Below are 72,089 nucleotides of genomic sequence, written 5' to 3' on the forward strand. Positions count from 1 at the left end.
CCCTCAACGTCAGCAAGATGAAGGAATTGGTTGTTGACTTCAGAAGGAGTAGCGCACCGCACGACCTAATTTACATTGTTGGTGCGCAAGTGTAACAGGTCAAAAGATTTAAGTTCCTTGGGGTCAATATCACAAATGACCTGACTTGGTCCAACCAAGCAGAGTCCTCTGCCAATTAGGCCCAACAGCGCCTTTACTTTCTGAGAAAACCAAAGAAATTTTACCTGTCCGCTAAAACCCTCACTAATTTTTATAGGTGCAGTTTAGAAAGCATTCTTCTGGGGTGCATCACAACCTGGTATGGAAGTTGTCCTGTCCAAGACTAGAAGAAGCTGCAGAAGATCGTGAACACATCGCACGAACCAATCTCCCGTCCTTGCACTCACTGTACACCGCACGCTGCCAGAGCAGTGCTGCCAGGATAATCAAGGACACGACCAACCCAGCCAACGCACTTTTCGTCCCTCTTCCCTCCGGGAGAAGGCTCAGGAGCTTGAAGACTCGTACGGCCAGATTTGGGAACAGCATCTTTCCAACTGTGATAAGACTGCTGAACGGATCCTAGACCGGATCCGGGTCGTACCCTCCAAATATCCGGACCTGCCTCTCGGTTTTGTTGCACTACCTTACTTTCCATTTTTCTATTTTCTAGTCATGATTTATAATTTAAATTTTTAATATTTGCTATCGATTTGTAATCCAGAGAGAAGGAAGCGCAGAATGAAATATCGCTGTGATGATTGTACGTTCTAGTATCAATTGTTTGGCCACAATAAAGTATCAATAAGAAAGATAACAGTACAAGATATTTTTACTTGAAAGTAATTATCAAAACAATATTTAAAAGTGGAGAAATCGACGAGATTTTTAGATGTGAAGTGACCGAGGAGAAGGAAATGAATGGATGATTCTCAAAGCTACCTCTGTCCCAGCCAATATATCCGGCAGAACAGGTCTGAGCGGGCCACTCTTGTTTCAAAGCGTGTACGTTTCTATTATTTTGCGTATTGCTCTGGATTGACGAAACTCTTTCAGGAATAGATTGTCGTTTGATTTATCAGACAGAGGATTTATTTCACTGCCGATGTTTTCGGTACCTATTCCCTACCTTCTTTAGTCCCGCACCTTATCCACCAACTACACTGACCTGATGAACAACGATAATATATTATTATAGCAGGATGATCATCCTGTTGTGTCACACATACATCTACCTGAACCGGAATTAATGTGTCCATTGAAGGACTACGGGCCAAATAAATGCTGGGCATATTTCAGATTTATTTTGCTATATTGGGATATTGGGCAGTTATTAATCGCTGAGGAATCTGTCCGAAGCACCATATTCTTCGAGAGTACACTTCTAGACGTGATTCCTATATAAATCTACTTATCACCGTCTACGTTTTTAGCCAAATGTTATGATTAGGCTAAACCTGATTTCCTTTAATGTGACCATGTGCGTATGTCCACTGTTTCAATGTGGGCTGGGACAGGCACACAGGTTGCTATGTTATTTGTCTTGCCTTTTTGTTGCCCTGGCTGTTGCGATAGTGCAGTTGTCTTTAACCATATAACATATAACCATATAACAATTACAGCACGGAAACAGGCCATCTCGGCCCTTCTAGTCCGTGCTCGACGCTTACTCTCACCAAGTCCCATCTACCTGCACTCAGCCCATAACCTTCCATTCCCGTCCATATACCTATCCATTTTTCTTTTAATTGATGAAATCGTACCTGCCTCTGCCACTTCTGCTGGAAGCTGCTTCCACACAGCTACCACTCTCTGAGTAAAGAAATCCCCCCTCGTGTTACCCCTAAACTTTTGCCCCATAACTCTCATCTCATGTCCTCTTGTTTGAATCTCCCCTGCTCTCAATGGAAAGAGCCTAACCACGTCAACTCTATCTATCCCCCTCATAATTTTAAATACCTCTATCAAGTCCCGCTTCAATCTTCTACGGTCCAAAGAATAAATACCTAACTTGTTCAACCTTTCTCTCTAACTTAGGTGCTGAAACCCAGGGAACAATCTAGTAAATCGCCTTTGTACTCTCTCTATGTTGTTGACATCTTTCCTATAATTCGGTGACCAGAACTGCACACAATACTCCAAATTTGTCCTCAGCAATGCCTTGTACGATTTCAACATTACATCCCAACTTCTATACTCAATGCACTGATTTATAAAGGCCAGCATACCAAAAGCTTTCTTCATCACCCTATCCACATGAGATTGCACCTTCAGGGAACTATGCACCATTATTCCTAGATCACTCTGATCCACTGCATTCCGCACCTCAGACTTATGAGCATTAATTCTGATTTGAAGGAGAATGGACATGAAAGCATAGAGGAACATCTGGAGAAATTTCTGAAACGGTCGTCCACTGCTGCCGTTACTGTGTGGTCGGGAATCTTTCGGAGGGTTGGCTTCAAAATCCCAGGCCTTGCCTGCTTTTGGCGACCGAGAAGGAGGACGAATCGTTCCGCAGAGATGCCGCTCAGTACTCGGTGTTCGGAGAGTTGATCAGAGCTTGAAGTTTTCGGATGATCAGAGTTCGATTGTGGTCAGCATGGCAGGGAGAGTTTTTCTTCCTTCCTTCTCCCGCCAGCGCGAGATGTGGGACATTTGAGAAACTTTGAACTTTACTGTGCACGTGGACTTTCTTCATCAAGTTATAGTATTGTTACACTGTTTGTCACTATATGTATAATTATGTAGTTTTGTTTGTTTTTTCATTCATGCTTTGTCCTGTGTTTTGTGATAACCCACCGGAGAAAATAATGTAATATTTCTTAATGCATGCATTGCTAAATGACAATAAAAAGGGGACTACGTGTCTTCATAATCTAAACTCCATATGCCATCTTTCAGCCCACTATTCTAACTGGCCTAAATCACTCTGCAAGCTTTGAAAACCGACTTCATATCCACAACACCACCTATATTAGTACCATCCGCATACGTACTAATGCAAATTACCACCCCGTCATCCAGATTATTAATGTATATAACAAACAACATTGGGCCCAGTACAGCTCCCTGAGGCACACCACTAGTCACCGGCCTCCAAACTGACAAGCAGTTATCCACCACCACTCTCTGGCATCTCCCATCCAGCCACTGTTGAATCCATTTTACTACTTCAATATTAATACCTAACGATTGAACCTTCCTAACTACCTTCCATGTGGGACCTTGTCAAAGGCCTTACTGAAGTCCATATAGACAAATTCCCCCGATTAACCCTCGTCAGTTTTCCAAGCCACCTCTTCAAAATTTCAATAATGTTTGTCAACATGACCGTCCACGCATAAATCCATGTTGACTGTTTCTATTCAGACCCAGTCTGTCCAGATAATTATATATACCATCTATAAGAATACTTTCCATTAATTTACCCACCACTGACGTCAGACCTACAGGCAGATAATTGCTAGGTTTACTCTTAGAACCCCTTTTAAACGATGGAAACACATGAGCATTATACCAATCGTTCGGCACCATCCCTGTTTGTAATGTCATTTGAAATACATCTGTCAGAGCCCCTGATATTTCTACACTAACTTTCCTCAAGGTCCTGAGTAATATCCTGTCAGGACCCAGAGACTTATCCACTTTTATATTCCTTAAAATCGCCAGTACTTCCTCTTCTTTAATCATCATAGTTTCCATAACTACCCTACTTGTTTCCCTTACGTTACACAAGTCAATGACCTTCTCCTTAATGAATACCGAAGAAAAGAAATTGTCCAAGATCTCCCACAACTCTTTTGGCTCTGTACATAGCTGTCCACTCTGATCCTCTAAGAGACGAATTTTATCCCTCACTATCCTTTTCCTATTAATATAACTGTAGAAACTCTTTGGATTTTTTTTCATCTTACATGCCAAAGCAACCTTATACTTTCTTTCTTCTTTTCTAATTTCTTTCTTAAGATTCTTTTTACATTCTTTATATTCCTCGAGCACCTCCCTTAGTCCAAACTGACTATATTTATTGTACATCTCTCTCTCTTTTCGAACCAAGTTTCTAATAGCCCTTGAAAACCATAGCTCGCTCAAACTTTTACTCTTTCCTTTCAACCTAACAGGAACATAAAAACTCTGTACCCTCAAAATTTCACCTTTAAATGATCACTATTTCTCAATTGCATCCTTCCATTAAAACAAATTGTCCCATCCACTCCTTCTGAGTCCTTTCACATCTACTCAAAGTTAGCCTTTCTCTAATCAAAAATCTCAACCCTGGGTCCAGTCCTATCCTTCTCCATAATTATATTGAAACTAATGAAATTGTGATCACTGGACCCAAAGTGCTCCTCAACACATACCTCCGTCACCTGTCGTATCTCATTCCCTAACAGGAGATTCAACACTGCCCCTTCTCTAGTTGGTACCTCTGTGTATTGCTGCAAAAAACTGTCTAGCACACATTTTCCAAACTCCAAACCATCCAGCCCTTTTTCAGCAACACACATCAAAGTTGCTGGTGAACGCAGCAGGCCAGGCAGCATCTCTAGGAAGAGGTGCAGTCGACGTTTCAGGCCGAGACCCTTCGTCCTGGCCTGCTGCGTTCACCAGCAACTTTGATGTCTGTTGCTTGAATTTCCAGCATCTGCAGAATTCCTGTTGTCAGCCCTTTTACAGAATGGGTTTCCCAGTCTAGGTGGGGAAAATTAAAATCTTCCACAATCACAACCTTGTGCATACTACAAATATCTGCCACCTCCTTAACAATTTGCTCCTCCAATTCTCACTCCCCATTATCTGGTCTATCATGCACCCTGTAAGCTTTACTGTACCTTTCCCATTCCTCAATTCCATCCAAATAACCTCCCTAGACGAGCCCTCTAATCTATCCTGCCAAAGCACCGCTGTAATATTTTCTCTGACAAGCAATGCAACACCACCCCGTCTTACTCCTCCGATGCTATCACACCTGAAGCAACGAATTCCAGGAATATTTAGTTGCCAATCACACCCCTCCTGCTACCATGTTTCACTAATAGCTACAACATCATATTTCCAGGTATCTATCCATGCTCTAAGCTCATCCACCTTTCTTACAATGCTCCTAACATTAAAATAGATGCATAAAAGAAACTCTCCACATCTTACTTTCTGTTTATCCCTCATGGTGCAAACAACTTTATTTTCTTTTTCTTCCTTCTCCCCTATATCTTCGGTCAGAGTGCTCTCTTTCTCTGTCTCCTGCCTACCCCCCCCCCCCCCACACACACACACACAATGTCTACTAGCTTTCTCTATTTGTGAATTAACCTTCTCTCTCCTAGTCGCTTCAATTTGACTTCCACCACCAAACATTCTCGTTTAAATTCTCCCCAGTAGATTTCGCAAATCTCCCCGCCAGGATATTGGTCCCCCTCGGATTCAAGTGCAACCTGTCCTTTTTATACAGGTCACACCTGTCCCAAAAGCTAATTTTACAGCTAATTTTCAGCAGGAAGCCGTGAATGTATATGAAAGAGAAGCGCACTGATTTTTTTATCATCAGACATTTACTGATCAATATTCAAACACAGCGGTGTTATCGCGAGAACATGTTGCGATTTTTTTTTCACATCTTCAAATCTATATTTCACTCGGTGGAACGTTGACATAAGTGAGCAAGAGTAACTGCTCTGCTGGCGTTTTTTACCCTGCAAATGAAGTTTCTCTCGCTGGTGGATGACGAATTTCTGATTTTTTTTTCATACTCTGAGGACTGTGGATGGAATATCTTGTTGGTGGGGTGATACTTTAGGCAATATAGGTTTGTATCATAGAATGATCTTGGACTGTTCAATGGTGATTCTCACGGGGTAGAAAACATAGAGGCTTATTCCCCATCTCATTCTCTAGTTTCAGACTTTTTTTTTCCTGTGATAATCGCTTCCAACAAATCAAAGACGAAATTGATCTCTAATCTTCCTAATTTATACATGTGATATCGATTAACAATCTTTGTCTGGATGCAAGAAATGAAAATAAGCAATTCCTGGGGACTGCACTGATTGATAGTCTATAGCTCTGCACTGCAGTTAGATTCTCAGCTTCACAGTTTCTTTGACGTATTCACATCAGCGTACAATGTATGTTGGTTTTGATGTGTGAATCCTGAGGTGTTCTTGGAATCGGGAAGCTGCAGAGCAGCGTAGGTCAATTTGTCAGCTCCATTTCTTTTAGTCTGTGAAAATATTTCAAAATCAGTGGTTAATCGAGAATCCCTTGAGTTGAACAAACTGAATCAAAAATTGTAGGGTAAATTAGTGAGCACTCATAATTTATCAATTTTAGATTTATGCCGTTTTGCACAGAGTTTATGACAACATTGTTTCAAACTTTGCCTTTTTTATTCATACGGTATTTCAACTCCAAGAACCTGTGTTATCTCACTGAACAACCAGCTCTCTTTCCTTTCTTAATATGAACTTCAACAAAATCTAGATGGGAGAGTAGGTAACTCCTTGAAGCAGGAGGTATGGTACAAAATATTTCGCTAAGTCAAAATACAAGCACATCATTGTGTTATATGTATCTGATTGCTGCAAACTGTTTAGTCTATACACCTCACGGTGTTTCCTCAGTCACACCTGCCAACAAAACTCGAAATACACACAGACACTGTCATCAGTGGATACCCAACGTTGGATACCCAACGATAGAATGAACGTTGGCACTTTGTTCATTCATGCCCTATGGTTACTGCTTTGTCACAGTTCGGTATTTCCAAGAAAAACACCAATGTTCGGTTGGATCAGTGTTCCTCTGTTATTATCAGTTATTTGTGTTCATTATGGAGCTGATAATGGGCGTTGGAAAGGATGTCTGTTCCCAGATTCATGCCTTTTAGTCTTTCCTCGTTTGCAAATTACATATGAAATTAAATTCATGAAAGCAAGGGAAGAAAGATAATCTCGAGGGATTCTGCAGGAATGCAAAGAAAGATACTGATGTAATTCATTAGGTAAGGCAGCATGTACGAAGGTAAATAACCAGTCAATGTTTCTGGCCGAAACTCTTTATCAGGACGGCAAAAGAAGGAGTCAAAAGCTAGAATAAGAAGCTGGAGAAGGAATATAAGATAACAGGTAATAGGAGAAACCATGTGAGTAAAAAGGTGTGGGGATGATGTGGGGTGGACTGACGTAAAGCTGGGAGGTGATGAGTGGAAAAACAAAAGGGTGCAAGAAGAAATCTGATAGGAGGAGACCGTGGACCCTGGAAGAAATGGAAGACGGAGGGCGACCAGTGGAGGTGATGGGGAGCCACAAATCGGAATAGAGAACAAAGAGTAGGGGAATGATGAAATAAGTATCAAAAGTTAGAGAGATCAATGTTCATGACTTCTGGTGGGAGTTCACAAGGGTGGAGAAAAAATGTGATGATATTTCGAGGGTGTTCATTCTTAAATGGTACAGTGACAAAGGTCTGCTCAGGTCTGTAAATTTAACCTCCTTTTGGATAATGTATATATATATATATACTGGAATCGGTTGTTAGGAATGAGATTAGGGAGTACCTGGAGGCATATCACAAGCTAGGCCAAAGCCAGCATGGTTTCCCGAAAGGAAAATCCTGCCTGTTTGACCTACTGAAAATTGTTGAGGAAATTACAAGCAGGAAAGACAAAGGAGATGCGGTAGATATGGTGTACCTGGATTTTCAGAAGGGCTTTGGCAAGATGCCCCGCATGAAGCTGCTTAGTATGATAAGAGCCCATTAAATTACAGCGAAGTTACAGGCATCGGTGAGGCACTGGCTGATCGGCAGAAGACAGAGAGTGGAACAAAGTGCTCCTATTCTGGCTGGCTGCCGGTTACCAGCGGAGTTCCATAGGGGCTGGTGTTGCGACCGCAGATTTTATTATGTATTTTTATGAGTTGGACTACGGTATTAATAGATTTGTGGCTAAATTTGTTGATAATACAAACATAGGTGGAGGAGCGGGAAGTGTTGAGGAAACAGAGAGCCTGCAGACAGACTCAGGCAGTTTGGGGGAATGGACAAAGAAGTAGCAAACATAATACAATGTTAGAATGTGTATGGTGATGCACTTTGGTGAAGAAATAAACGTGTAGCCTATTATTTAGATGGGGAGAGAATGCGAAATGCAGAAATCGAAAGGGACCTGGGCGTCCCTGTACAGGATACCCGAGAGGTTACCCTCCAGGTTGAGTCGGTGGTGAGGAACGCGAACGGAATGTCAGCATTCATTTCGAGAAATATAGAATATAAGAGCAAGGATGTGATGTTCCTACTCTATAAGGCACTCGTGAGACCGGACTTATAGTATTGTTTGCAATTTTAGGCTCCTTATTTTGGAAACGATATACTGACATTGAAGAGAGTTCAGAGAAGATTCAGGAGAATGATTCCAGGAATAAAAGGGTTGGCGTAACACCATTACGCAATTACGCAGCAGTAATCCAGGTTAAATTACCGTACCCGACTAAATGGTGTGTTTCTACGTTTTCCCATGACCGTATGATTTTCTTTGGGAGCTCGGGTTTTCTCCCACATTGCAAAGTCGTACGGATATGTTGGCTAATTGGTCAATGCGTATAATTGGGCGGCACCAACCAGTTGGGTTGGACGGCTCTGTTACAGTATAACAATTAGAGCACGGAAACAGGCCATCTCGGCCCTTCTAGTCCTTGCCGAACTCTTACTTTCACCTAGTCCCACCGACCTGCACTCAGCCCATAACCCTCCATTCCTTTCCTGTCCCTAATATAACCATATAACCATAGATAAGCGTTATATCTCTGAGGCAATTGATTGCAATCTCTCTGCTCTACCTGAGAATAGATAATGCGCTCTTCTTTTTGAAGACCTTTGCGAAATACTTTGCTCTGCCTCATATTTAGTGGAGCATATTCAGTCGTGTGCTCAACCGCAGCTTGTTCAGCCTGTGAGGAAAAAAACATATTTAATGCTGATAACTGATACAAAGGTCAGTGATCATGAACTAAGTTTGATTCGGAATACCTAATAATAGAAAAGGATTAAAAAATGGTTGGAATAACATTTTGTCCACGTATAGTGATATTTTCCGTATGTTATAGCGGAAGTGGGATACCAAAACCATAACATGAGGAATTCTGCAGATGCTTGGAAATTCAAGTCCTGACGAAGGGTCTTGGCCCGAAACGTTGACTGTACCTCTTCCTAGAGATGCTGCCTGGCCTGTTGCGTTCACCAGCAACTTTGTTGCGTGTTACCAAAACCATTTCACGCTGGAAGTCGCTACGTATACTTTAGATTTCCAAACAACCACTTATAACCATCCTATCAATCGGATGGGTTTCTCAGGCCCGGCCATTTTTTTTTACATCTCTTCTGTCATATCCCTTACGCCCCTCTAAGTTTTGTACATGGGCTTTATCTAATGTGTTTCACTTACGCGCCCCGCCAAACTATTATAATTATTGACATAACCAGATTTGGTACCCAAGGTGCAATTAGGATCTGTGACCCTTCAAACTTGCATTATCTCGGTTGACAACATTGGAACAAATGGCAAGACCTGATGTGCTGTTCCTGCCTGGCTTAACCGAGGTAGCAAATACGGGAGGGGCATCTTGCCAACTGTTGAGCTTATTAGTTTTGCTGGTGAATCAATAAAATTCGAATTGAAATAAGTAGAACAGTTGGACGTGCCAGTTACAGTAAATCGCTATAACAGCATTTGTTTTAGCTGAAATAATGGCATAGCATTCTTGAGCAATAAAGCATCAGTAAAAAAAAACTTGAACGTTTCAGCTTCAACTTAGATATTACTCTCAGAAGCGCTTCTTAATTCAGGAAGTGCTACGAACGCTGATAGATATATGACAATCTTTTTTTGCTGATAAGAAAGCCTGCTGCACCTGTTATCGTTAGGTAAAGTAAAAACATGCGCTAAAATTGGAAAGGTGATTAATGGAACACAAAAAGACGTTTCCAGTTCTAGTTAAATGGGTATACAACCGATAAAGATTTAATATATGCTAACGGAAGAATCCAGCTGGGACAAATTTAATAACATTGAATTGCTGGATCTGAAGTAAAACAAACAAATAAAACACACAGTAGATCAGGAAACATGGGAGCAAAGAGAAAAAAATAACGTTTATGTTGTTTTCTGGGGAGGGGTGTTCAATCTGAAAGGACAGCGTTTTCTCTTTCCCAGGTTGTCCTTAGAGTTTTTAATTTTCGATTAAACCCAAAATGAGAGATGACAATACATTTATAGGTTTCAGGCATTGTTTTCAAAATTGAGGAAGATAATTATTCAGCATAGCCTCGTGGAGTCGGAGGTACCTTGTGGAGTTTCGTTAACCTGTGGGTATCACTGCACGGTTAATTGGAAGCATATTCGATTCCATTGCAGGTTAATCAGTGCTGTGTAGATCTTTGTTGAGAATCGGGGTTAAAAAGTTCATATGATTTTCCAAAACAACATTTCGTTGCGCTTCGTTGCATTTTTAATTTTGCCTACTGTGCGTTCAAATCAAATGTAACACATATTGCGAAATGATTCATGCCTGTACTGTATTTCCCCATTGATTACTACACCGCGATTCTCGTAAACCGACATTTGATATATACAATATCTCAGTCTTAGATTTGTATTTAATTATACGTCAGACGACGCATGATTAACAGCCTACATTAGTATATACTACCGTTCATCTTAGTGCAACCGGTGGTGAACTGGTGTGGAATCCTGAAAGACGAAAGGAAGCAGATGCAACAGGAAAATTCAAATACGGCTTGGATATATACTTCAGAGTAAAAAGTTCTCAGAGAGATTCATTCTTTCTTCCCACGTTTCAAATGTTAGAACAAAATAAATTTGTAATATCTCTGCTATACGTATACGTCACTCTGAAAGTAGACGAGCCACTTCACCTACCGGCTCTTCATTCTGACACCTGTCCAAAGAACTTGTGCTAATCCCTTAGGAAAAATAAAAGAAATTATTTGCATTGTAAAAATTGGACATTATTCGTTTGCTACCAATCGGATTCATCGCATAAGAGGAACTGCTAAAAGTACGGATTTTTCAGAAAGCATGTTGTGGTATTGTTGTCTTAATACTGTGCATCAACATTATGGCACTATGTTCAAGAGTCTACGATATTTAACGAAGCTGAAAAGTGATAGTAGCATATGAGTGGCTATATTACATTTAAATACTGCCGCTAAAGTGGAAATTAAAATAAATGAGACATTGATGAGTTCGTTAGTTTTCTTCCCACAGTCACAGTAAGCAATAGACCTACGCCAAGTTGCTTACGCTTCAAAATATAGATTTGCCATTGCATTGAAAACTACATTTGCAGTATTCCAAAGGGATATAACGGCATTTATGAGCAAGGTACAGCATGTAAATACATAGAAACATAGAAACATAGAAAATAGGTGCAGGAGTAGGCCATTCGGCCCTTCGAGCCTGCACCGCTATTTATTATGATCATGGCTGATCATCCAACTCAGAACCCCGCCCCAGCCTTCCCTACATACTCCCTGATCCCCGTAGCCACAAGGGCCATATCTAACTCCCTCTTAAATATAGCCAATGAACTGGCCTCAACTGTTTCCTGTGGCAGAGAATTCCACAGATTCACCACTCTCTGTGTGAAGTTTTTCCTAATCTCAGTCCTAAAAGGTTTCCCCTTTATCCTCAAACTGTGACCCCTTGTTCTGGACTTCCCCAACATCGGAAACAATCTTCCTGCATCTAGCCTGTCCAATCCCTTTAGGATTGTATACGTTTCAGTCAGATCCCCCCTCAATCTTCTAAATTCCAACGAGTACAAGCCCAGTTCATACAGTCTTTCTTCATATGAAAGTCCTGCCATCCCAGGAATTAATCTGGTGAACCTTCTTTGTACTCCCTCTATGGCAAGGATGTCTTTCCTCAGATTAGGGGACCAAAACTGCACACAATACTCCAGGTGTGGTCTCACCAAGGCCTTGTACAACTGCAGTAGTACCTCCCTGCTCCTGTACTCGAATCCTCCCGGTATAAATGCCAGCATACCATTCGCCTTTTTCACCGCCTGTTGTACTTGCATGCCCACTTTCAATGACTGGTGTATAATGACACCCAGGTCTCGTTGCACCTCCCCTTTTCCTAATCGGCCACCATTCAGATAATAATCTGTTTTCCTATTTTTGCCACCAAAGTGGATAACTTCACATTTATCCACATTAAATTGCATCTGCCATGAATTTGCCCACTCACCCAACCTATCCAAGTCACTCCGCACCCTCTTAGCATCCCCCTCACAGCTAACACTGCCACCCAGCTTCGTGTCATCTGCAAACTTGGAGATGCTGCATTTAATTCCCTCATCCAAGTCATTAATATATATTGTAAACAACTGGGGTCCCAGCACTGAGCCTTGCGGTACCCCACTAGTCACCGCCTGCCATTCGGAAATGGTCCCGTTTATTCCCACTCTTTGCTTCCTGTCTACTAACCAATTCTCCATCCACATCAATACCTTACCCCCAATGCCGTGTGCTTTAAGTTTGCACACTAATCTCCTGTGTGGGACCTTGTCAAAAGCCTTTTGAAAATCCAAATATACCAAATACAGCGCGTGGACTGGTAAAATTATTGGATTTTAAGGTCCAGCTTGTGCTGTGCCTGTTGATCATCAATGTAATCAGGTTTTAACATTACAATCTATGACTAATCATGCTTTGATGACATCTATTCTTTTTGAAGTTCAATTTATTTAGCACATCTATTATGCACGAATCGAGGTGATATTTCTCAGCGATGAGGGCTCTTACCGTGCGATCTCTTTAACTTGATTTTCACCAAAAGTATTATCAGAGCTAAAATTGCCGATCCGCCCACTGCACATGCCAGAATAAATTTAGTATCAACGCCTTGTGGATCAACGGGGGAAAAGAAGAAACAGTGAAGTATTTATACATCTAAAAAAAATGCACACATGAGAATCAACAATGCAAAATATTTTATAGGCTCCTTTCAAATTTCATTGCACAATATCGGAAAATATACCATAATACAGGAAATGTAAATTCCCACAGTTGTTATATCACGATGAGATATAAAGTTTAAGTTTTGCTTTGTCATATTTTGGGCAAATGTTCAGAAGTGTGCAACCTTACAAATACTGCACGAATTCAATTTCTTAATTCGTCCTACACAATTTAAACTAACGGAATAACACATTAGTGTTTGAACAGGTTTCACGTTGAATATTCTCTATCAATTACGAAGCTTCATAATTAGTCATTCTTTCGTGTTTGTGTTGCTGTTCAGCTACTGCACTTACAAGGTCACATTGACCCCAGCACTATGAATTGTAAGCGCTTCCATCTTACATTGAGCGCAAAAGATTCTGAACATGCTGAAATCCAGAGAAACACTAAAAATCCTGGAAGAGCACAGCCGATAAGGCAGATCTAAAGTTTCAACGTTTAAGGCCGAGGTCAAAATTCATAACTTCATCAAGACACCATCTTACCTTGCTCTTGGATGTAGCTGAAACTGGCAGGCACCGTGAGGGAGACATGCGACACCAGACAGGTGTAAATATCTTTTCCCCAAGGAGACTGCGTGATTTCCAATAAACTAAATACTTCGTACAAGCCGTCCACGCTCCGGTTTGTCACATTTTCTATTCCAGTGCGAATTTGCTTGTTATTTCTTTGCCAAACGAGTTCTAATTTCTCCGGGTAGAAGGCAGCCGTTTTACAAAGGAGCTTTCGAGGAGACGAAAACCCTCCAACAGGAACAATTTCCAATGGAGTAGGAGGAACTTGAGTAAAAACAAACTTATTTTGAGTATTTTCGATCCATTTCAGTGCAGGTAGATTGCTTTATCTCCCAGACAACTGGCATGACACTCAACTATAAAATTAGTTACCCGCCACTATTAACCAGTATTTAATAATTTTTTTTCAATTTCACGTTCTGTTTATTGTTGCTCAACCGTACACACACATCACTAAGCGAAACATTGTTTTTTCTGGGGCCAAGTTGCGAAAGACAGTACAGTACAGTGGCATGCAAAAGATTGGGCACCCCTGGTCAAAAATTCTGCCAAGCGAAAAAAAAAGATGTCCTTTTTTATCTCCAGCTAAGAGTCCTTCAATTCTTGTTTGGGGGATTTTCGCCCATTCTTCCTTGCAGAAGGCTTCTAGTTCTGTGAGATTCTTGGACCTCTCGCATGCACTGCTCTTTTGAGGTCGATCCACAGATTTTCGATGCTGTTTAGGTCGGGCGACTGTGAGCGCCATGGCAAAACAGTCAGCTTGCACCTCTCGAGGTAGTCCATTGTGAACGTTGAGGTGTGTTTAGGATTATTGTCCTGCTGTAGAAGCCATCCTCTTTTCATCTTTATCTTTTTTTTTACAGACGGTATGATGTTTGCTTCGACAGTTTGCTAGTATTTAATTGAATTCATTCTTCCCTCTACTAGTGCCATGAGCTGCAGCACAAGCCCAAAGCGCACGATCGATCCATCCCCGTGCTTCACAGTTGGAGAGGTGTTCTTTTCATGAAATTCTGCACCTTTTTTTCTCCAAACATACCTTTACTCATTGCGGCCAAAAAGTTATATTTTAACTTCATCAGTCCACAGGACTTGTTTCAAAAGTGCATCAGGCTTGTTTAGATGTTCCTTTGCAAACCTCTGACAGAAGTTTGTGGTGGGGACGCAGGATAGGTTTCCTTCTGATGTCTCCTCAATGAAGGTCATATTTGTGCGGGTGTCGCTGCACGGTAGAACAGTGCACCACCGCTCCAGAGTCTGCTAAATCTTCCTGAAGGTCTTTTGCAGTTAAACGGGGATTTTGATTTGCTTTTCTAGCAATCCTACAAGCTGTTCTCTCGGAAAGCTTTCTTGGTCTTCTAGACCTCAACTTGACCACCACCGTTCCTGTTAACTGCCATTTCTTAATTACATTGCCAACTGTGGAAACAGCTACCTGAAAACGCTTTGCTATCTTCTTATAGCCCTCTGTTGCTTTGTGGGCATCAGGCAGCTGCTTCGAGGAGCCCATGGCTACTGATTATTGGGACAAGGTTTGAGGAGTCAGAGTATTTATAAAGCTTTGAAATTTGCATAACTTGGCCTTTCCTAACGATGATTGAGAACAAGCCATCGCCCTAAAAAGCTAATTAAGGTCTGAGAACTTGGTAAAGTCAACTGAGAGCTTAAATTTCTTGTGGTGCCCAAACCTTTGTATGGTCCTCCTTTCCTTTATTTTAACTCTAAAATTGTACAAATTAAAAATAACACACCAATCTTGCCTAAAATGTTGAAAAGAATGTTTCTTCTTTAACTTTATGACTTTTGGAGATCAGTTCATCTTCTGCGCACTTAACTATTCACAGTAACAGAAATTTTGACCGGGGTGCCCCAATATTTGCATGCCACTGTATATATAGTCACACAGAACACATGGAGTTACCATCCAGCAGAGACAGTCACAAAATAAGCAAAGTGAAATACAGTCAGTTTGGGAGACGGATGAAAGTAAGAGTTCAGAGAATACACCTCGACGGCGAAGCTTAGATGTCCGAAGTCAGGAGGACGTTCTCTGTTGAATGGTATTTGAGCTTTAATGCACAGTTGGGTTTGCGCCGGGCGTTAGCTTTGAAAACCTAGATACGTATGGATTTTTTTTTTTTCATTTCGTATCAAGACTGAGCTACAAAACCCAAAATATCACATATTTCTATAGTACGAATACACATGGAGATAAATATTCTGGCAGCTCAACTGCTCAGGGAGTGTTGCAGATCTTGCAGTTGAGCTCCATAGTCATAAACATCCAGTAATAGAGCTTTCCTCAGAATGTGAACCATTCCTGCAACAGTTCCCCGTGTTGAACGTGGCAAATCATTGCCTCGTGAAACAACCAGGAAGGCAAATGCAAATTGATATTAAGCGCATTGATTCTATAGATTTATTCTTTCTAAAGCGTGAAGACCTGCAGAAAAATGGTTGACAGTGAATTGGCACTGTTACAGGATTACTTGTGGAAATATTACCTTGCATAGGGTCAAAAAGGAACTGAATAACTTCAATTTAACCATACTCAGAGTTTACTAAAACTTGAGCCCAATTTTAAGGTTCTGTAAAACATGGACTTCTTCCGCTACAGCTTTAGTCGGTGTCTAACAGGGGAGATTTAGTAGTTCCTCCTATACTTCTTCCTATAGATGCTGCCTGGCCTCTTGTGTTCCACCGGGATTTTGTTTGTTCTGCTTGAATTTCCAGCATCTGCAGATTTTCTCGTGCTTGACATTTTACTAGTTCGATTCCTTTCCCTGTTTATCACAGCAGTTAGGATTTCGCTCTGCCTGCAGTAGCCATCCGGAGCTCACCGTTGCTCGACTCCCCGTAGCTCTTCATGCCCTAACCAATCAAGAACCTATCAACTTCTGCTTTAAATATCCATAAAGACTTCGTTTCCATAGCTGCCTGCGGCAAAAAATTCCACAGGTTTACCACTCTCTTTTTAAGGCCTTCCTCCTCATCTCCTCTATTCTGAAGCTGCAACCTCTGGTCTTAGACTTTCCTACCATAGGAACATCCTCTCCACATTCACATTATCAAGTACTTTCACCTTTAAATAGGGTTCAATACAGTCGGCCCTTATTTTCTGAATTCCAGTGAAAACAGGCCAGAGCCATAAAAGACTCTTCATTGGATTAGCTAATGAATTCTGGAATCATTGTGAAGAACCTCCTTTGAGCCCTCTCCAGTTTCGGCACATGCTTTCCAAGATAAGGGGCTTAAAACTGCTCACAATACGCCGTGACGCCTCACCAGTGCTTTATAAAGTCTTGATATTACATCATTGCTCTTATATTCCAGTCCTCTTGAAATTAATGCTATCATTGCATTTGCCTTCCTGCCCACAGACTCAATCTGCAAATTAACCTGTATGGAATACTGCACACGGACTCCCAAGTCCCTTTGCACCTCAATGTTTTAGATTTTCGTTCCAGTTAGAAAATAGTCAAACCTTTCATACCGTCCACCAAAGTTCATGACCACATACTTCTCGACACTGTATTCCATCCGCCATTTCATTGCCTATTCTCCTAGTCTGCTTAAGTCCTTCTGTTGCCTCTCTATTTCCTAAAACCCACCTGCCTGTCCACCTATCTTCATATTGACTGCAGACTTTGCAACAAAGCCATCAATTCCATCATCCATATCATTGACACACAACCTTAAATGAATCAGTCACAACACAGACCCCTGTGGAACACCGTTCGTCACGGGCAGCCAACCAGAAAATGCTTCCCTTATTCCCATTCTTTGTCCCTTACCAACCAGCCACTACTTTCTCCACCCTTGAATCTTTCCTGTGATACTTTGACCTTGTAGCTTGTTAAACAGCCTTTTGTGTGGTACGTTGTGAGAGGTCTTCTGAAAATCCAAGTAAGCAACAATCGATTCTCCCTACCTTATCTAACCTGCTTTTCATTCCTTCAAATAATTCAATCAGATTTTTCTGGCGAGAGTTTCCCTTGAGGAAATCATGCTGATATGGCGTGCTGTATTATACGTCTCAAAGTAACCTAAGACCTTATCCTTAATAATGTACTCCAACATCTTGTCAACTGTACTCCAACATTTTGTCGCCTCAAGTCTCCTACCTCCAGCCTCACCTCGCCTCAACTCTCCTGCCTCCAGCCTCCATCCTCCAGCATCGCCTCGCCTCAAGTCTCAAGTCTCCAGCCTCCTGCCAAGCCTCGCCACAAGTCTCCTGCCTCCAGCCCCCAGCCTCGCCCTGCCTCAAGTCTCCTGTCTCCAGCCTCCTGCCAAGTCTCGCCTCAAGTCTCCAGCCTCCTGCCTCCTGCCAAGCCTCGCCTCAAGTCTCTTGCCTCCAGCCTCCAGCCTCGCCCTGCCTCGTTTCCTGCCTCAAGCCTCCTGCCAAGCCTCGCCTCAAGTCTCTTGCCTCCAGCCTCCAGCCTTGCCTCGCCTCAAGTCTCAAGTCTCCAGCCTCCTGCCAAGCCTCGCCTCGTCTCTTGCCTAGCATCGAGCCTGAAGACTCCGATCTCTAGCCTCTAGCTTCTTTCCAAGCCGAGACAAATCTCTAGCCTCTAGCTTCAAGCCTGAAGACTCCAGCCTCCTGCCTCCTGCCAAGCCTTGTCTCTAATCTCTAGCCTCAAGTCTGCAGTCTCCAGCTTAATCCTGCCTGCCTGCCAAGCCTCGTCCTTGCCTAGTTCTCGGGTCCGAGCCAGTCTCAAGACCCAGGTACTGGGTCCTTGTCCAGTTCCTGCCTTGGAGTCCAATTCGGGCTCCTAGTTCTCTTATTCAGTCCTGTTCCAGGTTCCTGGTTTTCCTGTCTATATTCTTGCCATCGCCCTGTATCCTAGTCCTGTTCCTGGTACTTCAGTGTCTGTGTCTTCAACTTGGGTCCATTCCCAGCCACCACCTTATGGCAGAACGATCCAGCCAATCATGGACCCAGCGACACAGACACTGTCGTTTTACTCTGGGCTCCCGGGGTTCCTTTCTGTTAATTACCCTCCCACCTGCCCGGGTCGTCCATAGTCTGGATACTCTGTTTGGTCACCAGGATACTCCCGTAGAGAGGGGAGTACTGTCATGGTCTGGTCCGTGAAGTCCGTATTCCGGTTCACGGTCCAGTCCATCGACCCTTGCTCCAGGTTTTCCTGTTTACACTGTGCCTGTTCTGGTTGAGCTCTAATTGAGGCAGCTGATTCTGGTTGGGGCTGGCTGCATGAAAACCTCCAGAGACCAGGGTGTGGCTGCTGGATTGCTGTTGTCCTTACTCATTGTATCCCTTGCTCTGCCTTCTGTTTCCTCGCCTGAAACCCTGCCTTGTCTTGCCGGTAACTCTCGCCTCGTCTCGCCGGCAGTCTTGTCCTGGAGCCACCCTGTACCTAACTCCCTTCCTGTCCCTTCCCTCTGCCCAGGTAAGCCAGGCCGCCTTGCCGTTACCTGGGGTTACTTCTGTCCCTTCATGTCCCTTGCGTCCGCCCAGGTAAGCGAGGCCGTCCTGCCGTTACCTGGGGTTGGTTCTGTCCCTTCCTGTCCCTTGCCTCTGTCGGGTGGTGATCCGCGCCCTGCCCAGGAGGAGCCAAGCCTCGCCTCAAGTCTCCAGCCTCCTACCTCCTGCCAAGCCTCGCCTCAAGTCTCCAGCCTCCTGCCTCCAGCCTCGCCTCGCCTCAAGTCTCCTGCCTCCAGCCTCCAGCCTCGACTCGCATCAAGTCTCCTGCCTCCAGCCTCGTCTCGCCTCAAGTCTCAAGTCTCCAGCCTCCTGCCATGCCTCGCCTCGTCACTTGCCTAGCCTCGAGCCTGAAGACTCCAGCCTCTAGCCTCTAGCCTCTTGCCAAGCCAAGCCAAGTCTCTAACCTCTAGCTTCAAGCCTGAAGACTCCAGCCTCGAGTCTCTAGCCTCTTGCCAAACCAAGCCAAGTCTCTAGCCTACGGTCTCCTGCCAAGCCAAACCAAGTCTGTAGTCTCTAGCCTACGGTCTCCTGCCAAACCAAACCAAGTCTGTAGCCTCTAGCCTCTTGCCAAGCCAAGCCAAGTCTCTAGCCTACAGTCTCCTGCCAAGCCAAGCCAAGTCTGTAGCCGCTAGATTCAAGACTGAAGACTCCAGCCTCGTCCTGCCTGCCTGCCAAGCCTCGTCCTTGCCTAGTTCTAGGGTCAGAGCCAGAGGCAAGGCCCAGGTACTGGGTCCTTGTCCAGTCTCTGGCTAGGAGTCCAAGCCAAGGCTCCTAACTCTCTTCTTCAGTTCTGTTCCAGGTTTCTGGTTTTCCTGTCCATGTCCTTGCCAACGCCCTGTATCCTCGTCCTGTCCCTAGTACTTCAATGTCTGTGTTTTGCACTGGGGTCCATTCCCAGCCACCACCATATGGCACATACATGGTAAATGATAGGGCATTGAAGAATGCTGTAGAACAGAGTGATCTAGGAATAATATGCTAGTTCACTAAATGTGGAATCTCATGGGGAATCTCGAGAAAAGGATTGGTCAAGACAAATGTAGGTCCCCTACAGACAGAAATATGTGAATTTATTATGGGGAGCAAGGACATGGCAGACCAATGGAACAACTACTTTGGCTCTGTCTTCACTAAGGAGGACATAAATAATGTTCCAGAAATCGGAGGGGACAGAGGATCCAGTGAGATGGAGGAACTGAGAGAAATACACGTTAGTCGGGAAGTGGTGTTAGGTAAATTGAAGGGATTAAAGGCAGTTAAATCCCCAGGGCCAGATAGTCTGCATCCCAGAGTGCTTAAGGAAGTAGCCCAAAAAATTGTGGATGCATTAGTGATAATTTTTCAAAACTCTTTAGATTCTGGACTAGTTCCTGAGGATTGGAGGGTAGCTAATGTAAACCCCGTTTGAAAAAAGGAGGGAGAGAGAAACCGGGGAAATATAGACCGGTTAGCCTCACTTCGATCGTGGGGAAAATGCTAGAGTCAGTTATCAAAAGATGTGATAACAACATATTTGGAAAGCGGTGAAATCATTGGACAAAGTCCGTATGGATTTGTGAAAGGAAAATCATGTCTGCCGAATTTCATAGAAGGTTTTGAGGATGTAACTAGTGAGTGGATAGGAGAGAACCAATGGATGTGGTATATTTGGATTTTCAAAAGGCTTTTTACAAGGTCCCACACAGGAGATTAATGTGCAAACTTTAAGCTCACGGTATTGGGGGTAAGGTATTGATGTGGATAGAGAATTGGTTGGCAGACAGGAAGCAAAGAGTGGGATGAAAAGGGACCGTTTCAGAATGGCAAGCAGTGACTAGTGGGGTACCGCAAGGCACAGTGCTGGGATCCCAGCTGTTTACAATATATATTAATGACTTAGATGAGGGAATTAAATGCAGCATCTCCACGTTTGCGTATGACAAGCTGAGCGGCAGTGTTAGCTGTGAGGAGGATGCTAACAGGATGCAGGGTGACTTGGATAGGTTAGGTGAGTGGGCAAATTCATGGCAGATGCAATTTAATGCGGATAAATGTGAGGGTATCCACTTCGGTGGCAAAAATAGGAAAACAGATTATTATCTGAATGGTGGCCGATTAGGTAAAGGCGAGTTGCAACGAGACCTGGGTGTCATTACACAACAGTCGTTGAAAGTGGGCATGCAGGTACAGCAGGCGGTGAAAAAGGCAAATGGTATGCTGGCATTCATAGCAAGAGGATTCGAGAACAGCAGCAGGGAGGTACTACTGCAGTTGTACAAGGCCTTGGTGAGACCACACCTGCAGTATTGTATGCAGTTTTGGTCCCCTAATCTGAGGAAAGATATCCTGGCTATAGAGGGAGTACAAAGATGGTTCACCAGATTGATTCCTGGGATGGCAGGACTTTCATATGATGCAAGACTGGATCGACTAGGCTTATACTCGTTGGAATTTAGAAGATTGAGGGGGGATCTTATTGAAACGTATAAAATCCTAAAGGGATTGGACAGGCCAGATGCAGGAAGATTGTTCCCGATGTTGGGGAAGTCCAGAACGAGGGGTCACATTTTGAGGATAAAGGGGAAGCCTTTTAGGACGGAGATTAGGGAAAACTTCTTCACACAGAGAGTGGTGAATCTGTGGAATTCTCTGCCACAGGAAACAGTTGAGGCCAGTTCATTGGCTATATTTAAGAGGGAGTTAGATATGGCCCTTGTGGCTAAAGGGATCGGGGGTATGGAGGGAAGGCTGGTACAGGGTTCTGAGTTGGATGATCAGCCATGATCATACTGAATGGCGGTGCAGTCTCGAAAGGCCGAATGGCCTACTCCTGCACCTATTTTCTATGTTTCTATGATATAGCGGTAAAGAAAGCTTTTGGCATGCTGGCCTGTATTAATCGGAGCATTGAGGATGGGAGTTGGGATGTAATGTTGAAATTGTATAAGGCATTGGTAAGGCCAAATTTGGAGTATTGTGTACAGTTCTGTTCACCGAATTATAGGAAAGATGTCAATAAAATTGGGACAGGACAGAGGAGGTTTACTAAAACGTTGCTTGCGTTTCATCTCATAAGTTACAGAGAAAGGTTGAACAAGTTAGGTCTTTATTCTTTGGAGCGTAGACGGTTAAGGGGGAACTTGATAGAGGTGTTTAAAATTATGAGGGGGATTGATAGAATTGACGTGGATAGGCTTTTTCCATTGAGAATGGGGCAGATTCAAACAAGAGGACATGAGTTGAGAGTTAAAGGGCAAAAGTTTAGGGGTAACATGAGTGGGAACTTCTTTATTCAGAGAGTGTTAGCTGTGCGGAACGAGGTTCCAGTAGAAGTGGTTGAGGCAGGTTTCATTGTTGTCGCTTAAAGTTTAATTGGATAGATAAATGGACAGGACAGGAATGAAGGATTACGGGCTGAGTGAAGGTCGGTGGGACTAGATGAGAGTAGGAGTTCGGCACGGACTAGAAGGGCCAAGATGGCCTGTTTCTGTGCTGTAATTGTTATATGGTTATAAGATACGAGGCTGTTTTGGAAAGTAAGGTGAAAATAAATCCAAAGGGTTTCTACAGTTATATTAATAGCAAAAGGATAGTGAGGGATAACATTGGTCCCTTAGGGAATCGGAGTGGACAGCTATGTGCAGAACAAAAAGAGATGGGGGAGATTTTGAACAAATTCTTTTCTTCGGTATTCACTCAGGAGAAGTATATCGAATTGTGTAAGGTAAGGGAAACAGGTAGGGAAGTTATGGAAACTATTTTGATTAAAGAACAGTAAGTGTTGGAGCGTTGAATGAATATAAATGTGGACAATTCTCCGAATCCTGACAGGATAATCCCTAGGACCTTGAGGGAAGTTAGTGCAGAAATAACAGGGGCACTGACGGAAATATTTCAACTGTCATTAGTCACGGGGTTAACGCCGTAGGGATGGCGTAGTGCTCATGTTGTTCCATTGTTTGGAGAGGGTTCTCAGAGTAATCACCAGCCTGTAAGTGTGACGTCAATGGTGGGCAAATTGATGGAAAGTATTCTTAGAGATGATATATACAATTATCTGGATAGACAGGGTCTGATTCGGAATAGTCTACATAGATTTGTGTGGAAGGTCCTGTTTGAATAATCAGATTGAATTTTTTGAAGACGTTACTAGGAAAGTTTACGAGGGCAAAGCAGTGGATGTTGTCTATATCGACTTCAGTAAGGCCTTAGACAAGGTTCCACACGGATGGTTAGTTAGGAAGGTTCAATCGTTAGATATTAATATTGAAGTAGTAAAATGGATCCCAACAGTGGCTGGATGGGAGACGCCAGAGAATAGTGGTGGATAATTGTTTGTCATGTTGGAGTCCGGTGACTAATGGTGTGCCTCAGGGATCTGTACTTGTTCCAATGTTGTTTGCCATATACATTAATGATCTGGATGATGGGGTGGTAAATTGGATTAGTAAGTATGCAGATGATACTAAGATAGGTGGCCTTGTGGATAATGAAGTAGTCTTTCAAAGCTTGCAGAGAGATTTAGGCCAGTTAGAAGAGCGGGCTGAAAGATGTCAAATGCAGATTAATGCTGGTAAGTGTGAGGTGCTACAGTTTTGTAGGACTAATCAAAATATGACATACATGGTAAATGGTAGGGCATTGAAGAAAGCAGTAGAACAGAGGGATCGAGGAATAATGGTGCATAGTTCCCTGAAGGTAGAATCTCATGTGGCTAGGTTGGTGAAGAGAGCTTTTGGTATGCTGGCCTTTATAAATCAGAGCATTGAGTGAAGAAGTTGGGATGTAATGTTAATATTGTACAAGGAATTGGTAAGGCCAAATTTGGAGTATTGTGTACAGTTCTGGTCATCGAATTATAGGAAAGATGTCAGCCAAATGGAGAGGCTACCAGAGAAGATTTACTAGAATGTTACCTGGGTTTCAGCACCTAAGTTACAGAGAAAGGCTGAACACGTTGGGTCGTTATTCTCTGGAGCATACACGGTTGAGGAGGGACTTGATAGAGATATTTAAAATTATGAGGGGGATAGATAGAGTTGAAGTGGATAGGCTTTTTCCATTGAGAGTAGGGGAGAGTCAAACAAGAAGACATTAGTTGAGAATTGGGCGCAAAAGTTTAGGGCTAGCACGATGGGGAACCTCTTTACTCTGAGAGTAGTAGCTGTGTGGAACGAGCTTCCAGCAGAAGTAGTAGAGGCAGGCTCGATATTGTCATTTGAAGTAAAATAGACAGCTATATGAACAGGAAAGGAATGGAGGGTTATGGGCCGCGTGCAGGTCGGTCGGACTAGGTGAGAGTAAGCATTCAGCACGGACTAGAAGGGCCGAATTGGCCTCCTTCCGTGCTGTAACTGTTATATGGTAATATGCTTATATAGATTAGATTATTTTTCCCATGATTCGTAAGAGAATGAGTGAACATTTGACAGAGGTATACAAAATTATGAAGGTGGCAAATATGCTGCATTAAAGCCTGCTTCATCCACTGAGGTTTGGTGAGAATGCAATTGGAAATCAGAGCTTAAGTGTGACTGAGAAGCATTAAAGACAAACCTGAGCAGAAATGTCTGTATTCAGGCTGTAATGCTACTGTGGAATTAGCTGCCAGCGGAGGTGTTGAGAGTGGGTTTGCGCCCGTCTGTCTACCCTTTACTATCTAACTCCATCAAAATTCACCTTGATCTCGAGAGATGTATATTTCTCCCCATTTTGTATGGTGAAAGAAATGTGGATTTTGCTAATCCTGCATGAAAAAAGTTGGAATGACAATTTTCAGTGCCTGCGACAATTTGTTGCTTGATGTTGGAATGAAGTCTTTTGGAGCTGGGTATTATTCCTGTCTACTGGTTGATACGGAAATGGAGCATTGTGCTGCATACAGACTCTTTGATAGAGATTATATGTTTTCATATTTCTGGCGTCTGTGATGACGAATCGAGTCATCCAACTCCAGCCATTCACATTATTATCAGTATTATTTCAACTTCTTGCATGCAAAACAATCCTAACATTACTTGACAAGTAATTCGTTGTATTCAAAGTACCTTCGCGATAATAAGGGTAAAGTCCAAAGGTATCATAAACCTTGGACATTAGGTTTAACTGGGAGATAGCTCATGAACAGGGTTGGACAAACAGCAGCGGGAAAGAGTCGGGGGAAGTGCGATACGATAAACAGAAGTAACTCTATTGTGCACCTAATAGATGCTACATGAAAAGTAATTAATTATTCTGTTCATTAAAATTCTGAATTTAGAATATCAGGACTGGGGTGTATTTAAACACGGAAAACAAATGTATTGTCGCCTTTTGCTTTATCAAGTAGAAACATTTCGTTAGATCCTCATCACTAAGTTTGATGTAAAATGCACAGGGCTGAAAATCTCATAACAGTCACACTCACCGAACACAGTGAGCTTGGTGCCACTTCCATTCCCGAAAGAGTGCCCCTGATAGTTTGCTTCACAGTAATACAGTCCGGAGTCGGCCACTTTGGCATTCCACAGTGCAAGTTCTTCCCTTCCCCTTCCTTGCATAAAATGTCTTCTGCTGTCGCTTTTTAAAAATACCTTCTCGCCTTCCCTCCACCAACGAACGTCAACAGTATCTTGAGATAGTGGAAATTTGCATAACATAGTAACATTCGTACCACCCGGGACGTTCAGATCCCTAGGTAATTGAGATACTTCGCTCGCAGTTACTTTGACGGCTGCCGGAAAATAAGCAAGAGTATTAATAACAATCAGATACAGTGAATTTAAAATAAAACGTAAGACGTAAGTCACTGGACATCTAAGAGCCAAAGGCGACCGAATAGCTGGAACACTGCAACCAAATATGTTGCTGGCACCCAGTGTTTAATGTTCTAAAATACAACGTTCAGTTCGGAAACGGCATATATAAATTAGCATACTCAGCCAAGTAGTAGCTAGAAGTGCCATATACGAAACGGTAAATTTCCCCGACATCCTACAAAAACCGAATCAACCAATTCCTGCAATGCCAGTGGTAATTTAAAGAGTTTTCTGGAGGAAAAGGTCTTCGTGAGGAAATTGTTTGATCATGTTAACATGACGTAGGATGACGCCTCCGCAAGTCAGAATAATGTGGTTTAGGTTTAAACTCTGCCTGGGTTGGGAGGAAAGTAAGAACTCTTGCAATTCTATGTCTTTTTATATGGCCTACCCAGTGCTTTCCTGATTATGCTGGAAATTTTGCCCTCTTGCTGAATTCAGGAATTATCCAAATCTTTATTGAGATATATATTCAAATCTGTACTCTGCGCATTTTGATGGTAAGGATGGAAAATCCGCTTAGGAGTTGGAAAAATGTCCAATAACATATACGGACAAAAAAAAAATAACAACGTTTATTCATTCCAATTTATATTTACAGCTTTGCTCCATTTCAATCATATACCTTTGGTCAAATAGTACCCTGCTCGTTTCTCTACAAAAGCAATTGCGCCATACGTCCAAAAGGCTTTAAGCCGCGACGCGTAGGGACGGTGTTACATAAATGAAAATTTGTTTCTCTTGATAATTTATTTTAGGGTTTGGTTATAACGGTTCGACTAATGAACTACTGCTTAACGTTTGAATTGCAAAACAAAAAGGAAATTATGAACGAAACTGGTTAGAACAACAAGTATGTTCCCTCGGACGTCGTCACGGATCCGGCACAATGTATGATGTTGGATTCTGAGTATTGATGCCTATTACTTCAGCAATTTTCATGTAATTTTAATGCTTAAGTTTCATGAAACAAAAACATATAATGTGAAAACTTCACAAATTTATTTCAGTGACAGATTTCAGGCTGTGTTTTTTTTTCAAAGTATGCCCCAGGTTCCTCACTCGCTGCTGTAACCACAGCGAAAAGCAGCAGCAAATACTGTCTGCGATAGGAATAGAGTTAGGGTATTAGATGTTGATCACATAACGAGAGAGCTTAGAGTTCAAACAGCAAGTTATTCAGTTTAATAATTACAGAGATTCAAGAGGGACTGCGCTAAAATCTACAAAGGGCGCATCGAGGAAGCCTCAGATGATCGATTGCAGTTCCGAGGCTCCATTTTAAATCCAATAAGCACGAGCAGTTGCGTTGCGGGAAATGCTGCTATTTTAAATATCTCCTACATTTCCACAAAGTAAAGGGGAGGCAATAGGATAGTTCATCGAGCAAAAAAAAAAATAACACGTTAGCAAAAAAGGGGTTAGCACGCACCCATGTGTCTAACCTGATAGGGTATGAATTGTTATTCATTTATAAAATGACAGCATTGAATATTTCAAAAGCAGCTTGGTTGGCGATGAAACTATACTGAGCTCCCATGGGCTTGCTACGAACGGAGTGAAGATTCTGATTACCATGTCAAACGCCTCGACATTTTGAGCAGTTATATTTCCGAATTGCCACGAAGCAATGGGGATATTATGCTGTTTTCACAGAAGCTTGACACCATTATTAAATTTTATCTCCTGTCCTCTCAGATCTGAAATTATGTAGCTGTTTGGGACGTAAAGGTGTTCACTGGTAAAACATATTTTGTTTGTTGGATCCCACGGGATGTAATTGATGTCTGTTTGTTGAGGAGTTAGAGGAAATGGACATTGTGAACCTTATCCTGCTGTGCATCTGGATGAATTTTAAGTAACTAGTCTAATAAGAGATAACTTAGTTTTAAGTTACACGTAATGTGTAATGCCGGATACAACAAAAAAGTGTCTGCGGCAGAAAACACGATTTCTTGGAGGTAAGTTTTCCGTCGAGATTTCTGCCTTGATCTTCAGATACTCCTTTTTCTAGAGGGATAAATCCTAATGATGAATGTACTGTAATTACTTCCCCATGAACCATTCTCTATTTTCTATTGGTCGATTCTTCATGGTGTGTGAGAATGGAGCAGTCACTTGGACCGATTACTGAGCACTTAAAAACAAGTTGGCTGATAAAAATTGCCCTTGTTTGGGTACGGTTGGGATTGTCGTGGTAGCTCTTAGGTAACAATTGAATAAGACTGCCGATGCATTTTTAATCTCAAATGCTTCAGAGATAAGCCCTACATCTCTATGCTGTATTTTGACCAGCATAAATTTGTTAACTGGGCCGAAAAAGCACAGGAAAGTATAAGACACTTTAGAAACAAAGAAAACCGGGAGCCCATTCCACACACTCACCACTCTCTGTGTAAAAAATGTACCTCTGACCGACTTCGAAGTAGTTTAAAAATGTGCCTTCTCCTGCTTGGCATTTCCGCCTTGGCATAAAGCCTTTTGTTCTTATTTTTTTTAGCATTTAATATTTTTTTATTTCAAATGCTTGAATACATGACAATCTCAGAAAAATCAAGATGTTTTTAAATGTTAAGCACAGCTCTGGTTAGGCCAAAGCATTGACTGCAAATCTAGCTTTCTAATTTGTGGAAAATGTTATGCCCCGGACGAGATAATCATTTATAATATCGCACCTTTAAATGCCTCTGCTTTCATTGCAAACTTGTTCCGAAACGTTTTCAACAAAGTTCTTTTTGGATAAATATTTCAATTGCATGTTCATTATTCTTTAATGGCTAATAGGGAGCTCAATTGTAGTTAGTTGAACGCAAAATTAAAGCTACTGTTTGCTACAACTGACAGACCAAGGAAACACTCAGCAAGCCACGCAGCGTCTGCCGAGAGAAATAGTGTGAACAATTCAAGTTGGTAATTTTTTACTAGTTCATGAAGAGAAATGATTTGTATTTCCCCCTTTCTAAGAAGGTTCTCGATGTCTTCTGCTTACTTTTGGATTGCAAACATCTTTAATGCTGTTTTCCATTAATTACTCTGCGTTACAATTAACGATCTAACGATATGAACCAAATACAAAGCGAGATGACTTTCATTGAGATGACTTCTCCTTTCATTCGAGTCTTTAAAAGTATCGTTGAAAGCTTTAGAAAAGGCAGCTCTCGAAATTGGAACTTCATGTAATGTTGTCTACCTGATCCTGTTCATTTGACGCTGTTTTTAATATAACAATGGACGAGTACAGCACAGGAACGTGACCTTCGGCGAAGCTGTCTGTCGCAAACACGATGTGAAATTAAACTGAATCTCTACTAGCTGCGGTCCCTCATTTAATTAATTAGACAGGAGAAAGCTTTTCCCCTAAGATCGGTTTACAATATCATTTAATCTGCAAGTAATTGGTTCTCCATTCAGTGCTCTTAGAGAATGACTCACACATAAATATCAGCTATTTTACTGTTTGTAACAAATGTTTCGTATAGTTATTTCCAGTATGAACATAGCACAGAAACAGGAAGTATAGACGTTGCAGCATATTTTCGAAACATCTCGCTGACAGAAGCGAGATATCAAATAAGTTGCTTAAATTAAACTTATGGACCTACGCTTAAAAGTCAAGTGTGATAGCACGAGCTCTCTGGTACATGCAGGTTTTACAGAGAAGAAATCTTTGACCACAGATTTTCCATGATCTCACCAGCACGAGTGAAATTCTACTCTCAGGTAGCGTATTAGTTCCCGTAAACACAAGGTACAAATGCTCTCTTGGTAAACTGACAGATGATTTAAAATTCTATTCGGAACATATTTTTATAGAGAACTTGCAGAAGCTCGCATGCAAATATTCGCATTGGTGAATTATAAACAGGAAGTGAAAATATATCTGTCTTGAGAGGATATCAAACTTCGTCGGACTTGAAAAGGGAGCTGGCCTTTCAAGTGGACAGATAAAATAGGAAAGGAAAGCACAAGAATGTGCTCATTTCTTTCGATGTTAATTTAATTGCCTGGATTTATAATTCATGAATGTGGGTTTAGAAGTCCAGCTCCACAGTTCTGAGAAAAGAAGGGAAATTGAAGTGTTAATTCTGTTGATCTGCCTGTAAATGCTAACCTGATTTGCTGGATATTCCGTGCATTCCACATTCAATAGTCCAGCAAGTTGGACCATTCGTCTTTTTTTGTTATCTATTCTATTAGGCCACTTAATATTCCTTGAATATGTAATTTTATTCCGGTTCTTGTTCTATCATAATCCGTAAGGGTCCTGATCCTCCAAAGGTGTTAATTATCCGCAATATGCCTCTGCCATTTGGAACAACTTTCAACTGCTGAGTCAGCTGACGCGAAAGGAGGGGTGGGGAGGTCAGGCTAGGTACAAATTCTAGAGGGTGATAAGCAGGAAGACATAGCCTACCAGTTCTGGAATCTAAAAAATAAAGGAGAGAGATAATTAGGACCATTAGAGCAGAGCTGAAAGGCAGCTGGACCCAGGGGCCAGGGAAGACTTTGTCCAACATATGTGTGTCGTGGATGGATGGAACCACTGGATAGCAAAGTTTTTCGGAAGTGTTGCCTTTTCAGATGTGGATGAGATAGACTGCTTGAAGTTGAATACAAGAATAGTAATGTATTACCTGTATCAGGAAGAAAATAGGAGGAAAAAGGCATAAACTTCTATTGAACATAATGCGTTTAGTTGTATATTGGTAATGACGCCTGGCAATAACTCAATTAAGCTAAAGTATTTTGTGAAGATTTTCAAATGTATTCAATGCCTGAGGCTTCTTGAATAATTGCCCAACCATAATCCGGCAGTATTGATGGATTCCAGCTGCCTTGATACCATTTATTCTTGACGGCAAGTTCCTTTTCAATCCGTTCACCATGCTCGTTATGAACAGCACCAAGATCTGCATAGAAGAAGTCTAAATTGGAATGCGGAAATTCTTACTGATATGCTACACTTCATGGTTTTGTATGTTTGAAGTATATTGTCAAGAAGCTGCGCGTAGTTTGATGCTCCGTAGTTGCTAATAAATTTTTCAACGACATCCTTGAATGACTTCAATGGCATTTTCTCCGGTCCGACTAGACATTCTTCGAATGGACAGCCATTGATGACCTGTTTGATATGTGGACCAACAGAAAATGCCTTCCTTAATTTTGGAATCAGTTATTCTGGGAAAGATCTCTCTCAAATATCGAAAACAGTAACGGAAATTATTGTGCCTGGAGACAGCAGATGTCATCAGTCTAGTCTTGGATCCAGTAATTCTGCTTTTGCCTTTGAGTTAGAGTTGGAGATTAATGGGTGGATCCAGGTAAGGAAGGGATTAGCATCACTCTGCGAAATCACTATGATGTTCCCTCTGCATACTCACAAATAACCTCGATGTTTAATCAGACTAAACTCTTCGCTCACGATCACGGCTGATCCAATCAGAATCTCAGATTCTGCTTTCCTTTTCGTCTGCAACTCATATCGGTATCAATCAGCTTTACTTTGTCCCTATTCGGTTGCTTTCTAAAATTCTCCAGAAAACTACTGATATGATTTAGGCCATATAATATAAAAGGCTGGAAAAAATGAAGACAATCTTATTTGAAATCTCGTTCTGACAGAGCGTGAATTAGGATTCAGCTCATGATCTAACGAATCGTAGGAATAATGGTGTCCACGGCTGAGGTACAGCGCTGTCGAACACTGGAATAGATCCAGCAAATCATAGCTGCCATCCATGATTTAATATGAGAGAGCTTTATTCTCTCTAATCTCGTTTAGCCTAACTGAGGAATTCATGAAGACTTCATGACACAAAGGTTGGGGGTGTTGTGGATAGTGTAGAGGGCTGTCAGAGGTTACAGCGGAACATCGATAGGATGCAAAACTCGGCTTAGAAGTGGCAGATGGAGTTCAGCCTAGATAAGTGTGAGGTGGTTCATTTTGCTAGGTCATACATATAGTATTAACGGTAGGACTCCTAGCAGTGTGGATTCTCAACGCAATCAAGGGGTCCGTGTCCATAGAATACTCAAAGCTGCTTCGCAGATTGATTCTGCGGTTAAGAACGTATACGGTGCATTGGTTTTTATCAACCGTGTCATTGAGTTTAAGAGCCGAGAGGTAATGTTACAAATTTATAGTACCCTTGTCAGACCTCAGTTGGAGTATTGTGCTCAGCTCTAGTCGCCTCACTACAGGAAGGATATGGGAACTATCGAAACGGTAGGGGAAATTTACAAGAAAGTTGCCAGGATTGGGAACATGCCTTACAAGAACAGGTTGAGTGGATTTGGCCTTTTTTCCTTGGAGCGACGGAGGCTGAGAGGTCACCTGATAGAGGTGAATAAGATGATGAGATGCATTGATCGTGTAGATAATCAAAGGTTTTTTTTTCTCTCCCAGGGCTGAAATGGCTAGCACAAGAGAACACAATTTTAAGATGCTTGGAAGTAGTTACAGACGAGATGTCAGGTGTATGTTTTTAACGCAGAGAGTGGTGAGTGCATGGAATGGGCAGTGTTGGAGGGGCATACAATAGGACGCTCCTGGATAGATACATGGAGCTTAGAAGATTAGAGGGCTATAGGTAATCCACATAAGTACATGTTCGGCACAGCATTGTTTCTGTGTTTCTATGTTTTAGCTTCAATGCCCCCGTGAGCAATAGATTCAGCGATTTCCTCACTTGTAGACCGCTGTGATTACAGACTGTCAACAACATCTCCTCTACAAGCACCATCAGCGGAAGTGCACCACAAAGCTGTCTAATCACTATCCTGCTCTGATCGATTTACACCTATAACTGTGTGGCTAAGCACAGATCCAAAGCATATTTAAGTTTTCTGAGGGCACCACTGTCGTGGGCCGAACTAGAGCTGGAGACCAATTAGTAAATAATATGTGGATTGAAAATCTGACTGCGTGGTGCCACAGTTATTCAATGACAGCAAGAGGAAGGAGTAGAATATTCACTTCAGGAGGAAGAAATCGGATTTCCTTGAGCCAGTGCTCGTCGGGGGATCAGAGCTAGAGAGAGTTAGCTAATTCTAGTCACTCAATGTTATCATTTCGGAGGACCTGTCCTGACTACGATGAGATCATGAAAGAGCATCTACTTCTACATGAATGTGTGAAGAAATAGTATGACATCTATTACTTTAACTAACTGTTGTAGATGTGCAGTGCAGCTTAGCTTGAAACGCCTGAGACCTAGAATGGAATACCTTTAAAGTGTAGTGGATATGGTCCAGCCCAACACAGATAAAGTCCTCCTCAGCAGTGAGACCATCTACATGCAGAGATATCGCTAACAGCAGCATCCATCATCAAGGACCCCCACCGGCCGGGTCATGCTTTCTTCTCGATACTACCCTCAGAAAAAAAAAAGTACAGGAGACTCTGGACTCATACCCGCAGGTTCAGGAAAAGTTAACACCCCTCAGCAATCAAGCTTCTGAACCAGAGAGATAAACTGCGCCGAATTTTACATGTTCCATAACTAAGCTGTTCCCATAACCTATGTAATCATGGCAAGGAGATTTTCTCCCTTCTACCGTCGGCGTGAGATGTTGGGGCTATCGGGACTTTGAGACTTTTTTTTACTGTGCCCATGGTCTGCTCTTATCATATTACGGTATTGTTTTGTACTGTTGTAACAATATGTTATAATTATGTGTTTTTTGTCACTTTTAGTCTTGGTCTGTACTGTATTTCTGTGATATCAAACTGAAGGAACATTGTATCATTTTTAATGCATGCATTTCTAAATGACAATGAACGAGGACTGAGTGTCCTCATAATCTAATCTAAATGTTCCTGTATAATTCTATTTTTGATGATACTGTATAATGACCATGGGATGATACCAGTTGTAGATATTGCTATTCAGACAGTATATCAGGTTTATATTCCATAGTCTTTCAACTTCCTTTTTTAATGTAACATATTTCTGGTCTTTTTCACTTATTGGCTTCTGTATGTTGTGCATGCTTGGAATGGCTATATCTATTGAGGAAGTTGTCCTTGCTTACACATCCTGTAATCTATCCGCACAGTTATTACAGATTGTCCTATCTCTAATGCTTTTGTCTCTGCAACTCTACAAATTTTTCTATGATATTACACAGTGTGAAGATCGAGTCAACAGAGCCTCTGTTTCTTCTGAAGTCTCCTTGCTCTTTCCTCAAGCACACATCTCCAACATCTGAATCTCAATTTACACAACAGTCAGATAAATCTTCGAAGGATATATTATCTGTAATAACGGATCAGTCATAATATCATTCGTGTGATTCTGACTCTAAAACTGGACCAAGCTTGTACTTACAGTGAGATATGATTTATTTCATCATGTTGTATTTTAAAGGAAGATTTTATGAATAGTGTTTGCTATTTTATTGTGCATGTGCAAGTAATCAGATTGAGTTAAACTGCTTCAAGATCCTGTAATTTGTTCGATTATTTCTGTTTCTTTTTCTCGTGAAATGTTCGATAATTATCATCTTGAATTTGTTGGTTTTTAATATATTTTTGCTAATTGCTGCTGTGCTAACCACCACGTCGTGCATGTTATATGAATATGAATACTGAAGATTCCAGGGCCATGACACGTGTATATCCGGATGCTTGATTCGCAGAAGGCTACTACGAACCTGTGTCAATAAAGTTACTAAAGGTCCAGATGCGATATCTGGAAAGCAGACTGTAAACAAACTGTGCAAATGCAGATCTAAATAAGTAGCAATAAGTAACGAATATGAAATAACAATCTAGCAGAGCCCTTAAATACGTGTAGATATCCCCTTTGTTGAAGAACCTGATGGTTGAGGGATACTAACTGTTCTTGAACCTGGTTGTATGAGTCCTGAGACACCTGTACTTTCATCATGATGGCAGCAGTGAGCAGACAGCATGGCCAGGGTGGTGAGGATCTTTGATGATGGATGCTGCTTTTCTGTGGCAAAGTTTCATGTAGATGTACTCAATGGTCAGGATTGTTTTACTTTGATATACCGGACCCAATCCACTACTTTTGCAGTATTTTCTGCTGAAATCCGCTGCAGGCTTTTCCTTACCAGGCTGGAATACAGCCAGTCAGCAGACATTCCACCAAACAGCTACAGATGTTTGCCAAGGTTTTCGATGACATACCGAACCTCTTTAGGAAGTAGAGTCGCTGGCGTGCTTTCTTCACTATAATATTTATGTAATGAGTCCAGGGCAGATCCTTTGAGATAGTGAAACCGAGGACCTTAAAGTAACTGACCCTATCCAGCTTTGATCCTCCATTGATTACTGTCTCTGGACCTCCAGTTTCCCTTTCCTGAAGTTTAAAATCAATTTCTTGGTCGTATTGACATTGAGTGAGAGACTGTTGTTATTACATCACTCAGCCAAGTTTTCAATATCCCTCCTGTATGCTGATTCATCATCACTTTTGATAAAGCCTCCAACAGTGGTGTCGTCAGCAAACCTGTATATGGTGTTGGGGCGTACTTAGCTACACATATATAGGCGTAAAGCGAGTGGGAGCAGAGGGCTGTTTCGCATCTCTGCGGTGCTGCAGTGCTGATGGACACTGTAGAGGAGATGTTTTTGTCATCCGAACTAACCCTAATGCTAGCATTTACAAGTGAGGAAATCCAAGATGCAATTGCACAAAGACGTCTTATGGGCCAGTTTTTGCAGTTTACTGTTTGGTTTTGCGGGATGATGGTGCTAAATGCCGAGCTGTAATATAAATCTCTGGAAAATAAATATAAAGGAGGGAGGTAAGACTGTAGGTGAATAGACCCGGGGTTTTAACTCTGGTGGACCGAGCACAGTGTTTCTGTCGTAGTTCACAGTATTGCTCTCTTATCAGGAAGGAAATACAGTAGCCTTAGGTCCCAGACCACAAGGTTTAGGAACAATGATTATCTTCGACCATCAGGCTGCTCAAACAACGTGGATAATTTCACTCTTCTCAACTTAACTGATTCAACAAACGGTGGACTTGCTTTCAATTACCTTCCAACTCATGTTCTTAGAATATTTCCTTAGCTAATTATTTATGATTGTTACAATATTTTGTATTTGCATAAGTTGTCTTCTTTTGCACATTGGTTGTTCGTCAGTCTTTTTATGCAATTTTTCATTGATTTGATTGTATTTCTTTGTTGTGTCGTGAATGCCCGCAAGAAAATGAGTCTCGGCGTAATAAATGGTGACAGAAACGTACTTTGATATTAACTTTACTTTGTCTGCTGAACTTTATTTTGAGGAATGGTTCAAATACATTGGAATCTGTTCTGCGTGATGGTATATAAGAATGATCTGTAGATGGGCGAGTAGTCAGTTAAGGCATGTTGGCCCAGCTGAAGTTTAGAAAAGGCATAGTGAGAACGGTTGATATCGATTTGATCTTGAGGGCTCTACAGTGTGTAGCTATAAAAGGCTTATATGCCCATGTGAGGAAAAATAAATTACTCTCAGTGTTTCGAGTCTTAGGATCCATCATCCTGAAACAAAACATTCAAAGCCATATTTTTGTGGTATTTTAAGGTAGGCAATAAAATCTGCTCAAGAAGCAAGAGTCGAAAGTTACGGTGAGTGGGCGGGTTGGAGATTTGATGTTACCGTCAGATCAATCACAGTTTTATTGAATGGCAAAATATGTCCGATTTGCCAAGTGCCCTACTTTTGCTCCAGCTGGAATGTACGTATGTTGTTTTCCTGGTAACCTGTACAGTTAAAGTTCCAGATATGTTCCTCCAAATCTTCATCTTCGTGGAAGGTAAAATCCCTTCACTTCTGAGCCACCTCCAACATCTCACTGCAGCAGTCATATTGAGCAGCCCCTAATTTTGCCTCAAAGCCAAAACTGCATGTTATTCTGTTGCCGGCACTGTTCGAATGATTAGACATTTACTGATTGGCTATTTTATAAGGTTAATGCAAATATCTAGTCAGGCATATATGTAGCAGCAAAGCAATGCATAAAAACATACAGGCATGGCCAAAAAAGTACAGTTGTTGTTCTGACCAAACATTAGAATGGGAAAAGAAATACGATCTTAGTCATTTTGACTTGGAATTATTGTGGTGCCAGAGGTGGTTAATTGATATCTCAGAAATTGTTGATAGGCTGGAAACAGTCTCTAAAGATTAAAAAAAAAATGGTGCCAAAAATAAACCCGAGAAAACATCAAGTGAGTGACAGTCCGTAGGCGAAAACTTATTGATAATGAGAGAGATCAGAGGAGAGTGGCTCGACTGGTTCAAGATGACAGGAGGGAGACAGTAAACACATGTTAGAACAATGGTGTGCAAAAGAGTATCTCTGAACCAGCACGAACATACAACAATACACTCAGTGGCTACTTTATTATATAATTCATGTGGTTAATAAATTTAATGCGACTATTGTGTCTGTGGATATGAATTTATTTTCTGTACTGATGGCAGTTAATCACAATGTTAGGCAGACTTCACCGGGGAACGCATTTCCAACCGTGCTATTGACTTACTATTGGTCAGCAGGTAAATAAAGGCTATTTATCTTTAACATGATGGTTATGAACAACTTACCTTCGCTTTCCATTCCTAGATTGGGAATCGTGGTCCTTGATTTTATTTTAAGAACAGGTGGGCAATTTATTTGTAATAATGGAACCAGGGATGCCACTTGAATTTTCCCGCTCCATTACAGCATGTGCCGATCAGTGCATGTTTCTCACATTTTGCTTGTCTCGATTTTGTTCTTCCGTTTGTGCTACCGTAGAGCAGTTAGTAGCAAAACTGCACTAACGGCGACTGCTTTGCCTGAATCTTCGGAAAGAGCGCTACTTCTATCCTTTTTTTCCTTCTTTTCAGGGGACCCTGAACTGGAGTTACACGTGGACTTCGGTTCTCTGCGGAAATGGAACTTTGTCTCAGGGCCTAAGGAGCGTCCGCTTTTAGATATTGCAAGGACGCGGCATGGAAAAGGGTTAATTTGGAGACGAGTTAATTCGAGGCTGGTGCCGCCGCCTGATGGGAGTACACGGAAGATGGAAAGCAGCGAGTTGACTGCTGACTGTGTGCCCAGAGACCCGGGTTCTTTGGGCACAGAGCTCGGAAAAAAGTGAAGTAACGGAATTTTGACACAATGAATCAGCGAGTTGTTTTGTTATGTCTCCCCTCTCACTGTGAAACGGAGACATCACTTTTTTCCCTTATTAGGGGGAGAGAAAGAGCTGTGGCTGTGGAAAACCGGGTGAATGAGTACTTTTTGCGAGTCGAGTCTGCCTTTCTTGATGCTTTGCTGCAAGCTTGAGTGCTCGGTTGTGGATGCAGCTGCTTTTTGCTGGTGTGTGGGGGTGGTCTTTGCGTGGGAGGAATGAGCTGGGGGGGGCTTTGGGTTTATAACATTTAACTGTCAGTCATTCTTCGGGGCATTCCTCTATTTTCGTGAATGTTTGTGAAGAAATAGAATTTCAGGATGTATATTGTATACATTTCTCTGACATTAAATGTACCATATAAAACCTATTGAAATAAAATGGTTCAGATATATTTGAAAAGTATAGCTCCTTAATTAACTGCAAAGAAATTACTTCAAAATCTGAATTAATTGCTGACATGACAACAAATAATGTTGTCATCATTACGAGATAAGTTAAGTGAAGAGAACGTCGCGTAATTTAGACACCACGACAACGGCGATAACGTTCACATTTGTAACAATGTAAATGGGCGAAACAAAGTGTTGCTGTTCTCTCTGAGTAGGCTGGCATTTTTGTTCGCATTTTCAACACTAAAAACAGTCAATTATTCTTTGGTTGGAGGCACTTCCGCCTAACGGTCGGCTCAAGGAAGGTGTAAAGGACACTTCAAAGTTCACCATTGTCTCTCCTAAACCCAACTACGTTTAAATCAAACTAAAAATATATTGGACCTATATTTAGTCATAGCTTTCGTTGCGGAAGTTTGCTTCGACTGTCAGCTTCTCGTCTTCTTTAAAGTATGTACATCTGCGTACGTTGCACATTCCTGTTTCTGAATGAATGCAGATGTATCTTTGATACTGAGAAGGTGCAGAGTTGCCGTGGCCAGCTTGTTAATCTTATAACTTGTGATCTGTGAAAGTAAATCATATTGACCATTAGTTCATCATCCTGCGGCTGCAGAGGCGCTTGAGTCTGTAAGAAAGTGGTCACGTGTATCTGTATCTCATTGATTGCCAGCGGCAGGCTGTAACCGCAATGTTTGTCGTTTAAAATAAGCTTTCTTTTTCTGATTTTCCATTCGGGCTGAAATCACGTGCTACGGTTCATCTGTCGTGTACAGAACAATGGTCGTGCTCATTTTAACATTCAGCCTATCATGTGAACGTTAATGCAATCTGTTTGAGGGTGCAGTTGAATGATAAGATCAAAGCTGCCGACGCTTTGAGATACTAATGTTGCAAATGATAATTTTATGGATCGCCTACGGTCAAATTGACCTGCTGTTTATGTGCGTTGTAGATTCAGCCTGGGTGATTAATTGTAAAAAAAAACAGTGGGAAATAAAGTTCGATCAAAAAGCTGGCACGCCATACCTAGAAGGTTGAAAGGTGGACCTTTTTAGTTGAGTCTCACTGTCTTCCTGCTCTGCACTAATTTCGGTCATTATGTGAATAACCTGAAGGCGAGGTACTCTTGCAACGTTCGAGAAAATATCTGGCTATATTTTTTGTGACGCTTGAGCAGGTTTAGATTTTCCCATTTTCTTTAATTTTAAGTTTAAAGCTGAGTTGCAGTGAAATCATCAACCATCGTCAAACACAGACCCTGAAAGTAAAGCAAAGATAATTTTGAGTGTGGCAGAAGGGTAAAATGGGTGAACGGCTGAAACCTGTTTTTTTTAAACATGCAGATTCGCAAGTTTTGTAATTAGTGAAATTTCGTAAAATATCATAGGATTCACATTTAAAATGTTTGTTTTCACAATGTGAAGTATTTTTAAAATCAAATATGCCTAGAAATATACGAATATCTGCAAAAATTCCCACATTAATATGCACGCTCCACATTTTTGCACAGTCACTTCAAACTGAGGAGCCATTTGTATTTCCGCCAAATGTTGAAGGCAGATTCCAGAGGAAATTCAAAATGTTTATTGCAAATATTTTGCAAATAAATATTTAATGCAGCCAGAATGGCTTCCTTCTGTTCAGCAAAGTTCTAAGATTCTACAGAATTAACATATTATTTGCTTAGCTTACTGCAGTACTTCTGCTCCTAATTCATCAATTAAAAAAAAACAAAGAAACGGTTTAATCTCAAGAAATTGTCTGATTCTCACCTCCTATCAAAGAATTATGCTTATAGTTGAAGGAAGGCCGGGGGATGGGAGGTGGAATCAATGAGCCTACCGATGAACATTGTATCATGATACAAATCGATTTTCTTGCCCAAAGTAAGATCGCCTGAAGATATTTTCTGAACTAGTGTAGCAGTACATGTTATTCTAATATTGTGTTTTGTGTATTACGTTCACCTTCATCTTTTGTAAATTATATCCCCTCTCATCTAAAGTGCGTTTTTTCCAGTCTGAGTTACATTGTGCTTTCAGCTACTTCATAGGTACTGGTGCAAAAATCTACCTCAAGCATAACCATACAACACACTTCCATGATTCGACCTCCAGCATAGTATCACTGAAGGGATATCTTCATACCTGAGTGGGTATTGTGTGAATAGCCATATCGGCTACCTAGATGACAGAGAGAATCAATTCGGAATTGATTTACTTCACTTCTGTTCGTCATAATGAAGCAATAACACCTGCCAAGCATTTAGTCGGTGGATCATTACATAGCGATCATTAAAAAAGTTATTTTCTTAATTTCCATTCAGATTCACAATATTATGAAAGCCATGTATTTTATTTATACAGACCGTACGCAGTCACAACACGTTTCTATGTTTGCTGTTCATATTGGGTTAGGTCCCAGTTAATCCGATCAAGGGAGAAGCTTTGAAATAGAAATACTTATCATTTAAATTGAAGTTAATTCTGTGATTTATTTTGTAAGATCCAACACAAAGGCACATGCGGCTTCAAATCAACCAATGCATGGCAAATACCGTATAACCAACTTAAACTTATACTTGAACGTTTCTGTAGAATTCCATTGCTCAACTTGTATGCTTCACAGTATTGTTTCAAGTAAACCAAATACAATTCAGTTTTGCGACTCACTCATATTATTTAATCACTAAATAACATCGGGTTGATATTTGAAGGCAAAGTAAATAGTGCAATGGTTTCTTGAATCTAGATTTTCTCTTTTGCCTCCACCTTCATTTTTGCATTCTGCTAATCACTTCCTTCCTTATTTCTCTCTCTGTTTTTCAGCTATTTCCAGATAATCTCTGTCCTACTTGATTCTCTACTGTTCACTTGTGAACTCCAGTGAACCTCCGGAATACTGTGCGTCTCCAAGGTGCAATTTCCTTTTGGCAATTTATTTCTCCCTCATATCTCCAAAGAAGCAATGCTCCTGAATAACAAAATTGCGGGCATTTGATATAGCATGCATTATCTTTCAGTCTCCGTATCAGAAAACTGAAAATCATTTTTCATCAGCAATGATCAGAAAACTATTCAGTTACCTATTTTGATATTTGCTGAAAGACGAAGAATTTGGAATGCTAGCCCTATGGAAATGGTCAAAATTTGAAGGAAGATAGAAAATAAGCAACCACCTTCGTCAGTTTCTATACTGGAAAAGCGATTGTTTTTATTTGTGAACCAAAGTATTTTGATTATGAACCCTGCTTTAAATGCTTGCATACAAGATAATATGGTAATAAAATATGACGAATTTTCTGACCTTTGAAAAAGTTTGTTAAAAATCTACAGTTGTAAAATAATAAGCACATCGTTTCAATTCCTGCGAATATCAAGATAATTTGACAACTGCAACTAATGGGTGTTGGCTGAACACAAAACATTACGTAAACGGCAGGACAGTACTTTCCAAGAACAACTCATTTGGCAATAAAATGGAGACAAGAGAGTTCCGACGCTGGAACATGGAGCAACACAATAAGGGTTGGCGGAACTTAGCGTGCTGGGCAGCATCATGGGAGGGAAAAAGAGAGTCGACGGCTGGGGCCGAGCCTCTTCATCTACACTTCATTGTCTAGCCAGGAAATTAGATAGTGAGGAACATCGAAATTAAACCTTCTAAACTTCATCCCACGTCTTCTCCTTGCCACTTTTGTAACTGTTGGGTTCGAAATAATTGTTAACGATTTTATTTTCTATTATTTAATTAATTTTATTTCCATTCTTGAAACTTTATAAATGATTTAAATACTTTAAGAAGAAATGTTTTGTCAATCTGATTAAGATCAGAAATTGTCTCAAGTTACTTCTTCGTTTTAATGTGCGTGTCATTTATACAACCCAACGCCCTTAATACCATCTATAATGGTAAACTCTTATAATGTATATGGCCTCGTTCCATAGAACTTTCCAAATATTCTATGATCTCGAATACGGAAAGTTGCTACAGATAATGTTGTTCTGATATCTTACCAAGCTTACTAATGAGTTCTGGTGGGTTGGACTCACCACATAATCGACACAAGTTGAAAAACACAGAAGAAAAGTAAATGCAGAAGGTTTTGGAAATAACCGATTAGTTCGGCACCTTCGTTGGGGAGAAGAAGTTGGCTGGGAGGCTTTCACCACGCGATAACCCGAAAAAATCTTAACCAGGCATTTTCCACAGTTGCTTCCTGAGTTGGTGTAAGGCCTAAATTTGAAAAACCTCAGGCATTTGCTTCCGTCCACACTCACCAGATACTAACCAGCTCATTTACTACCTTGCTTCTTTGCATTTATCATTTATAAATATAATGAAACTTCGTGGTCCTAGAAAAAACTCCAAATGGTCGCCAATTAGCCCATTAGTATAATATGAATACCTTTTTATTCTGAATCCCATCTCTCGAGTCTTCACGCTCGAACCATTTCAACCTGCAACCGAAAAAAAATCTTCAATCCTTATTTTGTTAATCCATTCTTCTGTGGAATAATTCTGATACGCTTTGACAATGCTGTATTAAATAAATGCACCATGATAAAATGTCAGTGTCCACAATGTCAATATCCCCTTTGTTTTAACTGAGATTGCGAAGATATCTTCCGTATTTAAAGTTAAGCATTACAAAACTTTTATCCACGCTCCAGATTTCTACTCCTGTTAGTAAACACATGACAACACGGTAAAAACACTCTTAGTTCACCACTCCGCGTTCTGAGGGTTTAAACGGACAGAAAATACTATGCATATATAAACAATACTTGTCTAGCATTTTTTAGGATTTGTGCATAGATTCGTACAAGGCAATTTGTCCTTCTCAATATCCTATCATAACCTTAAGTGATTTCACCTAAATTCCGAGAGGCAACTGCTTTATCTGGAAACAATCGACAATTTTTCCAACTGGACTTTTTCACGATACATTTGTTTGACGGATTAAAAGAGTTTTTCTCCTGGCATTGACTTTATATTGTCTATTCGAGTTCTGAAGAAAGGTCTCCGTCTGAAACGTTGACTGTTGATTCATTTCCATAGATGTTGCCGAAAGTGCTGAGTTCCTTCAGCAATTGCTGTGCTCAGGGCTTTCAGCATTAGCGCAATATTTTTGCTTATACATTTTATCCAGCTTAAGATCACAAAATGCAATTATTCTGTGTTCTGAGAAAAATACTGGATCTTTTTAAACAGGTATTGAACCGATGTAAAAAAAAATGGCTGATAAACATTTGTTGTTTTTGAAAAACATATCGTGAGTTAAGAAACACATACTTTTCTGAAATAACTTTACAATTAATTAAATTAAATTAACTTTCTTACTTTTCACTTAAGCGTTAAACGCGATAACGTGGGCATCTGCAACTTACTCGCCTGAGGCGGTGAAACTTCTGACCGCATGGAGTTTCCATGATGTCACCAGCCAACCGTGAGTGCAGTTACTTTGCTATGTATGTTGACTCTGTTAGCAAATATATCTGTACTGGGTGCATTTGTCATTGCAAAGGTAGATAGTCCGCATTTAAGGATTAGAAATCGCGTTTCACATGCAAAGTATGTGCTTCTTTTGATAAATACTATCATTTACATTTCAATCTAGTCAGAGCAAAGGAAAACACAACTACACATAAACACAATGTTGCACAATAGGTTCTATACATGCGGCACGAACGTTTATTTAGATATAATTTTAAAATCGTTACCATATATTGATGGAACATAGCAAAATTATTTAAAATACGTTCTGATTTTGAGCACTTCAGATAATATGACAAAACACATGTTGAATGTTAACAATGTTAAATACACAAAAAAGTGAGGTTACCCAAAGGAGTACCTCTTTCGACAAGTGATTTACATTTCCATCAAGTCAGAACAAAGGAAAGCACACACACACACACACACACACACACACACACACACACACAAACACACACACCCACACACACACACACACACACAAACACACACACACACACACACACACACACACACACACACACACACACACACACACACAATATTGCACAGTAGGTTCAATACATGTAGCATGAAGGTTTATTTAGATATAGTTTTAAAATCGTTACCATATCTTGATGGAGCGTAGCAAAAAGAATAATTTTAAACACGTTCTGATTTGAGGACTTCAGATAATATGAGAAAGCAAATGTTAAATGTTAACAATGTTAAATACACAAAAAAGTTAGGTTACCAAAAGGAGTACAAAAGAGAAGAAAAACACTAAATACCAGAGGTAAGGTTTGGCATTTTTCGCCGTGGAAAAGAGACGATCATTGGGGGTTGGGGACACTGTGAATCAGCCGAGGTATACTTTTAGCTCTGGGCCTGAAAGAGTGGGATAAAATCTGGAGGAACAAAAGCACGGAGAAAGTTGAAAGGATGGATGACAATTACAATTGCAAAATCCGTGTTTTGTTTCACTAAATGGCAAGTGGATCGATGAGCGTGTGGATTTCAGATAAGCGGGTCGCATACACAGATCATAACCAGTCACGCAGAATTCTTAGGATTAGTCATTCACATTGACACGCATATATACTCCCACAGTAATGTCCTCTCGCCCAGGAGTGCACAAAGAAGCACAAAGGCAGACATTTCTTCTGAACCTGCTCGGACTGCAACACTCTGTTTGAAACTGTTCAATTGGATTGCTTTCCCAACACAATAGCCAGCAATGCCGAACAATAATCGCATATTCTTAGTGACAGTCACCCGAAATTTTCTGAATTATGAAGACACTTTATGAAGACAGGTCCTCAGATCTAGATTTCTGGAACAGTAACATCTTCATATGAAAGCATTCATTTCTGAATATACTCCTAACACTCATCTTGCATGTCCTCGTATTCTATCGTCCAGGGCTCAGTACCTACCTTCGTTCAGGTGCCCCAGTGTTTCAAATTTATAATCGCCAAACTCAGGCAAAGTATTTTTTTAATTATTATTTCGAGTGAGTAAAGCCAAACAGAGTAATTTCTCAACTGCTAGCAAAATTCAGACTTGTGTTTAGTATTGTGGCTTTCTGGAGATTTCTATAAATACTGCTCTGTAGACCTAATTGTTTAATGCTGTTGTGTTATGATTTTGGGATGATATCAGTTGTAGATATCACTATTTGGACAAGGTATACACTATTTATGTTCCATAGTCTTCCAATTTTCTCTTTTAATTTAAGGTGATTTGGATATGCATGGCAGATGCAGTTTAATGTTGATAAATGTGAGGTTATCCACTTTGGTGGTAAGAACGGGAAGGCAGATTACTATCTAAATGGAGTCAAGTTAGGAAAAGGGGAAGCACAACGAGATCTAGGTGTTCCTGTACATCACTCACTGAAAGCAAGCATGCAAGTACAGCAGGCAGTGAAGAAAGCTAATGGCATGCTGGCCTTCATAACAAGGGGAATTGAGTATAAGAGCAAAGAGGTCCTTCTGCAGCTTTACAGGGCCCTGGTGAGGCCCCACCTGGAGTACTGTGTGCAGTTTCGGTCTCCAAATTTAAGGAAGGACATTCTTGCTATTGAGGGAGTGAAGAGTAGGTTCGCAAGGTTACTTCCCGGGATGGCGGGACTGTCATATGTGGAAAGATTGGAGCGACTGGGCTTGTATACTCTGGAATTTAGAAGACTGAGAGGGGATCTTATTGAAACATATAAGATTATTAAGGGATTGGACAAACTGCAGGCAGGAAGCATGTTCCCGCTGATGGGTGAGTCCAGAACCAGAGGCCACTGTTTAAGAATTAGGGGTAGGCCATTTAGAACGGAGTTGAGGAAAAACATTTTCACCCAGAGAGTGGTGGATATGTGGAATGCTCTGCCCCAGAAGGCTGTGGAGGCCAAGTTTCTGGATGTGTTCAAAAAAAGATGGATAGAGCTCTGAAAGATAGTGGAAACAAAGGTTATGGGGATGAGGCAGGAACTGGATACTGATTGTGGATGATCAGCCATGATCACAGTGAATGGCGGTGCTGGCTCGAAGGGCCGAATGGCCTACTCCTGCACCTATTGTCTGTTGTCTATTGTCAATTTTCACTCATTGATTCCTTATATTGCGTGTGTTTGAACTGGCTATATCTATTAAGTAGGTTCTGTTTGCTCTTCAACCAGACACGCATTTTATCACAAGGCATGGTTCCACCACTGAGATTGAAATTTAAAACAAGATTTTGGTAAAGATGTTTGCCACTTAATTGTGCCTGTCTAAGTAATCGGATTGACTTCAACTGCTGCAAGGTCCTGTAATGAGTTGGATTGTTTCTGGTTTCTGTTGGCCTTACTGCATTAATCGTCTTACTTTTGTCGGTGGTTTTTATTCTGTATTTTTGATTTTTTGTTTTTGTGTTGACCAGCTGGTCATGTATTGCCACGAAAAACCACTTTCTTCTGAGAAGAGGTCTCCAAATCTGTACCAGGCATTCGACACTTCCTTGATGACATCTAACCTGTTCAGATCCTCGGAATGTCTCCAAGGACGGTCATATTCTTCCATTGGTTAAGTGTTTTTTTTTCCTTCTAGAGTGATAATTACTTCATTTTTCTGTTTTGTGTTTCAATTTCGTTTTAGTGGTGTGTTCTTCTTATCAGAATTGCATGTGCTCGCCTGGAGTGTTGAATCCTGTTTTCGTTGATGAAAAAAAACACATATTTAGAAGTTTTATCTGACTGTTGTACAAAGTTTAATTATGAATGTTATTCCTCTACCCCTTCTGTTCTAGGTAGCGTTAATATACGTGCGTTGCCAACGCATGCCAGAAATCCCGAGCCGAGTGATCAGGGATGTTTCCTTCGAACAATTGACTTTGCCATTGCAGTGCGCCGCAGCCTTTCTACTGACTGCTCAATTTTCTTCCCCGTTTGCATCCAATCAGGATGGAAAATTCATTTAAATCGTTGCTTAAACATCGCAGGAAAGCTTACATGAGATTACCGTTGTTGGCACTGCTTTTCCAAGCCTGGTATCAGATAATTTTGCACACCTATCTTCCATAAGTTAAGTACTCCCTTTCAAAGTGTCCATTTGAACGATGATAGTTTGCCTGGATATTTTCACGTTCTGGATGCGTCTTTTAAGCAAACTCCCACTCTTGAAGCGTTCCTCCTGAATTGATCTGAGGAACAGCAATTCTAGTACCCACAATATTAGGCTAAAATTCACAGCGGTAAGAATAAAACTCAACAAAAACTGAATTAATATCTTACAAAGAATATTTAAAACTAAGGGTTGTTAACATTGACGGGGTAGGTCATATTATCCTTGACCAGTATTTTTGAATTGTGTATAATTATTAACATTGACAGAGTAGTCCATATTCACGTTGACCAGTATTTTTGCATCAACAGTTAGACAGAGTCGAAAATCACCAGAAGTTTAATTTAAGGGACATAATCCTGGAAATATATGTTCACACGACAGCAACAGTTTACAGAAGACTCATCGAGTTAGATGATATGAAATCAAAATCAATGTGAAATGGAATAACATCAGACAGATTGTTAATTTACCTGCTCATATTTCCCTTGTCTTGCTTGTTACGAAGTGTGGATTACACAGCATTTCTGCTTTCAATATTTTAAGTGTGTCCCCTCCCCTGATACGTAGGATTGATTTATAAATATTAGTCAATTTGTTGGTGTAAAGCCTATTTTCTCAGCGAATATCTTTTGCACCATTTTAAAGGTAGAAGCGGGATATACTGAGACAGGCAGCATTGTTTAACGTTGTTCTGTGTATCACTCATTTGCTGAAAGATTCAGCACAGAACAGAGCCTTCCAGTGCAATGAGCAGCGAGCCAGCAACCCACTTACTTAAATCCAGTCTAATCACAGGAGAATTTACAACGACGGATTAAACTACTAACCGGTACGTCTTCAGACTGTCCGAGTAAACCGGAGCACCGGAAGGAAGCTCGCGCGGCTCATGGGGAGAAAGTATACGGGGAGGCTTGAATTGAAACCCGAAATCCGGAACGCCCCCAAGTGTGATAGTGTCGCGCTAACCGTTATGCTACCGTGGAGCCCATAATTTCGGAATCACGCAAATTTGTCTGAAAGTAACTCGCTTTTTTAATGGAAATTCCTTTCAGCTATATTTGCACGTGATCTGTGACTTAAAACATGGTGCGGGGTGTTCACCGGATGTTCGGAGTTTATGGAATTTCAAGAGGTTATTTTACAGGGATTGAACATGAATTGCATGCTGTGTAAGCCAGTCTGCCTCTCAAATTGAACAAATGTGACTGATCATCAGACAATTTATAAATGGTGTGCACCATATCCTTCTGCTTGAGAAATACTGTTAATTCTTGGCGGCAATAGCTTTAAAACATTTCTTCACATCGATGATAATATCTTTCCAATTCTTTCTATTTGCTATCCAAGTTTCGCCCCTTCATTTTGTGATTATGATGCCTTACCTAAAATTTTAAATTACCTAAGTAACCTGTTGAAAACAAATTCACTGCTGACGCCTTATAAGGTGTTGGTCAGTCCACATTTGCAATATTGTGAGCTATTTTGTTCGGTATGGACAGAAATATGTCCTGGGCCTGGAAAGGAGCTTGACGAAAATATTCCCAAAGTTAAAAGGATTAACAGCGAGGGGCGTTGGATATCACTGTGTCTGTAGTGGATGGAGTTCATAAGATCATAAAACCATGAGACATAGGTGTTGAATTAGGCCATTTGGCCCATTGAACTGAGCTACATTTCATTAAGGACCATTCAATTTTCCTTTGAGCTCCAATCTTCTGCATCCTCCCCGCATCCCTTCAAAAATTAAAAGTCTATCAACCTGTACCATAAATATACATAAAGATCTCGTCTGTGGTCAATATTTACCCAGATCCACCACTCTCTGGCTGTAGAAAATTCTGCTCATCCCCATTCTAAATGGAAGCCCCTCTATTCTGAGGCTGTGCCCTCTCATTGCAGACTCTCCCAACATTGGAGACATCCTGTCCATATACATTCTATCAAGACCTTTAACTATCTGAGAGGTTTCAATAACGTTACCCCTCATTCTTCTGAATTCTAGTCAATGTAGCCCAGAGTCATCAAACGCTCTTCATATGAGGGGTGGGTAGGGATGGGTACGGCGTGAGTGATCTAAATGAAATATGCCATATACTGAGAAGCCCATGGAGAGGAGACGTGGAGAGGTGTTTCCTTTTGTAGCAGAGCCTGGGATCAAAGGTTACAGATGTACATTGAAGGATTATTCCTTGGAATTAGCAAGAATTTCTTCCTGCAGAGGGTGCTGAATCTGTAGAATTCGCTGGCAGAGAAGGCTACGGGGGCCAAGTTTTTGGATGTACAGTATTTAAGGCAGAGATTGAAGGGTTCTTGACTGGTAAGGCATTTAAAGGTTGCGAGTAGAAGACGGGAGAATGGGATTGAAAAATAACAACCTGGATTGAACGGTGGAGCAGAATGGATGAGTTAAATTTCCTAATTCTGCTTCTGTTCTCAAAATCCTATGGTCACTGCAGAACTCTTGAAACGTTATTAAACTAATTAAAATTTCTCATGAAAAGTCTTTGAAGGGATTATAGTGCGGCGTAAAAAAAGTTGTTGGATCAAAAGTCAGCGACCAGCGTTCTGTTATTCATTTGTGGGTTGCTCAAAATGGAATGTAAACAAAATTACTCACTTTATTTTTCTTTTGTGTTTCAGCATTGCTGTCCCTAAAGGCCGTTAAACTAATCAAACTCAAAAGCATTCATATGTTGCTACAAATGTATGTGTGTGTGTGTGTGTGTGTGTGTGTGTGTGCGCGCGCGCGTGTGTGTGTGTGTGTGTGTGTGTGTGTGTGTGTGTGTGTGTGTGTACAAAGAGCTAAATAAAAGAGTATGTTTGTGCTTGTAATGCGCTCGCCGGGCCTTTGCGTGGAGCCGGAGAGCACTGGGCTGCAAGGTTTTTTAAGCACCTAAAGTGGTTAATTACGGTTTATCGAGATTCGTTAATTGTTGTTATTGCCTTGTGACGTTTGTTTTGAATAGCTCAGGGATTCCTTGTGACCTGTACTTTTCACGAGTACGGTCTACAAGTACTATCACTAACTTGGAGAAAGTTTCAGCCGGGCTGAGTCACTGATGATCTGTTGTTATTCCTATGTGTAAATTCTGATCACCATATCTACAGGTAGGTCCACGTGGCAGATTACCCCTTCGAGACCCTCATTTTTTTCTTCACTCTCAATTGAAAGAGTTTGGGGTCTGGTGAACTGCCAAAAGGGAGTACCTCCATGGCATATAGCGTCCACACGGCGTGATAAAGTTTCTGCGCTCCTGTGACTCAGTGGCTAAACCGATCTGCAGAACCTTAAGTTTGTATATACTTTAGTGAAGAATTTAACTCCACCCAGTATACCCAACGTGTTCTCAACAGAGGGAAGAATAAACTTCTACCACCTCACTGCATTATTCAGTTTTGTTAGATCAACACAGACCCTCACTGTGCAATCTGACTTGGGACCAGAAGAGTGCATGCACACCAGACGGTAGATTCATTCACTCAATTTACCATGTCAAGCGCCTCCATTCTCTCAAATTCAGCTTTGATGTTGTTTATCAGAAGAGGGTATATGGCTCGCAGTGGTTAGAGTGTAGGGCGCAACTCCTGGCCTCAATAAGATAAGGTAACCTTCTTTCAGTACCACCAGTCCAGAGAACAAGGATCTGTACATTTCCTGCCACCGAGCATTGTTTAGCGAATCCAGCCTTGCAATGTGGTTCAGCTTCTCGATGGCGTACCTTGTTTCTACAAGGCATTTTGAACGATATACACATCCTCTTTTAACTGTTTTAAAGTTTTTTTTATACGGCTGGAAGCAAAGAACAGGTATTTCATCTAAGAGGAACTGGGCAAATATGATCCCCTATGAGCTCAATATTTTTATATGAAATTTGGAAACTGATTATTTTCAAACAATCCCACATTTCTCAATTCATCACCCCCCCCCCCCACCGCCCTCTAAGGGAAATCATGAGCAAGTCAAAAATGGGAAGTGAACACTACGTAATCCCTCTCCAGGACGCATCTTCCAGCATTCCACTGGGTGTCAGCCAGACCGAGGAATTGACGGACATGAGAGAGTTCTAGAGAGGATCATTTGCTCTCACACGCTTTCAGTTTCAGAGTTTCATCAATGGCTCTCAATCAGAAGCAGTGATCTTTGACCAAGCCCTTTTCCATTTACAAAAAAGAAAAAAAAAAGTCATGCTAAAGGATGATGTCATTATTTGAACTCCCGTTAAATCTAGCTCTCATAAAGTCAGAATGTGGTGCACTGGCCGAAATTGCAAAGATGATTTAGGAAGGCCGGTATGTGACTGGCCAGCCTAAAATAGCCCTAGTCGTTATTCTATAGTAAATAGAATAAATTAAATATTTAACTCTTTTTGCGAGTTATCGAGTTTGATACAGAAAGACAAATACTATTGGAGCTGTGGAACACGTAAATGATGTACGTTTAATAAAATTCCACGAAGAACCAAACGACCCCTAAAGATATGTTGAACTCTCCTGTATAATTTGTATTTGGAGATGACATATTATCATCCTGATTCGAAAGAATACGAGACGTTTGTGTGCGAATTGCTTAAACACAACGTGGCCGTTGTAAACCAGTCATCATACAGCCCTATCAGTGTGTGATCTTGGTTTAATGGCAATCAGATCCGATAGAGTTGGAAGCGAAATTCTGATACGTACTTTCTTTTCATGCGAAAGTAACACTGCACAAGGCTGATAAATTAATTAATTCATCAGAGCCCTACATTACCTCGCTGAGTACTTTTATAAAACTTCCACTCTGAAATTGAATCCAATTTAAGCTAATCTAATTACTTACTTTATCATTCCTCACTACGACCACTCAACAACCATCTATTCCTCACAAGATCCGTTTTCACTCTAACAGAATGAAAAATTGTAGATGAGTCAGCAGGATCGTCCATCTGCCTCCCTCTAACTCATTCCCTTAACTCTGATGACATGGAATACATTTTTGAATGTGTTCTGTAATAATATTTAAAAGAAAATTAAAAATTAATTTGTAATGCATATTTAACCAGCTTCGTTCCATATACCTTAAAATTCTGTGAAAATCAATCTTTTTCTTTATTAAATGTAATGTATCTACTGTCCACCTACCCCTTTTTGAATGGAAGTGGTTTTTTCCCCATCCATTTTCCTCTTTACATGCTTTCACAGTATTTCCGTTGATACCTTGAGGACAATTTAATAAAAACACAAAATACTTTGTAAAACAATGAGCATACAAATAATTATCTAGCTCTCAAATGCAGTCATAATGTGATGTCTCTGATGTTAATTGAACTCCTTTTTTAAGTAATACTGTCTGAAGTTATGGATCTATCTGTAGGTCTTCAGATATACCAGCTGCCATCCAGATTATGCTACCGAAATGTCATATCTTTGTTCATGAGGTTTATTTTTTGTCGTCGAGTACCATTATTCCACATTTGCACTTTTTATATACATGATTTTTTAAAAAACTGGAAACTATTAGTAAAATAGAGGGCATTTAACCACTTAGTCCCTCGTATATTCGTTCTGCAAAAATTATCAACGAGCTAAAATTGCTAATCCACCCTGAGTACACGCGAGTATTAGCATAATTGTATGATGATCTACAGGAGCAAAAGATTAAATATGTAAATCACATACACGTATACATACACACATAAATAAATCAACTAGAATAGGATGTCTTCTAATCCTGACTGCAAAAATGTCAAGGTGCAAAATGACACCAATTGCGATTTAATGATGAGATTTACGAAAGGAAACAAATCACATTAATGTACATTTATTTCTACGAAGTTTATCTATTAAAATAAAATGATGATGTCAGCATTTGTGTAAACATGAATAGTGTAGAGTAACGGAGAGTCATTAATACAATAAGAGAACCCAAACAGAGTGGGAACAAATAACTTTCAGACCAGGCAATGCATAACGAGATGTTAACGGATGTAATCAAGCATTAGATGAAAAAGAACAAACGGGGCATTTTAAGAAGATGTGGCGAGGCAAATGTAGCCATAGAAGAACATCTAGTGGATGGTGTAGTGGATGATCTAGTGGTAGCTGCAAACATGCGGTGCTGTAGAGAGTTGAATGTGATGACATTAAATACCTAGGAAAAACAAACTGGAAAAGAATGGATGGACACTTTGTACTGGGATACAGGTATACATATTAGACTACATGACCTTTTACGATATTTTGCTAGATTATAGAAACATATAAACATAGAAAATAGGTACAGGAGTAGGCTATTCAGCCCTTCGAGCATGCACCGCCATTCAGTATGATCATGGCTGATCATCCAACTCAGAACCCTATACCAGCCTTCCCTCCATACCCCCGATCCCTTTAGCCACAAGGGCCATATCTAACTCATTCTTAAATATAGCCAATGAACTGGCCTCAACTGTTTCCTGTGGCAGTGAATTCCACAGATTCACCAGTCTCTGTGTGAAAAAGTTTTTTTTTCCTAATCTCGGTCCTAAAAGGCTTCCCCTTTATCCTCAAACTGTGACCCCTCGTTCTGGACTTCCCCAACATCGGGAACATCGGGAATAATCTTCCTGTTTGATTTTTGTGCCTGTTGTTAATCCCGCTTGATCGGTTGCTTGTTCAAAATATGCTAATCTCAGAATTGTAATGTTTTCTGATTTGTCGTGTTCTATAGCAGGGCATTACCTATAAGTAATAAAATTTCACTCCATAACTCAGTCCTATTTGTCTGAATATGAGAATTGTTCTAGGCAGTGTAAATATATTTTCATTACGTGCTGTAGATTTATATTTTCATATCTTAAGCGCTTTGGAGGTAATATTTTATTAGTTTTCCTCAAGCGACGTCAGACTCATCCGATACAATGATTTCTGGGAAGATAGTCCACTCATCTGTCAAAGTACAGAAGTTCAAAGTTCAAAGAAATTTTATTTGTCACTCCTTGAGATTCATTGTCTGGCGGTCATACTCACTAAATCCATAGAATAATAAAATTCGCATGTTTAATGAAATACTGCACCAAAATGGACGTACAACCACTGTGCAAAAGACAACAAAGTGAGCAAATACCAAAAGAAAGAAATAATAAGTAAATAAACAATAAATTTCGAGAACATGAGAATGTACGGAGGGAGTAATTGATGGTGGTGAATCGAAGCGCAGAGAATGGTCTTGATTAACTTAGACTCGTAATAAGCAAAGAGACACATATGAAATCCAAAGGCGAAATCACAACCGGTAGTACTCTAAATAGAATTCCTCCGATCGACACATCACTCCTCAGCACGAGGCCTTAAGTGCAGAATTTTCAGAAGATAATAATGTGGCAGGAAATAACTGGTAATCTGAGTCTTAAGACGACAGCGCCAGTTAGCCATACTCCGGGGAATTGGAGTGCCAAAACGTGGATGCCTGCCACAGTTCAGTCGGGACGGTGACCAAACCCACCCTTCCTACAATTGTCTCCTGACGACCCAGTACGATCAAGGTGGTGGTGATGACAGTCCTCCATCAAAGTAGGGTCCAGGATGTGGCGTGAAGGAATCCAGCTTCTTCCTTCTTGTCACCTCACTATAGGAAGGATGTGGAAGAATTGGAAAGGGTACAGAGGAGATTTACCAGGATGCTGCCTGGTTTAGAGAGTATGTATTATGATCAGAGATTAAGGGAGCTAGGGTTTTACTCTTTGGAGAGAAGGAGGAAGAGAGGAGACATGGTAGAGGTGTACAAGATAATAAGATGAATAGAGTAGATAGCCAGCGCCTCTTCCCTAGTGCACCACTGCTCAATACAAGAGGACATGGCTTGGAGTGGGAAGTTCATGGAGGATATTAGAGGAAGGTTTTTTACTCAGAGAGTGGTTGGTGGGTGGAATGCACTGCCTGAGTCAGTGGTGGAGGCAGATACACTAGTGAAGTTTAAGAGACTACTAGACTGGTATATGGAGGAAATTAAGGTGGGGGCTTATATGGGAGGCATGGTTTGAGGGTCGGCACAACATTGTGGGCCGAAGGGCCTATACTGTGTTGTACTATTCTATGTTCTATGTTCTTCTGCACCGCATCCCTCACAGTTCAGGAGGCACTGCCTTTTACCACAAACAATATGGGTTGCCAAAAATCATCGGACTGTTTCGGCAGGTTGCCCTTCAACAATTCTGAGAGGGGAAGCAGTTGAGGGAACCGGAGCTAAAGGACTGGTACGAAAGAGTTTGAGGCAGGATACGTGGAATATGAGGTGAATCGTCATGGTTCACGAGAGCTGGAGATGATTGGTAACTGGGTTGACGCGTCGCAGGATTTTGAACAGATCGATGCAACAAGGGAGCAATTGCTGATTTTAACCCACATGAGGAGATCTCCAGTTGAGATCCAGTTTCGAGCCAGACACAATGATGGAATGAATTGCCGGCCCGTGTCTTCTCTGGCGATTGGCCTCGTCTTGTTGTGGCTGCCAACTGGCCAACAACGCCTCTCTCGCCTTAAACCATTTCTGGCGACATTTCTAGACCAGTTGTTCCGTTGATGGCACCCCTCATTCTCTTCTTGTTCCAGAAATAGGGGAGGACGGTACCCAAATTGGCTTTGGAAAGCGGTCATTCTGAAAGACGAATGCTGAATTGTGTTAAGAACAAAGCTCACCACCCGCCCCGCCCCCCTCCCCCACCTCCGCCCCCGACCGCCAGATCAGGTTGTCATTACAGTTGGTCGGGTTTCCCGAGGCGCGACATCTGAGTGTTCTCTCAAGGTCCTGGTTAACCTTCTCCATAGTCCATTGATCTACGGATGGAACCCGGACTGGCAGAGGCCACAATGACCTCAGAAAATGTCTTCCAGACGAAGAAAGGGATCGGCTGTATTGTCCTATACTTCTCCTGATAATAGATATCAGCACATCTACTCAACGTGTCACCATTAAACCTAACAAGATTCTCTTCTTAATTAAGTCTGCTAAATCACTTTTGTCAGGAACATTATTTATTACAATCCGAACAATATAGGTAACTCAAACAACAGGAATTCTGCAGATGCTGGAAATTCAAGCAACACACATCAAAGTTGCTGGTGAACGCAGCAGGCCAAGCAGCATCTATAGGAAGAGGCGCAGTCGACGTTTCAGGCCGAGACCCTTACAGTAACAATTTGCTTCCGTATTACTTGCTCAAGTAGCTCGCTAACTTTCTGAATTTATAACATTGTACTCTCTATGGCGTGTGATTCTGTATCTAGCACTTTAAAGGTGATTTTTCGTTGATATGGCTTACAAAGCTTCACGAGTGGCCAGCCGAACTCCAGTCACCGATCTGGACTGCATTGCCCACTAATATTGGAAGCTAATTACTCAGAGACTGGAGCTTATCAAAATCTGTGCACAGACAGTCCCAAATATATCCGTTCCAGGTGGGATTTAAGTGTCACGCTTCAGTGTTCAGGAATTCCCATCTTGAAGCTGATTTTGCCTTATCTCCAATTTTTTATAGTAAAACTCTTAATTAAGTACAGCATAACTGACCGGCAAATGGTCCCCACCTTTGCTATACCACTATACGGTTTAGAGTTTAAGTTTTGTTTTGTCACATTTTTGTCGTATTTCAGAAGTTGTCTGCCTTACACACACTAACGAGGTGGCCTATAGAGAAGAAGTCATCTCTCTGACACAGTTGTGTCAAAAAACAACCTTTTCCTCAATGTCGCAAAAACAAAGGAGCTGGCTGGAGATGACAGGAGGAATGGAAATGGGCGAACTCCTATTGAAATCAACGGATATGTGGTTGAGAGAGTAAAAAGCTTCATGTTCAGCGGCATTCACATCTCCGAGGACATCACGTGGTCTGTACATACTAGCAGTGTGTTCAAAGAAAGCACAATAGCTACTCTTTCACCTCAGACGGTTCGGGAAATTTGCTATGGGCCCCTAAGAACTTTCTACAAGGGCACAGTTGATAGCACCCTGACTGGCTGCATCATTGTCTGGTATGGGAAATGTACGTACCTCCCTTATTCGCCGGATTCTGCAGACAGTGGTGCGCACAGCCCAGCGCATCTGTAGTTGTGAACTTCACATGATTCAGGATATTTTTAAGACAGATATCAAAAAAGGGCACGAAGGATCTTTGGGGACTCGAATCACCCCAACCACAATCTATTCCAGCTGCAAAAGCTGGAAAACGGTACCGCAGCATGAAAGCCAGGACCAACAGGCTCCGGGACAGCTTCTTCCACCAGACCAGCAGATTAATTAATTCACGTTGAACCAATTGCATTTTAAGCTATATTGATTGTTCTGTTGTATATTTACTGTACATACTGAAGGCAGGGCGAAGTTAAGATGGCGCTAAACGGCGACTCATTTTCTTACATCTTCGGAAACAGTTTTATTTCAAACTTTGATATTTCCCCTTTCCCTTTTCAGGGCGTTTGGGGTGGGGGGTGGGGTGGGGGCAGTTCTTTTGAAAATTCTGACCTGCAGTTACGCTCTGACTTTGGTTTTTGCGGGTATAGGACCCTCTCTCTGGGCCTCACGACCGGCCGCATTTTGATATCCCAAGGAAATTGCCTGGAAGACGATCGTTCCTACAGGGTTCTAGGATTTTTGTAGCTCTGGGGACGTGCTGATTCTAGGCCAGTGCCCCTGACTGAAACGTCACAGGGGAACACAGAAGGTTGAAAGAAATTGTTAGCTGTCGGGACTTGTGTGCCTGGAGAGTTGCGCCTTTATGGTGCTGAATCTCCAGGCGCAGAGCTTGGGAAAAACCGACGCGAAGGACTTTTAACATCGTAAATCAGCGAGTTGTTTGTTACGTCTGATCTTTCGCTGCCAAACGGGAACGCGTCTTTTTCTCTTATTTGGGAGAGAGAGAGAGAGAATCTTTGGTGTCTTGAATTATCAGGTGAACGAGTAGTTTTTGCTGTACAAGTCGCTATCTTCACTGATGCTTTTTTTTTGCTGGTGGGAGTGGGGTGGGAGAGGTCATTGCCTTGCAGCTGCTTGTGTATGGGATGAGTATTTGGGGGGACTTTGGGGATCTAATGTTTTTACTGACATTCGTCCTTCGGTGCACTCTTCAGCTTTCGTGGATGTCTGCAATGAAAAAGAATTTCAGGAGTTATATTGTAACCTCAACGTGTGCCAAGATAAGTCAATTCTCAGTGTAGTGGACTAACACGTTATATTCTCTCTGTGTAGCCTCCAACATGATTGTATAAACATTAATTTCTCTCTCGGGTAAAAAAATCCCTCCCCCCTGCCCTCTACATCTATTCCCCACTCTGGCATTTTACCTCTTCTCACTCGTCTATCACTCACCCCTGGCTCCACACGTTGTGTACCCCTGCTCCCATTTCTCCTAGGGCGCACTACCCTCTCCTCTCATCACATTCCTTCATCTCCAGCTATTTACCGTTTTGATGCATCTGGCTTCACCTTACACCTTGTTCTACCCTCTATTCTTTCCCCCACCTTCTTGTTCCGGCGTCTATCCCTTTCCTGTTCAGTCCTGAAGAAGGGTCCCATCCGGAAACATCCATTGTTTATTAGTTTCCATATAGGTTGTCAGTTTTGCTGAGTTCCTTCAGCATTTTCTGTGTGTAACTCCAGAGACGGTTGTGCACGAAAATCCCAGGACATCAGCAGTTTTTGAGATACACAAGCCGCGCTGCCTGACACAAACAATCATTCCGTAGTCAAACTCATCAGAACCTCTTGACCATATCTATCTGTTTCTATGCAGAGTTGCTGCCATGATTAGCTGATCAGATATTTGTATTAACGAGCAGTTACATACATGTACCTAATAAAATGGCCACTGTGTGGGCGTATGATCTGCATGTTGGGCTGCTATTGTAAATTTTTCATTGAACTTGTACTTCACCGTATCTGTGCATGTGAAAATAAACTTGACTTGACTCAATTAATAGTAATATTTTTACAAATTCAGTTTCGTTAAGAAATTGAACTATGTTATCAATTTCCTGGTAAACCTTCGAACCAGGGACCACAGGAAATGGAACCACGCACAGTTTAAACAGAATGTAGGAAACAGGACCAAAATATATTGAATGGAAACACGGAAACTAGACATCTAACCACAAAGGCAAACGTTACCCGGTAAGCCAGATGTCAAATCATCAGGACTCTTCACTCGTCAGATTATTGGAATTTTAATGTTATTAAACTCGGGTCTGCGGATTTCACAATTCGAACAGTAATTACTGAAGAACATGCACAATGCGTTACAAGTTTGATCATGCTTACCCAAATAACTCATGCTTACCCAATTTCATCAAGATCGGTAACGGGCGTATTAAACGCTGTTTATAAATCCCCTCTCTGCTTGTAACTGGATTTAGCCGTAAATCCAGCACATTTAAATTGATCAGATGGCGTAAGCCAGAAATTTCTTTCAAACGTGGCACATTGTTAAAGTACAAGCATGATCTTCCACTATTGCAAGCACTCTAAAGTCTGTACAAGGAAAGACATACACACATTCATTCATGAACCAACTAACACTTTTGATTTTAATACTGCACTTTCATATTTCTCACTAAGAAATAATGTCAACTTCTTAGAATCAACTGTGATTCCAAGTTCTGTTACAAATCTGTCCACATGAATAGACTGAAACGAGAGACACAATCAATATTTAATTGTAAGATCCGTAACAATAAGTTCTGCTCAAGAAGTAAAATTGTACACAACAGATGGCTATCAGGCCCACAAACGTAACCAAGTTCCATCTGTTTCAGGATTTTGAACACAGATGAGTATTTCTGATATTCCGAAGTATTTAAAATGCTATAAAGATATACTGTGGGAATTAAAATTACTCAAAATGTTTCAATGTATGAAAGAAAATGAAATAAAACAGTAGAATCCCTTAAAATTATCTTAGGTCATTTAAGTGATCTCAGCAAAGTCCTCTTACAGCCTTTCAGTCACATTTACATGAATGAACTCACTGATCGCGATTTCTTCCATGATATCTACCCGGTCATTGCATCCACCAATGTCAGCTTGGCAAATTCTGGGAATAAGGTACCTTCAAGTTCAGTAACTTTCATGAGGAAAGCACAGGCACTGAGAGATAACGAATCAGAATCCAGTTTAATTTCACCTGCAGATGTTGTAAAACTTTTTAAGTTAGCCGCAGCAGTATTAAGCAACGCAAGTCAAAAAAAAACATATAAGTCAATTCAATTATATATATAAACATATATATGTGTTTGTGTGTGTGTGTGAATGTATATATATCCGTGTTTTCATACTCCGGTCTGTGAAGTCCATATTCCAGTTCACGGTACGGTCCATCGACCCTTGCTATAGGGATTTCCAATCTACCCTGTTTCTGTCCTTGTTGAGCTAATTGAGTCAGCTGATGCTAGTTGGGGCTGGCTGCATAAATACCTCCAGAGACCGGGGCGTGATTGCTGGATTATTCTTGTCTTTACTCCTTGGATTCCTTCCTCTGCCTTCTATTTCCTCACCTGAAGCCCTGCCAGTCTCGCGGGTTACTCTCGCCTCGCCTGAAGTTCTGTCTCGCCTTGCTTTGCCAGAAGCCCTGCCTTGTCTTGCCGGTAACTCTCGCCTCACCTGAAGTTTTCGTCTTGCCTTGCTTTGCCAGTAGCCTTGTCTTGTCTTGCTGTCTGGTCCTGGAGCCACCCTGTACCTAGCACCTTTCCTGTCCCTTGCCTCCGCCCATGTAAGCCAGGCCGTCTTGCCGTTACCTGGGGTTGGTTCTGTCCCTTCCTGTTCCTTGCCTCCGCCCAGTTAAGCCAGGCCGTCTTGCCGTTACCTGGGGTTGGTTCTGCCCCTTCCTGTCCCTTGCCTCTGTCGGGTGGTTATCCGCGCCCTGCCCATGAGGAGCCAAGTCTCAAGTCTCAAGTCTCTTGCCTCCAACCTCCAGCCTCGCCTCGCCTCAAGTCTCCAGCCTCGAATCGCCTCAAGTCTCCAGCCTCGAATCGCCTCAAGTCTCCAGCCTCGCCTCGCCTCAAGTCTCCAGCATCGCCTTTAGTCTGAAGTCTCCAGCCTCGCCTCTAGTCTCAAGTTTCCAGCCTCGCCTCTAGTCTCAAGTTTCCAGCCTCGCCTCTAATATCAAGTTTCCAGACTCGCCTCTAATCTCAAGTTTCCAGACTCGCCTCTAGTCTCAAGTCTCCAGCCTCGCCTCTAGTCTCAAGTCTCCAGCCTCGCTTCTCGTCTCAAGTCTCCAGCCTCGCCTCTAGTCTTAAGTCTCAAGCCTCCAGCCTCCAGCCTCGTCTCTAGTCTCGTCTCCAGCCTCCTGCCAAGCCTCACCTCGTCTCTTGCCTAGCCTTGAACCTGAAGATTCCAGCATCTAGTCTCTAGCCTCTAGCCCCTTGCCAAGCCAAGTCTCTAGCCTTACGCCTCTAGCCTCTCGCCTAGCCAAGTCTCTAGCCTCTAGCCTCAAGCTTCAAGCCTGTAGATTTCTGCCTCGTCCTGCCTACCTGCCAAGCCTCGTCCTTGCCTAGTTCTGGGGTCCGAGTCAGAGGCAAGACCGAGGTACTGTGTCCTTGTCCAGTCTCTGGCTCGGAATCCAAGCCCCGGCCTCCTAGCTCTCTTGTTCAATCCTGTTCCATGTTCCTGGTTTTCCTGTCCATGTCCTGGCCATCGCCCTGTATCCTAGTCCTGTCCCTAGTACTTCAGTGTCTGTGACCGTTCACAGCCACCGCCCGTATGACACCGTGTGACCGTGTGTGTGTGTATGTGTGTGTGTGTGTGTGTGTGTGTGTGTGTGTGTGTGTGAGCGCATTAGTTAAATTAAAAATAGTCCAAAAACAGAAATAATACAAAGTTGGATAATGTTCATGGTTTCAATCTCCATTTAGCAATCGATTAGCAGAGGGGACTAAGCTGTTCCTGAATCACAGAGTGTGTACCATCAGGCTTCTGTACCTTCTTCCCGATGACGACAATGTCCTGGATGATGGAGATCGTTAATAGTTGTTGGCGGCTTTTTGAGACACCGTTCCTTGAAGATGTCTTGGATAATACCAAGGCCAGTACCCATCATGGAGCTGACTAATTCTACAACTTTCTGTAGAATCATTTGATCCTCTGCAGTAGACCAACTCATCTACCAGGCAGTGAGCAGCCTGTTAGAATTATCACCAAAGTGCAATAAAGTAGCAATTTAGTATCAACTCTCTTGCATTTCACATCAAGTTTTGGCCCATTGGATACAAACACCAAGCTAAAGATAGCTTGTGAGTTGTATTATCCAATGTCACTGGTTAGTTTTAATACAAATATTTGCTGAGTGTTTCCCATCTCCATTCTGGATCTTTACAACTACAGTTTTAATCTTAGCTCAACATAATACTCTGAACACTCTTTCTTGAATTATAGATGATGCTGTTGGATTCTGCTTTACAAAAAAATAAAATTCAATCAAAACAATTCTAACAAGAATTTTTACTTCAGCGGTTTCTGTTCAAACGAAAGATTCAAAATATAGAACACAACAAAGTATCAATTGTCACGTACCCCGTGACGGGAATAAAGAACCAGCAGAAATAGAAAACGGTTTGGAGTCACGTATTGCTATAAACTAACTAATATTTATGAGTAACTACGCAATACAGTAATATCAATGTAAATAAATCACACAGGTTAGCAACGATTATATATAAAATTAAGTGTGGAATATATATGTATGAAAACAAGTTTCTTTAAATCTAGGGGTATAAAGATACAGTCTTACGATGTTGACTAAAGTTCAGTTCAGTTCAGTTCGTTGTATTCAGTTGAGAAATGATGGAGAGAGAGAGAGAGAGAGAGAGAAAGAGCGAGTTGAGTCTTCAGGTGAGCTGATGCCGTCGATCTTCTCGTCGTCCTCCGAAATCCTTTACAAGTCACCGACTGTGACTTTAACAGGGGGACCGGTTTTCCTGTGGTGGAGCTATCACCCCAGCAAGGGTGGACACATAGACAACACCCCACCAGTCAACCCCTTCTTCACCGTTGGAATAGCAATTTGTTTCGATCCGCCTGATCAATGCTCCAAAACCCACTTTCTCTGCGGGCACAACAATACTCATTCAATGTCCAGATCATGTGACTGACGTCTGTATCATCTGACCTCCTATTTATCTCACCAGGCTGAGCATCACCTCTCATTCAAAGAGGAGTCCCTCCTTCTTTTGTCTGTAAAGGAAATGCACAAGCAGACAACAAGTCCTTGAAGAAATATCAACAACCTGCTGAAAATCATAACATCGAGTGTCCATTAAATAACACCGTCTTCGGTCACCATAGGAACTTACGAGCTGCTCGGTGCTGTCTCTAACTCCAACCTCAGTAAAAATCCAAAGTTACTTCCAATGCCTTAAAGTAACAGTCCAACCGTTAATCGTCGTCTCTCTCTCCTTTCCAAACAAACCATCAATGATGAATGTCTCTCTCTGTCTCTCTTCAAACAGTTAATAGGGGCACTCCTGGATCCCCTCGCACTCCCCTTCCTCAGGGAAAAAAACTGTCGAAGACGATTTTTTTCAATATCTATCACAGGGTTTTAAACAATACAGGGAATAACATCATAGACAAAGCAAAAATGGTTACAGTTTTCAACTTATCTTCTGGATAACTAATCAGCTATGATGTTATCAGTACCTTTGACATGTTTGATTTTTAAGTCACCTTCCTGCAATATCGGACTCCAATTTAACAACCTTCTATTCTTATCCCTCATTTTAGTTAGAAACATCAATGGATTATAACCCATGTAAACCACAAGTGGTCTCTGAGCAAGGGAAAGGTTTTGAGATCTCAGATCATAGGCCTCAAAATGTTGTAAAGCCAGAATACCTGCTAGCAATTCCTTTTCAAAAGTTGAATAATTCTTCTGGTGTACATTAAAGTTCTTTGAGAAATAAGCTACTGGATGTTCAATGTCATCCATTCCCTTCTGTAACAGTACTGGCCCAGCAGCTTCGTCACTAACACCTGTTGTTATAGAAAATAGCTTTGAAAAATCAGGTGTTTTGAGCACAGGATAATAACGCACGACTGTTTCCAGACGTTTAAATGCCTCCTGGCAAAGTTCATTCCATTCAAATCATTCACTTTTCCCTAGGAGCTTTGTTAGGGGGAGAGCGATGTCAGCAAGGTTCTTCAATAACTTTCTATAATACTCAATCGTTCTTAAACTCCTTCTTAAAGCTTTCTTGTCGGTTAGAACAGGAACTTCAGCAATAGCTTGAATCCTGGCCAGTACAGAAGCCAGCTGGCCTTGGCCCACCACATAACCCAATATGTAACTTTCGCATGGCAAATTCACTTTTAGCAAGGTTCACAGTAAGAGTGGCCTTGGAAGGTCTGTCAAACCGTTTTTCCTCAGCTGCAATACGCTCTTCCCACGTATCATTCCAGACCATTAAGTCATTGATATCAACCCCTGTGCTTTCTAACCCTCCAATCACAGAAGTTATCATTCTTTGAAATGTTTCTAGAGCATTCTTCATCTCAAAGTGTAAAACATTGTATTCATACAGTCTAGACGGTGTCACAAATGCTGATATCTCTTTAACCCTCTCTGTTATAGGAACACCCCGGTATCCTTTTAACAAGTCAATCCTAATAAGGTATTTAGACTTCCCCACTCTATCAATGCAGTCATCCATTCTCTTTCTTTGTTCATTCTTGTTTCTAATTCCTTGATCAACGCTTTTACTTTCCTCAAAGTTCACTTTGTGAAGATGCCATTTCTTAAGGTGGGCTAAATTCATAATGATGTCATGCACTGTACCTGTGCTCCATTTCAAATCAGCAATTAGTCCTTTACTTGTTTTTTCGGCTTTGGATCCAACTGGTGGACATTATCAGTAATATTTTCCAAAACAATGGAATTTTGACATCTGGATGAGTCTAGATTCAGTGAGTAAACATGCCTTTCCATTCCATTATCAGATTTCACGATTCCATTTTGTCCTACAACAATTCTCCCAGCTGCAATTCCAGTAACCAAGTGTCTTATTTAGACTCGACCATTTTGTAAACCTTGCTTAGCAAAGTCACAATGCTTACTAATTCACCTCCAGAGTTCTCTGAGTAGGGTCAAAGGTCCTTTTGGCCTGTAACTGAACACAGGTTCCAACATATTACCCTTCACTGCCTTCTGAATCGAATCTCCAACAATAAATAAAAGGAGGGGAACCGCTCGTTCCCATTTTCCTCATTTCTCACACGATGATGTCCACCTAAAGGCATACTGTAAGCCATGTTTAAAATTTCAGCCTTGTAACCTTTCAAAACCACCACGTGACTTGCAGGCACAGTAGCTAGTCTCCACTTCTTCATCAACATCCCATCTTTAAGGTAATATCCTACAGGCTCTCTCTGAACCTTCTCTCCTCTGAGAGCTATCACTCTTAAAACCACCATTCCAGAATCTTGCTTCTGTTCCTCGATACATTCCTTTCTCAACAAAGACAAGCCTTTCTTATACACCTTACCCTTATCAATTGTACTACCCTCTAAGTCCTGCTGAAATCTGGAAGGTAGAACAGTCTGTGACACATCATTATAATTTAAACCCCTGGTTTCCCTATCATAGGTCTCAAAAGCAACTTTGCTCATTAGCTGAATTGCTGAAACACTCTCATCTTGGAGAGCTGTCAACATACCTCCATTGTTTATTAAACTCAGTACCATCATCAGGATGATCAGAATCAAGAATACATTATGAAAGAGACCAAGTAAACTACCCATCTGATTACGACCTATACTTCGACTTGTATCCACAGCAACTTCCACTCCAAAACCACAACAATTCTCCTTTTCCTCCCCCATAACATCACCCTGAATAACAGCACGACCTTGCAGGTGCTTAAATGTCCAAACAAAATCCAACATAGCGGCACAGCAACTCTCAGCAGCCCTTTGTCCTACAAGAAGGGAAAAACGGTCGCGCAACCAATCCAACCTTTTCCAGCACTTTATCCAAAAGTCCAGGAACAGCGTTTTTCCCATTACTTCCAGCAACATTGACCTCACCAGCTTTTAAATCACGGTCTACTACAAATGATTCAGAATCCCCACATTCCACTGCTACAAAGGTTAAACCCTTACTCACTGAACCAAATCCATCTGACACAAAAGGACTACATTCCCTTTCAACCAAGTCAGAAAGCTCAGACCTCAACTGAGCCTCAACATAAGGATCAGAATCCTGTGAACTCACAGGTACTACAACAACCTTGGCACATTCCAGCGGAACAACTGCCTCTTCTGCGGTGTCATCACTTGTCCCAGTTTCATATTCAAGGTCATCTCGAACCTCCCAACTATTCTCTTGCCAACTGCTTTCTGGAGTAAACTCAACTTCTTGGGTTAAAACTTCGTCTGTTTTCTTAACAAGCCCCTTCAGGGTAGGGGCATCCTCTGCCACCGGTAATGCCCTTACCTCATCAGGAACACAACTTTTGAATTCATCACACAAAACTAGCCCTTCCGAGCTGTAAAAATCATCAGGGTCCGACACTGAACCTCCTTGCTGCAACCTCTCCCTTTTAAACTGCCTCTGCCGTTCTGTCACGTGATCTTCACGTTGTCATTTCTCCCTCTCGAGCTGTCTCTGTCTTTTTGCCTTTTCTCTCTGTCTTGCTGCTTCTTCTCTCCGTTTCTCAGCCTCTCTGACCTCCCTCTAGAGCTGTTTTAATTTCCATTCATGCTCCCTGTTTAATATTTCCAACAGAAGCTGTTCTCATCCTCAGTAGGTTCACATTCCACGATCAACTCTGACGCCTGCTCATCAAATGTTCTCTTAGCTATATAATATTCACTATTTTTTCTTTGAATACCTACCTTAGTCACACCCTTCTTTACATCAATTGTCAATTTTTTAGCAATATCCCGCAACTCATACGTTTTAGCTGACTTTCAAAGCACCAGATCTGGTGATTTCAGAAAGTCTCTACCTTCCATTTCTGCTGTCTTTCCACACAACCAAACCAAAAGTTTTGTTATGTGGAGAAACTCCCCGCCAGTCAACCCCTTCTTAACTGTTGGAATACAAATTTGGGTCGAGCCGCCTGATCGATCCTCCAAAACCCACTTTCTCTGGGGGCACAACAATGCTCATTCAGTGTCCAGATCATGTGTCTGAGGTCTGTATCATCTGACGTCCTATTTATCTCACCAGGCTGAGCGTCACCTGTCATTCAAAGAATCCCTCCTTCCTTTGTCTGTTAAGGAAATGCACAAGCAGGCGACAAGTCCTTGAAGAAATATCAACAACCTGCTGAAAATCATAACATCGAGTGTCCATTAAATAACACCGTCTTCGGTCACCATAGGAACTTACGAGCTGCTCAGTGCTGTCTCCAACTCCAAACTCAGTAAAAATCCCAAATTGCCTCCAATGCCTTAAAGTAACAGTCCAACCGTTAATCTTCGTCTCTCTCTCCTTTCCAAACAAACCATCAATGATGAATGTCTCTCTCTCTCTCTGTCTCTCTTCAAACAGTTAATAGGGGTACTCCTGGATCCCCTCGCACTCCCCTTCTTCAGGGAAAGAATTTGTCGAAGACGATTTTTTTTAAAAAAATGTTTATCACAGGGTTTTAAACAATACAGGGAAAAACATCATATGACAAAGCAAAAATGGTTACAGTTTTCATCTTAACTTCAGGATAACTAATCAGCTATGATGTTTTTCAGTACCTTTTACATGTTTGATTTTTACGTCACCTTCCTGCAATATCGGACTCTATTTTAAGAACCTTCTATTCTTATCCTTCATCTTAATTAGAAACATCAACGGATTATATCACATGTAAACCACAAGTGGTCTCTGAGCAACAGAAAGGTTTTGAGGTCTCAGATCATAGTCCTCAAAATGTTGTAAAGCCAGAATAAGTGCTAGTAATTCCTTTTCAATAGTTGAATAACTTTTCTGGTGTACATTAAAGTTCTTTGAGAAATAAGCTACTGGATGCTCAATGTCATCCATTCCTTTCTGTAACAGTACTGCCCCAGCAGCTTCGTCACTAACACCTGTTGTTATAGAAAATGGCTTTGAAAAATCAGGTGCTTTAAGCAGATGATAACACAGGATGGTTTCCTGACTCTTAAATGCCTCCTGGCAAAAGTGACTCAATTCAAATCTCTCACTCTTCCCTGGGAGCTTTGTTAGAGGGAGAGCGATGTCAGCAAAGTTCTTACATAACTTTTCATAATACCCAACCATTCCTAAACCCCTTCTTAAAGCAATCTTGACGGTTAGAACAGGATTTCAGAAGTAGCTTGAACCTTGGCCTTTACAGAAGTCAGTTGGCCTTGGCCCAACACATAATCCAGATATGTAACTATGGCATGGCCAAACTCACTTTTAGCAAGGTTCACAGTAAGAGTGGCATTGGAAGGTCTGTCAAACCGTTTTTCCTCAGCTGCAATATGCTCTTCCCACGCATCATTCCAGACCACTAATTCATTGATATCAACCCCTGTGCTTTCTAACCCTCCAATCACAGAATTTATCATTCTCTGAAATGTTTCTAGAGCATTCTCCATCCCAAAGTGTAAAACATTGTATTCATACAGTCCAGACGGTGTCACAAATGCTGATATCTCTTTAACCCTCTCTGTTAAAGGAACACCCCGGTATCCTTTTAACAAGTCAATCTTAGTAAGATATTTAGCCTTCCCCACTCTATCAATGCAGTCATCCATTCTCTTTCTTTGTTCTTTCTTGTTTCTAATTCCTTGTTCAACCCTTTTAACTTTGTGAAGATGCCATTTCATAAGCTGGGCTAAATTCATAATGATGTCATGCACTGCACCTGTGCACCATTTCAAAACGCAAATTAGTCCTTTTACTTTTTTTTTCGGCTTTGGGTCCAACTGGTGGACCTTATCAGTAATAGTTTCCAAAACAATGGAATTCTGACATCTGGGTGAGTCTAGATTCAATGCGTAAACATGCATTTCCATTCCATTATCAGATTTCACCATTCCATTTTGCTCTACAACAATTCTCCCAGCAGCAATTCCAGTGAACAAGTGTCTTATTTTGAATCGACCATTTTCTAAACTTTCTTTGGCAAAGTCACAAAGCTTACTAAATCACTTCCGGAGTTCACTGAATAGGGTCAAAGGACCTTTTGGCCTGTAACTGAACACATGTTCCAACAAATTACCCTTCACTGCTTTCTAAATGGAATCTCCAACAATAAATAAAAGGAGGGGATCTCCCTCGTTCCCATTTTCCTTATTTCTCACACAGTGATGTCCACCTAAAGACATCCTGTAAGCCATGTTTACAATTTCAGCCTTGTAACATTTCAAAACCACCACGTGACTTGCTGGCACAGTGGCTGGTCTCCACTTCCTCATCAACATCCCATCTTTAAAGTAATATCCTATTGACTCTCTCTGAACCTCCTCTGCTCTGAGAGCTATCTCTCTTAAAGCCGGCATTCCACAATCTTGCTTCTGCTCCTCGATACATTCCTTTCTCAACAAAGACAAGCCTTTCTTATACACCTTACCCATTTCAATTGTACTACCCTCTAAGTCCTGCTGAAATCTGGAAGGTAGAAAAGTCTGTGACACATCATTATAATTTAAACCTCCGGTTTTCCTATCAAAAGTCTCAGTAGCAACTTTGCATATTAGCTGAATAGCTGAAACGCTCTTATCTTGCAGAGCTGTAAACATGCCTCCATTGTTTACTAAACTCAGTACCAGCATCAGGATGATCAGAATCATGTATACATTATGAAGGAGACCAAATAAACCACCCATCTGATTACGACCTATACTTCGACTTGTATCCACGGCAACTTCCACTCCAAAACCAGAACAATTCTTCTTTTCCTCGTCCAAAACATCACCCTGAATAACAGGATGACCTTGCAGGTGCTTAGATGTCCAAACAAAATCCAACAGAGCGGCACATCCGCTCTCAGCAGGCCTTTGCCCTGCAAGCAGGGTCAAAGGCCGCGCAACCAATCCACCTTTTTCCAGCACTGTATCCAAGAGTCCAGGAACAGCACTTTTCCCATTACTTCCAGCAACATTGACCTCAGCAGCTTTTAAAACACGGTCTAGTACAAATGACTGAGAATCCTCACATTCCACTGATATCACTGTTAACGCCTTACTTACTGAACCAAGTCCGTCTGACACAAAAGATCTGCATTCCCTTTCCGCCAAGTCAGACACCTCAGACCTCAACTGAGCCTCAACATAAGGTTCAGAATCCTGTGATATCACAGGTACTTCAACAACCTGGACACATTCAATCGGAATAACTGCCTCTTCTGGGGTGTCATCACTTGTCCCAGTTTCAGATTGAAAGTCATCTCGAACCTCCCAGCTGTTCTCTGGACAACTCCTTTCTGGAGTAAACTCAACCTCATCGGTTAAAACTTCTTTGTCTGTTTTCTTAACAAGCCCCTTCAGGGTAGGGGCATCCTCTGCCACTGGTCATGCCCTTACCTCATCAAGAACACAACTTTTAAATTCATCACACAAAACTAGCCCTTCCGAGCTGTAAAAATCATCAGGGTCCGACACTGAACCTCTTTGCTGCAACCTCTCCCTTTTAAACTGCCTCTGCCGTTCTATCACGTGATCTTCACGTTGCCATTTCTCCCTCTCGAGCTGTCTCTGTCTTTCTGCCTTTTCTCTCGGTCTTGCTGCTTCTTCTCTCCGTTTCTCAGCCTCTCTGGCCTCTCTCTCGAGCTGTTTTAATTTCCATTCAAGCTCCCTGTTTAATGTTTCCAGCAGAAGCTGAAGCTCATCCTCAGGTGGTTCAGCTTCCACGAACAACTCTAACGCCTCCTCATCAAATGTTCCCTTATCTATATAATATTCAATTATCTTTCTTTGAATATCTACCTTAGTCACGCCCTTCTTTACCTCAATTCTCAATTCTTTAGCAATGTCCCGCAACTCATACTTTTTAGTTAACTTCAAAGTCACCATGTCTGCTGGTTTCTAAAAGTCTATAACGTCCATTTCTGCTGTTTTTCCACACAACCAAATCAAAAGGGATTTTCCCCAATCAATTCAAACCAGCCTCCCGACCAATTTGTGCATATCGTGGACGCAGGCCCCAATCATGCCACGTACCCCGTGACGGGAAAAAAGAACCTGCAGAAATAGAAAACACTTTGGAATTTCGTATTGCTATAAACTAATTAATATTTATTAGTAACTACGCAATACAGTAATATCAATGTAAATAAATCACACAGGTTAGCAATGGTTATATATAAAAGTAGGTGTGGAATATATATGTATGAAAAACAAGCTTTTTTGATGACTTTAACCAGGGGGACCGGTTTTCCTGTGGTGGAGCTATCACCTCGGCAAAGGGTGGACACATAGACAACTCCCCACCAGTCAACCGCTTCTTCACCGTTGGAATAGCAATTTGGATCGATCGGCCTGATCGATCCTCCAAAACGCACATTCTCTGCGGGCACAACAATGTTCATTCAGTGTCCATATCATATGTCTGAGGTCTGTATCATCTGACGTCCTATTTATCTCACAGGGCTGAGCATCACCTCTCATTCAAAGAGTCCCTCCTTCTTTTGTCTGTTAAGGAAATGCACAAGCAGGCAACAAGTCCTTGAAGAAATATCAACAACCTGCTGGAAATCATAACATCGAGTGCCTATTAAATAACATCGCCTTCGGTCACCATAGCAACTTACGAACTTACGAGCTGCTCGGTGCT

General features: G+C 41.4%; 1 protein-coding gene across 1 annotated transcript; it reads right to left on the reverse strand.

Moving 5' to 3' along the window:
- Nucleotides 1–5,567: 5,567 nt before the first annotated feature.
- On the reverse strand, nt 5,568–25,963 carry LOC134356445 (tyrosine-protein phosphatase non-receptor type substrate 1-like). Its single transcript, XM_063067395.1, has 7 exons — nt 25,880–25,963; nt 25,370–25,675; nt 13,509–13,802; nt 12,805–12,903; nt 10,913–10,956; nt 8,814–8,924; nt 5,568–6,199 (listed from the first exon to the last, which is right to left on the reverse strand). Exons 1-7 carry the CDS (start codon nt 25,932–25,934, stop codon nt 6,068–6,070), a joined length of 1,041 nt encoding a protein of 346 aa, XP_062923465.1. The 5' UTR covers nt 25,935–25,963; the 3' UTR covers nt 5,568–6,067.
- Between the last annotated feature and the right edge of the window lie 46,126 nt (nt 25,964–72,089).

The sequence above is a fragment of the Mobula hypostoma genome, chromosome 14, assembly GCF_963921235.1.
Source record: "Mobula hypostoma chromosome 14, sMobHyp1.1, whole genome shotgun sequence".
NCBI classification, from domain to species: Eukaryota; Metazoa; Chordata; class Chondrichthyes; order Myliobatiformes; family Myliobatidae; genus Mobula; species Mobula hypostoma.

What these genes read in the sequence shown, in the direction of transcription:
- LOC134356445 (XM_063067395.1), bottom strand. Translation starts at nt 25,934, where the DNA reads ATGTCGGGGAAATTTACCGTTTCGTATATGGCACTTCTAGCTACTACT. An exon ending in CAGCTACATCCAAGAGCAAG is followed by an intron (nt 12,904 to 13,508) that starts GTAAGATGGTGT and finishes TTGATCCACAAG; the next exon opens with GCGTTGATACTAAATTTATT. An exon ending in GGTGTCAGAATGAAGAGCCG is followed by an intron (nt 8,925 to 10,912) that starts GTAGGTGAAGTG and finishes TTTTCCTCACAG; the next exon opens with GCTGAACAAGCTGCGGTTGA.